Raw genomic sequence first — 72,089 nt, 5'->3', positions numbered from 1 at the left:
ATAACAGCAGGTGCTGTAATGCTTATTAGTGTTGTCCTCTGACAAAGTAAATGAAAGAAGACTGATGCACAATATTTGCATCAGTATCTCTTTACATCTGTGGGTTCAGTTTTGAGATCAATAAAGTTTATTACAGTTGAAAGCTATGTGTGTGTGAGATAAATAATACATGTATAAAGACCTGGGAAAAGGTGGTTTCAATAGGAGAGAGAATATAATAGGAACCACATTTACAGAAAAGTGAAAATGGATCTAATTACGCAGTCATTAAAAAGATAAGGAACTTTGCAACTGGTGTCAGCAAGAAAAGGACCTGGCCTAGGATTGATTTGCATACAGTGGAATATTGGAATAAACTCCCATGGTCCCAGTCTTATCTGAAACAGTGAAGTTTTGAGTCTGTGAGGTATAAAGTATTATTTTTAATGTATATTATTTGATTTTAAAGTCATTATAAGTTAAATATAAAATGTAAGCTCCACCTGTTGGTGAAAATGTGGGATTTCAAATCATACTTGCTAATAGCTCTATGATACTAGCTCAATTACAAAAGGGCTTTACAAGACATTGATATCATGCTGAAATTTTTCTGCTTAAAATCTGAAGAAATTTGAAGGAATATGGGCTGCGTCTCAGGAGAAGCAAGTATGAAAATGGCATGGGATCAGTCAGCTTTATGACCAGCTGAGACATCCAGGCTGTTTTAGCTCTCAAGCAAAAAAGGTGCCAGTTTAAGTTTTTCTGTATGTAAAAAATGTCATAACGTTGTATGTATTTAGACTATTTAGAATGCATTTCATACTTGATTGTCACCAAAGCTGAACTTGTTTCATGTCACAGCCTCAAATCTCCTCAGTCTTTCTATATGAGCATTGTTCTGACATAGTTAAAAGTACACACTTTTTCTTTATTAAATGCCCATGCATAAAAGTTTCTAGGTTATTTTATGTGGTCATAACTCCTACTGTAATAACAAATGATAATAGATGTATAATTAAATTGTTGAGTGAAATCCAGTAATCTTTGCTAATACTTTCACCTGTGGAAACTTTCTGGTAGAAAAATTGCTTGTTAAAATAACAATTTCCGTTTATGGCTGAAATGTTTCCCGACCACGTTGCTGACCATCGTAACATTGGATCAGTCAGACTTCTGCAAGGAATTTTTTGTGTGCAATCGTCCTATTTTATACACTGTTGTTATTAGTATTATTGCTGTTATGGTTTGTTTTCCATATTTAATTGCTGTTTTTGCAGTAAATTATTATCTCAAAGCATAATCTCTGCCTTTTGTCCCTTTCTTATTGGAGGAGAGTGGGAGCAATGGAAATGGCTGATTGGAGCTTAATTTCCAGCTGGTTTTAAACCACAACAACTGGTCATTTCTAGAAGGTATCTCCAACTAAGCCTTGCATATTCTGTAAAAGGAAAAGTGAGCCTTCCAAGCTTTCTTCTGTTTATTCTGCTTATTCCAGCCCTTTCATGCAAGTTAGGTAAGGCCTGCAGGAAGAGAACTTCCTTCTTATGGTCCTAACAAAGTTCACAGAAGAGATGTGAGAGAAGGAAGCTGGAAGGAATTTTTCCATTCCTGTCAATACCTGCCACCCACCCTGGGACTTTCCAGTATCTTTGTCCTTTGATGTGCTGGAGTTGTCCCCGGAAGATATTTTTGATTACTTAACACAAAGGTACTCGTGTCACAATAAGGGATTATGAGCACTACAATCAAGGCAGTCCTTAAATATGCAGGAAGAGGATGGAATATGGAGAGCACTGGTATAAATAGCAATAATAAAACTTTAATGACCTCCCATACTTTGGACAACTCCATTTTTATACTGGAATCTGGCCCAAAAATCTACTAGAGAAGTTCTTAATCTATTTTCTCTCATTCCTCCAGGGTAAGAGCAGTTGGAAAAAAATCATAAACAAAAAAATGCAGAATTTTGGAGTGCTGGACAAATTTTTATTTTGGGAATGGCAGTAATCCACCATCTGCTTATTTCATCATTCAATTGTGTTAACCTTACATGCAGAGCTTGCTAATTTTGAAGCCAATGAAGCATTCAGCACAGATTCCACAGATCAGGTGGATGCCAGAGAAAGCTAAACTGAGCATCTGAAGAAGCTCAGGGTCGGGTTCTGAGATCAGTTTTACAGAGACGCCATCATGGCATCAGTTTGAGTTCTTCTCTTGGCTACAGTTTCAGTTCAGGTTCACCTGCCAGCATTGCAAGGGTTGAAACCAAAGTTGTGACTGTAATGATGAAAAAGCATGTTCACCAGTTGGAAGTAAATTTTACAGACTTGCTGAGCTCATTCGTAGATACTAATTATTTACTGGTCCTATGTCCAGGTTTTTACCATTTAAAAATAACTCCCTCTAAAAGGAAGTACAGTCTTACTGAGCTAAACATTTTCTTGCTTGGGAATATTGTTAATAGTTTTACATTGTGGCATTGTGTTGTGAAAAACAGGATCCACACTGTGCTCTTGAAATGCCACACTCCACTCAGTTCTGAGATGGAAAAATATATTTGACAGTTATTTTACATCAAGTTAAGGTAAATAAGATGACAATATGTAAATGCCCAGATTACATTGTAAAATGATAAGGAAATGTAACACCCAAAAGGGGTTAGAGACAGAAAATCTTTTATTTTCCACCCTGCTGGAAGTATTTTCATACCACAAGGCCTCTATTCTTCAGCTTGTTCTCAAAGACACTGTTTTCTATTGTTTGTTAAAATAAAATGTTTATTTTTTCTGTTACGCTACCTCATAAGGATCCTAAATAGATGATAGGAGCCCATTGCACCAGGCACTGTACAAACAAACACAGTGACTGCACTCTCTCAGGAAGACTTTTGTGACCAAATGAAGTATTGAAGAAAATAAATTAGCAAATGGGAAGAAGTTTAGGGAATATAACAGCAGAGAGATGTACATTTGTATTGTCAGAGTAATTTTAGAAGCCATGAGCTGCAAAAAAAAGTACAAAACTTATGAAACCTCTTCAGTATTAACTCTGTACAGGCTCTGTAATATGGTTTCTTGCTCTTTGATAGTGAAGGTGATACATTTTAGAGTCCCTGGTCTGAGCTAAATGTTTTGCTCACTTCAATATTTACACTCAATGTGAAATAAACCTGAATATTACTTCAGCTATTTTTTCTGGTAGAGCCAAGTAATTCAGTTGTAGGGGAAATCTTCCTGCTTAAGTCAGCCTACCACTGTGGGTTTGTCAGGCCACCTTTTGACCAGGAACATTGTTTTTCTTGTTACCATCAATAATGCTGTGTAGCAAAAACGAAACACTCAAAGAATAAAGACTTCATGTTAACAAAAAATCTGGCAGAAATTTCTGTCCAGACTGCTGAGCTCTTTCCTAACATAACTCAGGAAGTACAAAGATCCATGGCTTTCTGTATTGTCATAGCAGATGGCTAAAATTCATTATATTTATTTTAAAGTATTAGAATTTCTTTTAATGCTCAATTCTTCTGATGTGCCTTTTTATTTGTGAGCCCCTTAATCAACTCAGGTCACATTGTAAAGCTCTAGCTGTAGCCATCCACACAAGAAAATTTATTTTTACTTGACAATTTTGACTTTCACTTGATCATGCCCTTTTAAGTGGTAGGGCATTTATAAGAAATACCAGTTAATGCAGACTTTGGGTTAAAATTTGAGGAATGTCAGGAATGATGAGAATCAAGACTGCTCTCATTTACATTATTTGCTGGCTTCTGTAGAAATGGGGTTTTTCACACTTGCAAGTAGGACTTAAAAACAAAACCACAGACTCAGTACTACCAGCAGCTGCACTTTTCATCCATTTATCATTGGGAATTTTAAAGCATTGTGAGACATTGGTAGTTCAGTGAGCTTGGTCTTGTTCACCAAACATCCAAGTGTCTGTGTTGGAGGATGTTCCCTTGAGGATAATAGTTGTTTGAATCCTAATTAGGTGCTCTGATGTTCCAGTTTTACACATTAAGTATCCCCAAGTAAAAAATAAGGAAAGTTTTGTAATTTGCAACAGCTCCCATGAATATATTAATTAAAAATACAACATACCACATCAATGGGAACCCAGAGTTTTGTACTCTGATCGTAGAAAATAAGTACAAAATACCTAAATCTTTGAGGAGCACACAGGTAACTGTTAATCGCCACACCACATTTTCCAGCTGTGTCTCCTTTGCAGTCGTTAATTTATGGTCTTGTTAAACCCACCCGTGGACAGGGAGTGGTGCAGAGCCACAGGTGTTTTGCAGGACAGTTTAAAAACATATGTTTGCCTCATCTGGACCACTGAACAATGTGGTAGAATTAGATGAGGTCCTTGAACTTCTCATCTTCCTTGCTTGTGTCAGGCAAGTCATTTGCCGCCTGATCCCTCAAAAATAAGCAATACCCTTTATAAGTGCCTCATAGCTGTGGTGGATTGTTTATGCTTCCAGAAAATGTGACATGAAAAAAGATGACAGAGAGGAAACCTGTTAGCCTCAGTTCTCTAGTTTCTGTCTTTCAAGTCCAGAGGTGGGATTTTGGTCTGGGAGCTCGAGCATGAAAGGATTTCTGTCTTCAGTATGTGGGAAGGGGATTTTTAAAATGCAAAAGGCAGAAACTTCGGGACATGAATGTTGGGCCAAGCTCCGTGACCACTGGGTGCCACTCTTGTTCCACGACGAGTGAACTGCTGTGTCTTTAACAAGGACCAAAAAGTTTACTGACTCGACTGAATGTCCTTATGTTGAGTCAGGCTGCCAGAATACAAATGCCATATATTCTGCCTAGAAGAAATAAAAAGCAGAAGGTCAATGATAGACGCTTACAGTAAGCAAGAAAGGAAGATTCAGTAAGCAAAATCCAAGCAGTAAAACCTGGAAGTTCAGGTCTGCTGATATACCACTTGTAAGGGTAAGTTGTTAATCATAGTTGCGAGCTCCTAAGAAGTCAATGTCAGAATTTGTATATTCCTAAGGAAAGGGTGAAGAAACTGATTTAAAAATGTGTTTTTAAAATAAAACATTTAATTAACAGATTTTAAGTCAGCTTTTTGCATCTAATGCAGCTGGCAAAATAAAATGTAGTTCCTCTGTTTGAACCATAACCTATTTCTATTGTTAGGGTGCTGTAACAACCACAGCATTCTGATTGTGCATTTCCAAGTGGGCAGAGAACCACCACTGCTGTAGTACTGAGTATGGGAGAGTAAAGTTAACTGCAATGATTCCTCTGTCCAGACTAAGAGAAGTGCTAAACAGAAATAAAAAAATCATCAGCAAGACATTGCTCCCCTAATCACCAGTGTGAGGTTTTTAAATAAATACATTTTTCTGAGGCTTTACCTGGCATAAATTGCTACACTTCTGTTAAAGTTGTGGTGACAGCACTGATTCCTAAAAGGTGTGAATACTCTTTAATTCTTTTAAGTCTTGCTAGTTTGATTTTATTTTAAACCAAATTATTCTAACATCTTCAAAAATGCAGCAGTGAACTGCTCACTTCCAGATACATTCTGTCATACTGTGATCTGAAAATGGAGGTGAATTGAGATGCATTTCTTTCTGGCTCTTCACTTTTGGAATTCTTGTTTGAAATTTGTTTGGAGCCACAGCTCCTCTTGGACTGCATCTGTTTAGCAGATGTATAAATAGATACTATTCAATGTTGTGTATTAAATAGATATTGTATGTTGTATGTGTATTAATAGATATTGGATCTTGTATGTGTATTAAATAGATACTATTCAATGTTGTATTCAAAGCTTAGAATGGATTTTTTGTATAGTAGTCACACCCAAAGGCCCCTAGCTGAACTCTAGCACATCAGAAATTGTACTAGCACAGCAGAAGATGTGACCTCTGTCAGGGAAACCTTGCTGTGTGAGTCCAAAAGAATAGGTGGAAGTGGATGCTAATAGATTAGGAGAATAAGAAGGTACAGAGTAAGCACTGGTCAGCATGACAAGCTGTAGTCTCAGGAAGGCAGCTTTTTTCCTATAAAATCACAAAAGAAGGGTACAGTGACAGAACTCTGCTGATGTTTATGGGGAGGGCAGAGGGGAAGAAACATCAAGGTGCTTCTTTGAAACATGGGCTGCTTCATGAACCATGGCCTCTCATAATAACTAAGTTTCCAGGAAGCAGCCTCAGAAATATTTGTGCAGAGGCAAGTGAATGTGAGAGTTTGTGGCATATGTTGCAATATAAAAGGTGAAGCAGTGGAAGATGTAAAGAGAGGAGGGATTAGGCCAAAGCAAGAGGGAGGGAGATAACATGTTGAAGGATGGATATGACAAGCGGTGCAAGGAGGCATTTATAAAAGAGAGAGGGAAGGTTGTTTAATTTCACAAAATATGAAAAGTTGAGAACTGGATGAGAATTTTAGCTGTATTAATGAAAAAATAACTTAGAGATTTTGTGCAGACAGATCTGCAAAACAAAGGTTGAGGATGAGGCCCAATTAGATGTCTAAGGTGGTAGTGATAATCTAATTATATGAGTAGATGGGATCACAGTGATCAGAAAAAAAGTATTGCTGGGAAAGAACATTTTAAGGTGGTTTTTGTCCAGGCCCTGCCATCCCAGGCCTCATTCTGGGCACAGAGGTACACACTGGAAGCTTTAGCTCTTACTCCTCCCTCTGCTAAGAGTAAAGTGAATGGAGATTGGAAAGCACTTGCCAAAGACTCCATATATTTGATAGCAGAAAGAATTTGGAAGGTATTTGAAGGAAAGGAGTTTACTGGGACTGAAGCTGTAAAACGAGGACCATATGAAAGCTTGGATCTGGCTGTTATTTAGGATTGGAGAAGATCCAGCCAAGACTGAAGGTTTATTTCTCTAAGTACCTTGGAACCTTTGGTTCTGTGTCAAATAAAAGACCTTAAACAGGAATTAAAATCAGCAGGAGCCCAAGACATAGTTTCACCTGGGTAAGTAGCTCACTGACTTGTAGCATCACAGTAGTGAACCAAAACATCATAAGAAGAGTGGAAATAGGACATCAGGAGACTTTGGGGTTAAGATAAGTGGCTTATATTTGGTATGAGAGAAATGGAGACTACTTTTGATTAAACCCACAGTAACTAGGCTGCACAGGGTCTAAATACCTTTGTAGATATTACTAAAGCCTGCAGTCAATTATGTGACACTGCTGGAAAAAAAGTCCATACAGACTTGAGGAGATCTCCATGCAAGGAGTCAATTTGCAAGGTGGTGTATCAAGATATATGTCTGAATATAAATAATATCAAAGTACCTCATCTGTAAGTTCCATCTAGTCATAGCAGCAGGATGTGGAACAGATACAGCTGATATGGGGGCTAGAAAGGCATTTAATGTGACTTTTATTTTTCAGGAATAATAGAGCTTGCCAATATCCATTCATTAACTCCAGGCTGGTTTTTTTAATGACTATTCTCCATGTCTCTTGCATTTTATGAATCCAAGCATCAGAGTGGGTCAAATTCAGCTACTTCATTTTTTAGTACCCTTCTAGTAATCAGTACAAAATGCAGATACTACAAGCTAAAACAATTGGTACTTTTCAAATATCTTGAATAAACTACATTATGTAACTGTTTCTTGGTTTTCTTTGGTAACTATCTCACAAAGTCTTTTCTTACTCTTAGGCAGTGAGTGTATGAATTATTTCATGTAGTTAGAAAGGCACTCAGCTGACATGGTTATAAGCACATCTCACAATGTCTTATCCTTAGCCAGTCATTTCCTCTTTGAGAGGAGCTAGAGAAGCTTCCTCTTTGAGATCTATAATAGGTTTTCTCTGAGGTGTCATGTAGGTCCTCTGCCAAGACCCATATTTTAATTGCTAAGGTTAGTTTGGACAGCACAATCTTGAATTTAACACATCTTCCTTGTTTTCCAAAATTGCAGTAGATTATCCTGGCCCCATTTCCCCACTAAACAAATGACATTTCCAGCTTCTACAGTGACCTTGGTATCTCAAATGAGACATGACAATTACTGACACTAGAGTGTTGTTTTTCATCAGAGAGCAAAAATCTTATTTTTGGTAAGTAGCTGAACACTGAATTACACATCACCATTGAGAATACTGTGTAGGTTGGAGGTTATTGGCAAAGGCTCCAGCTCTGTGTAACTTCTCCATCAGACTGAGTATAAATCAGATTACATTTTTACTTTTGGTCCCTGTTTTTGTCTCTGCAGGTACAATATTCCCTACAGCTACTTTATGTATAATAATGAAAAGGCAGAAACTTACATAAATGGCCCTGAGACTTGTGAAATTGCAAACAGGAAATATAGCAATGTCTTTATGGTATCACAGAATCATTTAGGTTGGAAGGAAGCTGTTGAGATAATCTAGACCTGTGTTTCAGTTTGTGCCCATTTCCTCTTGTCCTGTGACTAGGAACTGCTGAGAGGAGTCTGGATCTTGTTTTCTTCATTTTCTCTCATCAGGTACTAAAGACACTGGTAAAATCCCTCTGAGCCTTTTCTTCTCCAGGCTCTTTTGGCCTGTTCTCTCATGCTCCAGATCAATAATTGTTTTAGTGGTCCTGTGCTATATTCAGTCTGTTAAATCTGTATCTTTCTCATTCTGTGTAGTGCAGCCCTGGATCCACCACTCCAGATGTGTCTCACTGGTGCTGAGTAGAGGGAAAGGATCACCAGGATCACCTCCCTCAACCTGCTCTTCCAAATGCTGCCCCAGAGGTTATTGCAATTGAATGGTCATGTTTTAATTGAATCAAGATCTGGTGTTTGGAAGTTCTGATCACTTCATTCTGTGCTATTCTCAGAACATCTCTTTTTTTACTGGGGATCCTCTAGGGAATAAACTGTCATCTCATTTGCTGGTCGTCTGTAGAGTAAACTAAGCAATGTGAACTAAGCTCTTGGAATTTTTTCTGCCCCAGAAACACAGGTGGTTTCCAAGCCAGCCTGAAGAGACTTCCAGCATATACCACTGTCCTCCATTCTGGACATGATTTTCATTGTTTTGAACTGATAGGAGGAGAGTACGTTTTCTTCTAGGCAGCTGCACAAGTGCACATAACTTGATTATTGGTCCATAACAGACAGGATCTAGGTAGACTTTCTCAAGGCTAAACCTACACGTATCAGGGTCACAGCTGTTTGCCACCATCACCTTATCTAGCTCAGTATCAGTGTGTCTTTGGCCACATGGTGGGATCCACAGCTGCATTCAATAAACTTGCCTTGGTTCTGTTACTCAGCTTTGGGAGTTCTGACTTGTCTGCTACCTATGTACTTCCACTGTAGTTCTAGAAGGTCTCCATCAACCTTTGAGATACTGGTGATCAACATGGGGATCCATAGACATTCATTTTTGACTGCTTACAGCGAAATCAGTTATGGACCTCTCCCTTCTGCCAAGGTGGTCACCTCTCCTAAATCACTTTTGTTATCTACCATGATTCCCAGTGTGTGTATGGACAGAGAAAACTAGATCCAATTCAGAAAGAGGGACAGCCTAGAGGTTCAAGAGGGGTTGACAAACTGAAGAGCTCAAGACCTTTTGACTCTTTTGGTTGTCTTGAATCCCAAATCAAAATTCCTATCAGTTTTCTACATGTTATATAATTTTTCCAGAACTAAAGACATTGCCAGAAGCAAAACTTTCCTTTGTGTGACGCCAGATAGAAAGCTATTTCAAAATCAATGATTCATCAGGGGAACATATTTCTGAGTGAGCTGTACAAACTCCTGAGCTGCAGTGATGATGTCCTGAATGTGAGTCTGAAAAGAATGTTCCCTGCTTAAATTACCAGTAGACATCTACAATCATTTTTCTATGGCCAGGCATGGCACCTCTATGCCCTGTGCCATGCACAAAAACAGCTAATTCACATCTGGGACATTTATGGGCCTCAGAGATCACTCTGAAACATCTGTAAAGGAGCTGCTGCCATGTTAATACTCCCTCTCTTTGTGTGACATACCTGAAGAAGGATTATTGCTCCACCTACTTTACAGCCTCCCACAGCTCATGTTGCCCTACCACCCATTCTGCCACTGAGCAAAACCTTGTTGTCCATATTTGCTCCACTAAGGGACTGATCTTCATCTCTTCTAACTATGACAGAGGATTGCCAAAGCCATGCTTGTTTTAATCTCTTAAGCTGGCTCAGTTTGCTTGTCACAATAAATGCAAACACCAGGAAGAAGACAATAATCCCACAAGGCAGCCTGAGTAAGACTTCCAGCTACTCCTGGTAGAAGGAAGAACTATACTTCAATGAACAATGGTCTGTAGAAATGCTGTGCCCCCTCTTGCACTTCCCCTGCCTCTCCCTTTCCTTTGACATCTTTCCAGTTACAGTTTGCTGATTCCCAACACCGTGAAAGCCCTCATGCCTTTGACATGGCTTAGTATTGAAAATACTAATCTATATATGTCACATATTTATGTCACATGGATGTCTGCATCACATTGAAAGTCAATATGATTTAGTCTCTTAACTCAATTCCTTTTGAAATGTTACCTTTGATGATCCCATGCATTTGATGAAAAATCCAGTTCTAAATATAATTTTGATGTAGTTGATAACCTAGAAAACTAAATGTTATGATTTTCAGCAGCTGTAACATCATTTAGAGACTTTAGCAGATGTGGGTTTTATAACCATATTCATCTGATCATCTCCTCCCAGCCTAAACATACACTGAAATCTTACTCTTGTCTATTTCTCAAAGCAAAATATCCAAGTAAGAGCATCAAGGAATGCAAATGAAACATACAGGCTTGTGAAAACACTGTGATGGACAATGTCCCAAGTTAAAGTCATTTTGCTAAATGTGAAAATAACTTGCAAATACTGTAGATTCATAGTTATCTTGAGAATGGTCTATGCTTTTTCCTCCTCCTAAGGTGAAGAGGTCTGCCTGGTCTAGGCTTGGTTTTTATTTTAATGTTTTCATATTTATATTCTTCCAGAGATCTGCACACAAAAATCATTCTGCTTAAAAAAATGGCATAGTTCACACTGTCAATGCTGTTGTTGGACTTTGATACTTGGATATTCAAGTCCTTTGCTGAAGCAGCTATGTAAGACTGAGCTGACAAAAATACCTTTTCTAGATCTTCTAAACAGGGATGTACAAGGAATAACTCTATGAAGATAATTAAAGGATGTTTTTTGCAGAAAGCGCTTTTGCAATATAAAGTCATTCTGTATTTAAATACCTCTGGGTTTAGGGAGATTTTTACTTTAATTGTTTATTTTTTTCCCTTCCTATATCACAGTTTAATCGTGTGCTCCATCCTTTTAAAGTGACTGGGTGGAATTTTAAGTGGCAGCATACTAAAAAAGTAATTCAGCTGTGGAGCTGCTATAATTCTGATGGTTTGGGTTCAACCCTACATGCAAGCATTAATTATCTTCAGTTCATGAAGCAGGCTTTCAATGGCTGAATTTCTAGATTGATACTGTCTTTTGGAATAGTTTTCATTCTTCATCTTAAGAATGCTCCAGTGTTTTGTGGCAGCTAGTGGAGTTGAACTTACTATGTAAGGTATGAATGACATTCGCCTCCCTCAAATTTATTTTATTAAAAGCGAATTTTGAAAATGCATAAATCCCTTTCCTCTGATGAGCCTTGGATCTTTGTACCCTAGTTAACACCAACCAAAAGAAATAGGATAAAGTCAGCATAATAAAATGTCTTCTGTTCTGTTCTCCCCATCACAACTGCAAATGTTCATAAATGTTTTCTGATTGATTCTGCAGAGGATGAAGTGTTCTAAATCCTTCCTTCCCTGGCATTAATATAATAGAAAATACTAGAGAATAGAATGAGAAGGAATTAATTTACTCTTGTAAATAATATTATTGAAGACACAGCTTTACTATACTTTTAAGTTGGGCAATAACCAAATACACTAGTCTGGGTGACTGTGGAGCCAACAAGTGAAGTGATAAAGAGTCATGATGAAGACTTCATATCTGGTTATGTTAGAATTTGTTTTAAGCTGTTAATAGAGAATAGACATAAAAAAATAACTGGGTACCCCTTTGCAATCCTAGAAAATTATTGAAGTACAGGCAAGGTGACAGAAATCAGAAAGCAAACAAATGTGGTGTTGCCTCAAAATGGTCATAAAGATGATGAGTGCATCCCAGGAAGCTGAAGTAGAACATTGCTTATTTACTTAGCTTTATTATTTTTATTGTATATTTTTGACAAGAATTGTTTAAAGAGGAGGTTTAATACTTGAAAATTTTCTGATATGCCCTACTTGAAAATGAAATCTTGGCTCCCCTGACAGTGCAATGCCGTCCTGTCTGATATTTATCTGGATCCTGTTATGGAACGCATCAAGCATTTTCCTGTGTTCTTTGCTCAGAGTAGGATCAGGCTTGGGTCCAGCATCAAAATCTATGTTCAGATATTTAATAATATTTTTTAGTAATAACCCCAAACTTTGTTTCTTTTCTGATAAATATTTTTTGTTTGCTTTAGATCTCCTATTTTAACACAGAAATCATTCATTGTCTGCCAGAGGATCCACTTTTCATGTGCATGCTTTATATCATAGATAGAATTCTTGGACTAAGCAAGTATGAATCATGCTGGTCCTGACAATCAAGGCACTTGCCTTTCAAACCATGCTGCTCAATAACAATAGAAGAGAAAATAATTCAAATCAGTTTTGTGTTCATTCAGAAAGCTCACAGATATTTTTAAGGGTTATGTCAAATATATGTAATACAGTCTATAGGAGAGGGAGATTGCTGTAACAGTTCAAGCTATGGTCTTTGTCCTGAAAGCCTGTTTAATCCTTGTCCTGATATTCTTTTGAGAGCTTGAGGCAAACCACTTAGCATTTCTGTGGGTCAGTTCCTCAACTAAAACTGGAAGTAATAAATTTTCCACCTGCTAATGACATTGTGAGAAAACATACATTCAAAGCATTTTGAACTCCACTTAGACTTTATTCATGGCTGTCTATACATATAGCAATAGGACAGTCAGCATGTAGCAAAGCAATGGGTATTTCATTATAAACAAGTCAGACAGTTTAGAATTAATTTTTTTTTTCTTTGAAGTTCAGTGTTCAATATTTGCAATATATCATTCAGCACCGGTATTGACTAACACCCAAATTATGCTGTCCTCATTTTAGCAAAACCTCTTGTTAATTTTGTTGTCTGAGTTCTAAAGTTTTGATTCTGCAGAATGCTGAGCAGATACAGTTTCTTTTAGTTTTGCTAAAAGTACTTTCAGTTCAGCACCTCCCAGAAGCAGACCATTTTAAAAGCATTTTCAGGCTCCTTTATGAAAGCGTAATGTTATAGAAGGATGGTAGACTTGCTTAGATAGATGTTGGGTGGCCAGCATTTGTTATTATGCTTGATGTTTCTTACTATAGAAACATCTTCGTAATGCCAAACACATAAGAAAATAGTTGATGTACTTTCCTGTCAGAGAAATTGTACTTGGGCGTGTTTGTATTACACAAAGTCCAGTTTAGTCAAATCTATCTGTTCTCCCCATGATTTGTATTTGAAGTAACTTCAGTGTTGACCAGTATCACAGAATACATTTGTTTGTTTTGTTCTCAAACCTTTGATATTAAATTCAAAGTTGTCCAACTGTGCCTCTTAACTATCTTCCTCTTGCCAGTGTGGTAAAGAATCTAAAAAAGGGTGATCTTAAATGGCTAACTCTGCATTGGTATGCATTCTGCATAGCCCTCTTCGCAGCACAAAAACTCAGAAAATTACATGGATATTTTACTAATATTAATGAGAAAATAGTGGGCATTCTTCAATCTAAACAATTTTATCTAAATGTAATGTAATTGTATGGTAATGTATAATTATATAATTAATGCCTGTGATATGTTGCAGGTTGATTACGTGCCTGAGACCTTTTGAATTCATCTTTCCTTTTTTAAACCTTGATGAATTCCTAGAAACATGAGAACAAATACATTGTGCTTGTTACAGTAAGAGGGAATTGTGTGTGTGATATCTAAAGCAGATAGGTATCTGCAAATTTCCTGTGTGCATCCACGCTGCAACTACTGTGTGTTAGCTTGGGCTTGTGCACACATCCTTATCTTTGCTCACAAAGTCTCATTTAGTTCAGTTTTTTAACAGTAATGATTTCTGTGAAGGTTTTTGCAGCCTTAGACAGCAGCAGGAGGAAAAATGTTGCTTTTGTGCAAAGAACCTGTCTCAAGCAAGGGCACAGGAGGTTCAGTGTTTAAGGCAGTAATACTGGGGAATGGTCAGCAGTACACTGAAGACCAGGAATTCTGCCTCAGAGGACAGGCTCTTATTTGCCCCCTCTCCTCCTTATTTGCATATATCCACAGAATAAAATGTTCAAATATTCAGATCTCCATATTCATCATTTGGCCAAAATAAAAGAAAAAAGCTCTCCCCAAGCCCACTTTTTTTTTTCTTAATAAAAGCTGCAAGACCAATAAAAAACAGGCCTTTTATTAGAGTGTGTAAGTGCAATCTTATCTGTGTACCTTAAGGCGAGTGTGATTGTAAGTTATCTTTCATATTCAGAATTACTGTACCAGAGAATTGGTCTCTAGACAAGTATCAAGACAGTCTGGTAGTGAAATAGCTGAATAATAGAGATCAGCCTTCAGGACCCAGCCTTGAGCCTGACATCAGTCCTCTGTGCATGATCTTCAAACGAAACCATATTTAGTCCTCTAGGATAGTAAAAAGGTTGTTTGAAGTTAGTAAAGCACATGTGTAAGTATTGGCAGGCTCAGGGCTTTTATCCTCAATGAATACAAATGTCTTACCATGTTAGAAGCCATTATTGTTTAGAGATAATAGATGCAAATATTTGAAGCTGATAGCCTTTGAAAAAATATGCTGGTTAAAGTGGTTCATTATACTATACAACTTTTGTTTCCTTCTGTGTATTCTGAAAGGATGCTAATATATCTTTTAAAGAGTTTAAGCTTTTTTTGTCCTTTCTTACTTTTGAGAAAAAGTGTGTTTCCATGTCAACTAACACATTTGTTCCCATATATTAAGACCCATTGTGTAATTGAGATTTTTTTTCACTGCAAGATATGACTTGTTGAAGGACAAGTAGACTCCTGTTAAATAGACCTAACTGCTTAGAGTTTTAAAATGGAAATCATCAGCTCACTCTCATTTGAACATATTTAGTAACATGTAAGTAGACATTCTTAAAAAATGTGGCTGCAGCTTTAATGAAACGGACACCCTGTTTTATTCTGCAGAAATGGAGGTTTTCTCAGACAATTAAGTGATCACACAGGAAGAGTCAGAGTTGCTGCTGCAGAATAGAGGATCTGACTGAGGTGGGAAAGCCTCAACTTAGCCAGGTTCCAGCACTAGGAAGGGTTAGGACAGCCAGTCCTTGATAGGGTGTCTTCCACCTTGTAAGTGGTCACCAAGGTGACTTCACACGTAGTACATGATTGCCTGAGAAGTGTCAGGAGATGCAATGAAGTATTGCACCTTCCAGCCCATCACCTGCTATGCTGCTTTGACCCTCAAAGGTTTGCGTTCCTCATTACTTGGTTGACTATGCATGTTTCATTTAAGCTTTTTGTGTTTTTAGAGCGAGCTGGGTGGAAGCATTGTCACTTTTTTCTTTTTTTTTTCTCTGTTCCTGAAGAAATTCAGGTAATTTTCCATCAAGAAAAAAAAAATCACTGAAATGATTAACCAGTTGAGATTATAAATCTACCATATAATTTAGTTTATTACTTTTCTGAAGGCAACTAAGCTGCCTTTAAGGCAGTTCTTATAAAATCTCCTGCTAATCAGAAGCACTCAAACCTTTGAAAAGTTTGTCACTTTTTTGCAGTTAACAGTATTTTCACTAAGCCATTTGATTATACCTAAAAGCAGGAAAGAAGCAGGAGAGTCCTTGTAATAGTGTTGATATGGTACAGACATCCTATGATGGATTTTCTGTTAAGAGTGACAGTTTCTCTTCAATATTTTAGTGTAAACTAAGGAAAAAAATTACTAAAATAATTTCTACTACAGACAACTTAGGAGAAGGGGGAGAGGGGGGAAAGCCAGAACATATCAGCCCATGTATTTCAATTTACAATTCTTAGTGAATAAACTTAAATTATCATAACAAAACTTCAATCATTATAACAGCAGTCTTTTTATTGTAAGAGCCAAAGTAATTAATCTGTATATTTATGATCCTTGTCTATGATTAGTTTTCTGTCACAGGATGTGGTGAGTCTGTGCTGTTATGACTATATTTTATTTAATAATATTTTCCTACACAGTGCTGAACACTTCCTGCTGAAGCAGCTGAATGGACAAATCCATGAAGATATCTTTCATTTTCCCTGACAGTGAATGATGTTTCCATATATAAACATAATAATGGAGTCGTTACATATGCACTCACATTATCATAGCTGCTGTGTGCTCAGTGTTATTCAAAACAAGGCAGGAAGCCAAATTTTTCTAGTTCCCATTTTGATTCAAATTGTATTTGTAATAAAGGGATTTTCATTCAACCTAAATGCAATTTCATCCTTGTCCAACAAACCTCCCCACTTTTTTTTTTTATTATTATTATTTTTCCTTTATTCTAGGTCACTCAGTCTTGATGCAAGAGAAATTCTCCTCTGGTGGTGATAACAGCAGTGCTACTCAATGAACTATAACAAGGGCTCTAAATGCATCTCCTGCAGCATACCACAGTGATTTGCAAAAGTAGGAATAAATCAAAGCAGTGAAGAGATGCCATGTTGAGCCAGAAGCTAAATGTTACATCTTGTTGCATGAGGCTGGGGGGAGAACAGATCCTGTTTTTCTGGCAGCACAATATCTTTGTGCTTGTTACCTCTGATCCAACCCCATTAAGACAATCATTCAGAATCTACAGGAAATTGTCACCTCTTTCTTTTATGCAATGGCAGCTGGTATGGGTGCCTACACACATTTCTCATTTCCTTCAAGATTTTCAACACACATAAAAAAAAAAGAGCTTAATTTATATTAGAAAATGTGTCAGCTTACCCTGAGGCTCAGCATGGGCACCAGGGGAAAAAATAAAAGATAAATGCCTTTAGGTGAACTGGCAGAGGCTCTAATTCTCTCTTCAGTCTACTGCTAACACAGTATGCTCTGTATTAATCATTTCACATAGGCAGACATTTAAAAAAACTTCAACTATTTTAAAACAAAGATGCGTTGCCCTAAACTTAACAATAATAGAACTGTATATTGTGGAGCAATTTCAGTTCACACATGCCATATCCCCTAGTAGAAGGCGTATAAAACAATATTGGAGTCTTCTCTGTCATAATTTTTATTGTTCTATTTCTTTTGTCTCTACAGTTATGTCCCCTCTAGTGGGTATTTTTTGTCTTTGCGTAAGGATACATATATAATGTTGTCCTCTGTCATTCAAATGCTGACAAACACAGGATGTTTCCTATCTCCCATTTTTATCATGTGCCTGGATAAATGCATTATGTGGTCCTAGTGAACTGTTACACCTCAGTCCAGCTCAAATATGGAGTGTTTTTACTCTCTGTGCTGGGATAGAGGGAAATATTTTTTCTTCCTTTTTTAGCTTATGGGAATGTTGTGTGATGGGGAGGGAGTGGATGACCAACAATCAAATGAGGAGGTGGTGGACTGGAGCAACAAATAAAGTGTACAGGATGATATGAACAGGAGAGATGTCACAACCAAAAAAACAGGGCAGAAGGGCTCTCCTCCTAGGTATCCACACAAACTAGAAAGTGTCTACAGAAAAGGAGGGTGGGGAAAGCTCTAACACCTCTTTTGGAAAATTCACATGACTGGATGCCTTTCTGAAGTGCATCTACACTAAGACACATGGCATGGAGGGGACACAGGAGATATTCAATGCCTAGAAGTTTCTCATGCAGTGTGGTCCTAGAGAGAAGAGGGGTCCAGGGGAACTAGAGGATTTTCAAGAATCATCTTCCGCAAGTTCAAATATGATCCCTCTTGCGTGGACTAAGCCAAAGATGGTAGGAGATCCATATGGTTGAACAATTCCCTCCTGACAGAACCAAAACACAAAGGAGGCATACAAGAGGTGGAAGCAAGGACAGATGATGGAGGGAATATAAAGACAATGAGTGTGCAGGGATGGGGTCAGGAAAGCCAAAGCCCATTGGGAGTTAAATCTGGTGAGGGAAGTGAAGGGTGAGAAGAAGATCTGCTGTGCATGTATCAGTAGCAAATGGAAGGCCAGGAAAATGTTGCTTTGCTGCTGAATGGGGTGGGGAACTTGGCATCCAAGGCCGTGGAGAAAGATAGAGGTATTCAATTCCTGTTTTGCTTCATTCTTTACAGGTAAGGCTGACATTCAGAGATGCCTGGCTTCTCAGGCAAATGGGAAGATCTGAAAAAATTCATGCTTACCCTCAGTGAAGGAAGATCAGGTTAGGGATATTTTAAGCAAGTCCATGGAAACTGATGGGATTCATCCACAAGTGCTGAGGGAACTTGCCATTCTTTATTTTTGAATAGTCATGGTGATGGGAGAAGGTTCCTGAGGAATGGAAGAATGCTAATGTCGCTCCTCTCTTTACAGAATCAGCTCTGAGCAAGAGGTTTGGAGTAGAAGCCAGGGGTGCCTTCCCACCTCAGTCATTCTATCATGAAACTTTTTTCCACAGTTACAGTTGCATGTCTCACGAGATCCATTTGCTGAGTGTAAAAAATTTCCGTAGTTGCCTTAGCCTATTAAACCTAAGTACATATTAGTTCATGGGATACACAGACACCATTCCCATGGAAATGTCAGGTTTAAATGGTGCATAACTTGGTAAGGCAAAACAAATTTGCTCCTTTGGAATTTGACAGAGTGTATAGAAATAGTATTACTGTGGCACAAAAGGTAATGCAGATATGGATGTGTGTGCAGTGGGAGTGTAAAATCAGAAAACCAGGAAGGAAATGCTTTCAATGGGCATGATTTAAACAGCAGGGATGTATTGCCTGCAATCATACACAACAGCAAAATACAGCTCTAAATGTCCATTTTACTCATGCCTTTTTCTTCAAAGGTTATGGTTTGTGTGTGTTTTCACACAGGTGTAGAGGGATTCACAGCATCATTAAGTCAGCAATGAAAAGGCTAAGGAAGGGGTCCAAATCTTTAACTGGCAGAGGATAGCATTTTTCTACTGAAGTCAATACACCTATTTCAATTTGCAATTCTTAATATCTGGCCTGAATGCTGCAGAATGAGTAGAGGATGGGAGAAGATGGGGAAAGAATACACAGCCTGGTAATATCTATTATACAGTTAAGAAGTACAGCCTAGAAACTTTCTTTGTTGTAGTGAAACTGAACTCCTCTTGGATCAACTGATGAATATGAGTGGCAGGTCTTCTGCAGGATCTTAGAGAGAGCCTTGGGTCCACAGAAGAATACACCAATACTGCTGCTGGAATCACAATAACAACAACAAGCATGAGAGTAGCAAGGGAAATGGATACACTGTGCTTTTTAGCTGCCTTCAGCTTTGCATCTTTTCAAATGTTTTTTTGATAAATACATTTGAAAAATCTTGTGTTACTGTATACTTTGTGTTATGTACTGTATAATTTGTGCTGCTATATTAGAGTATAATAATTTTAATACTTTAATGTTTATTATGTCTCATTACATTATTTATTAGATTGCTATATTAGAAGACACAAAATGTTTTAAACGGTAGCTCTTTGGTTTTGATCGTCAAAGCTTTTTCAATCAGAGGGGCAAACATACTGCTTACACTGAAAATTTTAAGTGCTTTTTCTCCAGCTGAGTTGATTTTTTCCTAAAAATTATACAAAATGCTGATTTACTTCTGAGTTTTTTTCTCCTGTCCTCCCCCACCCCCCTCCCCCACCCCCCTGCCACCTAGTCTAACACCACCTAGTCTAACACTTTTCTGTCCACGGCCAATTTTAAAATAGCTGATTTAATAACACCATTTGTAAATAGTTACTTCTTATTAAATAAGAACATGACTGATGTAACAAACAATTGAGTTTATACCTGCACAAGCACGTAAGGAGCTGATAAACCTGGTTGCCTGCTAGAAACTGCCTAAAGGGTTTGCCTGCAAGTACACTACACATATTGTTTTAAAACATGTATGCAGACACAGATTCACACGTGCTCTGCTGCTGGGGAAAGCTCAATCTGCAGAAATGCAGAGGAAGTGACATGTGATAGAATGAGTTTAAAAAGGTTTGCTCATGTAAAGGAGGGGCTGTGGATATGATTTTGGTGCTCAAGCCATAGCCCCCAGAAGTCATGCCCAAATTGCTCTGGTGCTCAATTGCACCAGGGTTGACCTGAAGTGGTGTATTCCTGCTAATCTGCTAAAAGACATTGTTGCAGCCAGGGGGAACTGTCAACCTAGGCACAGGGACCCAAAATTTAGTCAGATCCTAAAAGCTGATTGTTTCATCACACAGTAGAAAGTCTTCTGTTTGACTCTTGGATCTTCTATAATTCAAAGCAAGAAAAATCTTCCTTTTTCAAAAGGAATCCTTATTTCATGCAAGGTTTTCTTTAAAAAGTTCAGCATTGACCATAAACATGGGCATCTAGGCTCACAAAAAAAGTGGAGATTTTTCTGTCAGTTTAGGACAGGCTTTCTATGGAACTACCTCAAGATCCAGTAGAGAAAGCTAATGCCCATATCCCCCTTGAGCAGCAGAAAAACTTTTTTGTCTCGTCTGTACTTACAGTTGCAGAAGTAACTAGTGTTAAAAAATAATGTTTCAACTATAACTTTAAAAGCTCTGTTTATATAGTAGAATCCCTATGAAAGGTCTTTCAAAAGTCATATTTTCTATTCTTGGCCTTTTTATGCTTTTAATCTTCCATATTTCCTGATTGTATTTATTTTGACCTCCATCAAGCGAATTCTCTATTACTGTTATTTTTGCAATTTTATGGTATTCTTGTAGCTTACTGTATTCTCTTTGATCTCCTCCCTTTCAGCTTTTTCTTGGGTCTTTTTCATCTTTTAAAAGAATTTTTCTCCTTTTTCTTTTCGTATCTCTGTCTTCCAAGTGCAAGCCTTTATTTTGCATTAGCAGTTAAATGTTTGGAAATCACAAAGTCACAAAGATTCTGGAATTTTCTACTGCTGAACACAAAATATTTCAAATTCTTGCTTCAAAGGCTTTCAGGAACAAAGAAGCTTTTCTCAGACCACTAGCAAATCCACCAAGTTCAAATGAACTGTCTTTGCCAGCAGAGATGAACTAATAACAGAACAGCATAGTCTTGCAAGAGCAGCCAAATATGTTAGGGGAACAAACATATCCTTGACATCATAAGAAAAAAATCACAGTTTATCTCTTTAATAACCATCTTCAAGGGAAATTAATGCTACTTTGTCCTTTGTGCAGAACAATAATTGGATTGTGTGTTTCAATTATATCTGGACAAAGGCCAGGATATTGAAATACTTCTAAATATTAGATTTTCTTGTCCAAAAATTAGATTTTATTGGCATTCTCTTTCCGAGATTTCTTCATTAAAATCTTCATTAAGCATAAATCTTCTTTCCACACAGCAAAAAAGAAGAAATTGTTTTAAAAGGGTCATTTAGAAAGGTTTGCTCTCCCCTCCTCCCACTGTTTATGCTGAGAGAAGAGTTACCTAACAAGGTTAGAAACCAGCCTGCCTTACCTAGGATGATTTTCAGCTAGTTGCTTGAACTCATTGTCCCAGTTTGGCCTTCCATAACAGGTTTTCTGTCTCAAACCAGTAATTACATCCATCTTGTCATCACAATGCAGGGCTATGTGAGTAGCCTAAAGGCAAATTTACAAGATAATAATTTTAGTGTCAAAAACATATATTCCAAGTAAGAGGCAAAAGCAATAATGCTGGGAAATATGGAATGAAGGAAAGGACACTCTGCGATTATCAAATGGGAGGAGTGGAGAGAGAGAAAGAGAAGGAGAGGTAGAAGGAGAGGAAGAGAGAAGATGAGTATTTGAGAGTTCACAATATTACTAGAATTGTGGAAAGCTTTTCCAAAAGCACCTAAGAGCCAAGTCCAGAGCATTCTGGTGCTGATGGAAAACACAATGGATATACCAGCTCAGCAGGGGTAAAAATAGGGGTCCAGTGGAGTATCTCAAAGATGATGGAGGGTCTGGAGCACCTCTCTTATGAGAAGAGACTGTGGGAGCTGGGCCTGTTTAGTCTTGAGAAGAGAAGACTGAGAGGGGATCTCATTAATGCAGCTGTCAGGACGATGGTTCCAGACTATTTTCAGTGGTGTCCAGTGGCAGGATGAGGAGCAATGGCCATAAACTAAACCACAAGAAATTTCATCTCAACATGAGGAAGAACTGCTTTACGCTGAGGGCAGCGGAGCACTGGAAAAGGTTGCCTAGGGAGGTTGTGGGGTCTCTTTCTGGAGACATTCAAAACCCACCTGGGCAAGTCCCTGTGTAACCTGCTCTAGGTGACCCTGCCTTGGCAGGGGAGGTTGGACTGCAGGATCTCCAGGGGTCTCTTCCATCCCTAACTATTCTGTGACTCTGTGTAAAACCCTCAATGCTTTGAATTTTCTATTCAGGTAGAGGCAGGTGCAGAAAGTGGATCACCTCAGGTGAAGTGAGCTTCTCAGCTCCCAAGTGCCAGGAAAAAAATCCTTATTTTCATGGGCATTTACTGTCCTTCAGTTCCTATCCTACACCTATTACCATGCTATCTTAATACTTCCCACGTGCATTTAAAAACAAAAACCACTCTCACTCCTAATTGCTCTTGTGTAGGAGTGCTGCTCTTGTGTAGGAGTAATATGCTTGTTTCCACTACAGACTACCATCATTGCTGTCACTAACAAGAAATTAACAGAGGAAAGTGAGTTTAAAAATGGACTTTGCATTTAGTCCAGGCCTTAGCATGAACTAAGTATCATAATCATCTTTTGCAGAAGTGGTTGCTAAAATTTAGATCCATTTCCTAGGAATACTGTATATTTCTTCTTCTAATGAGTCTTACATATTCCTTACCAAAACAATTACTCTTGTCAAGCAAAGTTGTCACAAGAGGTCGTGTTTCTAAAAGCTTCTTCTTGTTAGTTTGAGCCATTTTCATGAAGGATTTGGAATAGTCTAAGAAAGAACTTAAATTGTTTGGTAAGAGTGGGAGGTAGAAAACCATGGAATTTTTGAATTACTTGCAGCACAGTTGTCCCATTGAGAAGATGGGCTGTTCTCATTAAGTGGAAATTTCACAGAATTTTTGGTATTAGCCTTTGCAATAGCTCACAGTGCTAAGGGTGCCTAGGAGTCTCAGGGATATTGCAGAGAGCTTGTCCAAGCAGAGATAGATCATGTGCCTTATCTGCTTAACCATCTGTTCCCAACATGGAATCTGCAAAGAGCTTAAAGCATTGAACAAACATGTCTGAGGAGTAGGCCCGTGTCAGTAAAGGAGGGTGTACTAGAAGGTTTAAAATGCCCGTTCTCCTTGAGTTCAGCTTCACTTGACTACTGGTCATCTATATAGTGAGATGGAGAGAATGCTGAGAATGTTGCTTTGTTTTTTTGCTAAGGGAGAAGTAAAATATCATTCAAATATTACTGGTGCAGAGTGATGAGGGAGTGATGAGGATTTTAGTAAATTCCTGTTCATCACTTGAGGAGTGATGAACAGGAATTTACTAAAAATAAGTAAGTCCTGTAAGACTAGGGAGCTTTGCATGTATCTGAAGAAGATGATTTTACTCAGCATAGTGCCCAGATCAGAGTGGGAGAAATAGCCACTGAAGAACATTCCTCTGACAGGAATCAAGAGAGATTATGGGGTTGAAGAGAGGAAGTCCCTTCAGAAAAGTGCAGGGCACACAAGTGAAGAGAGACAGACACCCCAGCAAGAACAATTGTCACCCTACCTGACTTCTGGCCTGATGTTTGCCCAAGAGGGAAGTGAGGTGATAGTTGAAAGATAAGGGCAACTTTGTGGTTTTTAGGTTCCCCAATAGCTTCTTTAACAGCAGGTTTTAGGTAATACCCTGTGATATTGCTAATGCAGAGCAGTAGTTTCTATAGCTGGCATCTACTTCACAATGAGAGTAGATTTTTCTGAATACAGCTTTATGCACGTACCTCATTACTTGACAGAAACTCTAAGGAAAGCAGAAAGAAACAATGGGGGTTTTGTATCAGCAGAGGCAGAAAAGGAAAAGCTCTATGAAATCTGTATTTTTTTCATCTCTACTAGGCAGTCCTTCATTCAATAGAGACAGCAGGAAATAAAACAGTAGAGCAAAGATTTCCCTGTTAGAGTTTTTCTGGCAGGTACCTCACTTACCACTGCATGATCTGAGTGATCCATTAAAAAGGGAAGAGAGAGAGAGAGAGAGAGAGAGAGAAAGAAAATCAACACATTTGTATTTAAGTAAAGACCTCCTTAGAGGTTGAATAATATTGACCCAGTCTAAGAATTAAGTGCCTAAGGTGGTATGATCCAATGAAATTATGAGATGGCAAATTTAATGTCAATCAGAGAAAATGTCTTTTCAAACAACGTGAATTAGACCATGGAGTTGGTTGCCAAAATTTTCGAAGTGGAGTACTTTTAAAAAATGCACTGGATATATGTATATATGTATATATATGTGTATATATATATATATATATATATATGTGTGTGTGTGTGTGTGTGTGTGTGTGTGTGTGTATGTATATATATTTATGTATATATATTTATGTATATATGTATGAATTACTACAACAGAAGTTGTATTAAATAATAAGAGTAAATGAAACCTACATTTTTTAGACAGTCCTCCACATTTCAGCACAAAAATGACAGAATCTAATGAAAGACTGTTCCTGAGACATAGACAAAATATCCCTTGATGAGCTCCTGAAAGCTCTATGCACTTTTCTGTGAGACACCTGGTAACCATCTCTGCCCAAAACAAGATATGATTGGAGGAATCACTGGCTTGATTTCTTCATTCCTGTTTTCCTAAATGTGAGATGCAAACAGACATCTTAGGATCTTTATATTTACAGTTCTTTGTCTCTCTGCTTCATCCATCATTTATTCAGCTGTTCCTGTTCCATATGTTACCATACTGGAAAAGCAAGGTACATTAACTCTGACTTTTAACAGTTTCATTATTACCTGACTTTCATCCCAGCCAGTAAGAAATATATGATAGCTCAGAAAATCATTTTTCCATTTTTCAGCCATTTTTGTTTCCAAATGGTACAGAAGATCAGCAAACCACTCAAATGCTGATGGGTCTCGACAAATCCAGTAAAAATAAACCTGTCAGATAAAGTAAAGAGATTTAACAAGTAGCAAACTTTCAATAAAACTTCCTAATTACTGGCTCAACTCATTAACCATATAGTGTGTGATTCTTCTCCACACTAAATTTATAGTAAACATAATTGAATATAATTTTGACATTTTAAAATTTTGATTGTCATCTTAAACTATGAGTGAATATATTAATGTGCTAGTGAAAGTAGGCAGTGGACAAGCTTCCCATATATCCCTACCAGTGCATCTCTGCATTGACTTGTAATACCTAGCCCTTCATTTCTTGTAAATAATTTGATGATTATTTGAAATTTTGTATTTATTTAACTTCAGTTTTATTCAGCATCAAAGCAAGGAATTCCTTGTTTCTCAAGACTTTATGCCATAGGCTAACTCTTGATGTTGCCAGAAAGTACTTATGGTCTTCAAATCATATGCCCTGTATAAAACAGGTGAGAAATTTTCCCTATTTCTTTTTCAATGTATTTCATGTTTAATTTGGAGCATCTAGTTCCTAGAGAAACCTGAAAATAAATTTGCAATTGCCAGAGGGGTAAAATGAACTGCTATCCCATGATCGGTTTTCTATTGTTTGAAACCCTCCTCTCTATCAAAAACTAACACAACTTCTCTCATCCGGATTTTGCTAGTTTCACTTTTCGCCTTTTTTGTTTCTTGTCTATTGGGTTGGAGAGCCTCTTAGCAAAGTTTCGTTTTACAGGTAGAAGTTAGAGGATGGGATCGAGTCATCCTATAATTGTGTCTATGGCAAACCAAATGCTCCTGGGATCACTGCCACCAAGAGGCATCCTTTAATCATTCCTATGGCTTATTTTTCCTACGCTATTGCAGTAAATAAAAAACATAGCAGAGTTTGTTGGTTTTTGCTTTTTTTTTAAAGAAAGAAGCTAATTTATTAATATCTTGGCATAAGGTAATGCTTGCATAGGAAAAAAATCTTTCAAATAAGACTGTTAGTTATCGTCCATATGATGATGAGTTTCTATTTCAAGAGTCCTTCCTCTGGCATCTACAGCTGGAACAGTGGGAGTCCACAAGAACCTTTTTGTGCCCAGTTTTTATAGCCAGCTGGCCCAGGGATCATTGTGACCACTCCTGCATATGCATGATCTATTGTGATCTCTTGTCTTAACTGCATATAAAGTATCTTCTGACTAATTAGCTATTTCTAGAAGGCTGTCCTACATGACCACTTCTACAGGAATGGTTTCTGATGACCATTCGCAAATGTCTTGTCTGTGTACAAGTTAATAAAGTTTGCAACAGAAACTGCCTCAGGACTGATGAAATTCCCTTGTCAGGATCTTATCAACGTACCGAAACTCAGTCACTCCTAGGCCCATCAGGAATTACCTTAGGGAGTCTTCAGCACCATCATGATTTCCCAGTTGGAAATCTCCTCTAGCAATGCTGTGCTGTGTAGAGGACTGGGACCAGTCCACCCCCTGGTTCCAGCTCAGTGCCTTGTATGAAGCCAATACAGATGTGGAGACAACTCAGCTGTGAGTTCCTGTACAACCCAGAGGATGAATGTCTGAAATTCCCAGGCTGTCTGCCCAGACACTACCCTGATGGCAGTCTGAAGCACAATTACAAGATAAGTCTGCAATTCCTATTACTCAAATTCTGTATTTCTTGCCACACACTCTACCATTATTTTGACCAGACGGTGCCAAACCTCGAATGGGCCTCTGCAGGCTGTGTATTTTCATAATATATCCAAAGAAGAAATTCAAAAACATAGAGGAATTCTAAAAATACACAGTTTCAGATGTGGAAGGAACAGCAGGAAGGACAATGTATGAGTTTATAAAAACAGAATGGTTGGAACTTATTTTATTGTGACTGGGATTCTGATTTTGTTACAAAATCCTTTAGCTTTCTCCAACTCATCTCCTTCTCTGCTCACCAGGCCCACTGTCTTTTGTTGTACTGCAATATCAGAGGTGATCTGGAAGTTATGTTCCCAAAGCAATCATTAACCCTTTTCCACAGGATCAATGAGGTAAAAATGCGTATTGGACGCTTCTGAAATGAAAAACCAGAGAAAGAAACCAGAAAGCTATAAAGAGATTTCCCAAAGATATATTATATTAGGTTGTCAGACTTCTGGTAAGGTGGTGGGAGAAAAATGTGGTAATACCATGCTTCAGTGGAGATTTGGTGAAAGACAGTAACAGTAATTTCAGATGTTTCCTAGATCTGAGTGTACTGTAAGAGACCATCTGTGGTTTATGTAAGAAATATAAATGATGTATGATCCCAGAAACAGAGATAAGGCATTCAGGGTTAAGCAGGGTATTTTTACAGCCCAGTAATAAGACTGTCTATGGAACTTTAGTACTAACCATCTTGGCTGTTTGCTTTTTCTCCTTCTGTTTCAATATTTTGCCTTAAATATGACCTCATTGCTTTATGGAGGGGGGCTGCTGCCGATTTACCCTGGCATAGGTTATGAGGAAAAAGCAAGCCCACTGATGTTATAGAATTTCATATTTGTGGCAAACAACAGCATTATTTTAAATTACCAAAACTAAGTAAGGTTTATAGCCTTAACCTCTATGTAGCTTTTTTGTGTCTGAGTCCTAAAGTCCCCATTTGTTCTATGTACTCAACACCTCGAAAATCAGCCCACTGAGTGCTGTCAGTCTGTATCACACCATAGCTGTTGATTTGTAGTGAGAAATTTCTTCCCCCAGACTCTACTTGATCATCTTATTTCTCAAGTTTTTTCAGCGGTTCATTTTATGGAAATGTATATTTAGTACATGTGTGTGGAGCGGAGATATGTATTTCTAAATGAGTAAAGAATTGTTCATCGGGTAGCAACTGGGAGCATGTGGGCAGGACTGGGAGATTAGCACATTCAGGGAAGAAGGAAGAAAAGCTAGCCAATGAGTTGAGACAATACAGTCTTCGAACCGGGGAACTGGTTTCCAGAACATATTAAAGGAATGCTTTTAGCTGTTTACAGGCCTGGCTGTCACAGGAACAGCCAGTCCAACTGGTTGGAGCAAGTCACCTCTGGCACATTCCTCTAAGGAAAGGATGGAGCTTTCTGAAGCTGCAAAAATTCCTTAAGCTCATCCCGTGGCACCCATTGCATTGCCTCTGATTTTCACGTTAAGAGGTAGCATGCATTTGGTGATGAAGAAAGACTGTCATTATTAGAAGTATTTTTGGCTGTGATTATAATCTTAGAAAGAAAAGAGATAGTGAAGAAGTATGGCCTATGGGTAAAAGGAATTAGTTTCCCTTAGATCAAAGAGGACTTCTAGTCTAATATGTTAAAATAAATGGTGTTTACAAAAGAGTCTTCCTTTCTTTACACTGGCTGCCCATAACATAGCACAACATATTACATATATAATTAAAATACAATGAATGCACCAAAAAATTAATCCTTGTTAAAACAGTAGAATAAAGTAGCTCCAGTGTATTTTTATAATTAAATATTATTCTTAATCCTGCTTTTTTCTTGTAAGCCTCATACTATTAACTGACAGCAATTATTTAGGACACTTAAAAATCTGGTTTAGATTTATATTTCATTAGTCTCCACCCACCCTACTGCCATCAATTGCATTTATCAGCTTGATGGCTTGCCCAAGTAAACTGTCTTAAATTTTCCAAATGCTCTTTTTGCAAATTGAGTTAGATGCAGTATTGCTATTAATCAGATCAAAGCAGGGGTTTGAATATTTGCGTATTTTTGCAATGCTCTGCTACCTTGCAATTAATGGATATTTATCCTTCAGTTTCCCACATCCTGTATTTTGTACAACGGACAAGAGCAAGAGCTGTGTTACCTCTTTCCTGTAAGGTGAAAGAAAATTCTTTGTAAATCAGCTTCCATCATGAGGAAAGTCATTAATAATTATCTGTTGATGAGCATGCATCTGTTTCTCCCTGCTCCCTGAGGGCAGAGTTGGAGCTGCAGCTCTGGGCAAAGCCAGCTTTTCACTAAAGGGCTGTCCAAGGAGGACACCCCTCATCCCTGACTCTTGCTGCTCTCTCCTCGGCATGAATATCCCTACAAAAACCTCTTACACCTGCAGGTGGGCACCTCCCAGCAATCATCCAGTCTTTCATGCTCTGTGGGCTGTAGCATGCAAAAACAAACAAACAAACAAACAAACAAACAAAAACCCCCCCAAAAAAACCTCAGAGGTCTTGCGGAGGTGGGGGTTTGGCAGCCTGCAGGAGGCACTGACTTATGGTGGCAGCAAGCAGCCTTTCCCATAAATGCATAACAAGGTTCAAAATCATATTCCTAAATTTGAAGCAAAAGGCTTAAACTGTTATCAAAATAGGTCAGAGAGATGGTTACATTTGACAGAAGAAAGAGCCTAGGTTTTTAGGTCTTCAAGACAAGATTTTTGTGCAGAAGGACTAGAGACTGGGGCAGATATTTTCCTTAGGTGTGGAAGTCAGTCCCAAAGCAAATGGAAGAGGCTGATTGTGTTTTCCTCTCAGTATATAGCAGAACTTACTGCCACAACATGCTATGGTTGTCTAAGGTCTACATGGATTCAAAAAACAATTAGACTACTTAATGGAAGAAAAAGCCACAAAGGGATATTAAAAACAGAAGTACAGCTCTTGTATCGAGGCGTTACTGAGCTACGAGTCGCTCAATGGTGAAGAAATGTCCTGTAAAAACCAATCACCATCTGATTTTTCTGGTCTGTATACTTTTCGCTAGGTGTTCATGAAGAGTCACTGTTGGAGACAGGATATGGGGCTAGATGGATATTTGGTGTTACTCAGTAGGACCTTTCTTATGTCTTTTGTAGGGAAGAGAAAGTGGATGTTTAATAACACTAGAATCTGATGGATCAGTACAATTTTATCAATTTCAGTAGCAACTGATCTGAAAAAATGGGAGCACTAATGTGAAAAAAAAAATCATATTATGCATAACTAAAGCCAGTAGAAACTTTCCAACCATGACTGGTAGTACGTGCAAAAAATGAGGGGGAAATGAGGGCTCTAAGGCTATTTAATTGTGAATAATCAATTAGATAAATGTGTACTCCTTTTGATTTGTTGGGTTTTTTAAATTATACAGCTGCAGACATTTGGAAACTATGAGTATTTATATCTCAACCATATGTGGGCAACACTAAGAAATATTAGTTCAATAACCGTAATGATAGCTGTACTCAAATCAAAATGAAGTTGTTAAGAAAAAGAAAAACCTCTTATTTATTTCCTTAATAGACATTTCTATGGTACTCATCATGGCAAAAAGAGAGTGCTGAATACTTTGAGGAAGATTAAATTATTTGTAATTATACCACAAGTGGAAGCTTTTAACCAATAGAAAAAAAAAAAAAAAAGTGGAGCTACCCTGAGATTAATCGCTCTCACTGAGATGACTGCTAAATTTTTTTAAGTAATGCTGTGAACTTCCCCATGACCTTTCATCCACACTTTCAAAATATTTTGCAAGCACTGATGAAATTTAGCCTCATAACACCTGTGAAAAATAAATATCACTATTCCCACTGCACCAATAAGGAAGCCAAGATATAAAGAAAAGACAAGTAGAAATCTTGATAATTTTGTATTTTACAGGAATTCAGAAAAACTGAACTCTATAGCAGAAAACCATGGCAGTTTACATGATGCATTTATCTTTGCAGGCACACTTAGATGAAATTCTCCCTAATTCTCCCTATGAAAGAACACCCTCAATATTCTATTGATGCATAGTTAAATCCTGTTCTTTCTTCCTTAAGATAGCAGCAATGACAATAATAACAACACTTTTACTTGTATACATGTAGAATATACATAATCCACATATATCAAGTTTGTATGCATATGCGTAGCTCTCCTTCCAGTGGAAAAGATCATCCTGGTACAATCGTAGTGTTTGCAAATGCACTTCTTTTTTCAAATAGCATGTATTTCCATTTTTATTTCCCTCCCTTCTCAGTGCTTTTTCTGCCTCAAAGATCCCCCCTGGCAGTTTGAACCTGTCCTCAACTCCTCAGTTGCTAAAATCCCAGATGCTTTTTCAGTGGCAGCTCGTCATTAAGATGCCAGTTTTAACACTCTTTCATTTAAAAAGATCAGCCCCTTGGTCCTGCAATCAGCTCCATATGTATTGACCCTTTCAGAGATCTGTCCCTTCCAATGCAATTTCAATGTTTGTCCTTAAAGTTGAAATGTTGAACAGTTCCTGATTCAGCTGTTACACTGGAAAATGGCCTAAAAGCTATAGGGTCCACAAACTACCACTTGCTGTGATGGATATGGAAGAGAATGTTTAATGCTGATTTTTTTTCTGTGCTACCTTCTTGCCCTGACCCACTTCACCTATTATCTCTTCATCACCTATACTCCCCAGTGGTGCCTCACATGCCATTAGCAGAAAGTTAGGTTAGAAAATTATGAGTATATTAATTAATTTTGTGCCATCTTTACATTCTAGATCTGAACATATTTTTTCAACAAAATAATTAAAGTGGTTCGAGGGAGTAATATGCATCTTGATATATGCATCTCATCCGGAGCTAACATGCCTTTTATATTCCTTCTGTGCTGGTTAATATCCTGACTTCGCAATGTGAGAAAAGCAGCAAATGGTTATTGAATGCAGCCTTCTGGACCAGGACATGCTGCTGAAGGACCCTCATAAAACTTGCACCTGGACAATGAGCAAGTGCTGCCCTTCACTTCTGATTGAGATGACATTGCAGGATTTATTTTTTATAAGAAAGAGGATAAGTTTCTCTTGTAGCTCCCTAATTATCTGTCTAGCTGTGAAAGACATTCCACAATTATCTCCAGTTGCTATTGAAAATCTAATCCTTCAACTTTTACTAAAAACATTGCAGCTTGGGCTACCTTCTTTCTTAGGGAATGACAGTGAGTTCAGGAGACTTCACCCCACAACAGTTCCTAAGGCAACTAGAAAGGGAGTGATTGCTTCTCAGAGCAAGTTAAAGCACTCAAGTGAGCCTCTAGCTTTGAATTGCCTCTCTCCCCTGGCTAAGTAGGCTCACTTGTGGAACTTTTTAATGAAGCAATAAACTTTTCCACCTACCTTCTGCAGTGCCAGTACTGTATTAGGGTTGCAGCATTTGTACCAAATGGATTTTAAGATAGAGGCAAATGGTGTGACTCCAATTCCTGCTGCAATGCACACACTGACTCGGTAGTGGAAGATGTCTGTGGTTGCAGATCCATATGGTCCATCCACAGCCAGTCTACAGCAAAAAAACATTTAGTCAGGAGTCTACAACATATAAAGTGACAGAAAGGTTAACATTTGTTGGGCTACACATTGTCAAAACTGAATTTCTGTTAAAATAAAAGAGAAAATACATGTCTAAGATGGCACATAAATTGCCTGTACAAATACATTTAATTTTCAGTGAGTGCCATTTAATAGCAAAGCAACTGTCTTTTTCAAAATGAGAGAACAAGAGCACCCATGTGGATTTGGGGCCTGGCCATCTATTTAAGCATGCAATTGCAATTTTCTGGCTTTCTGAAATGTGATTAGTCATATAATTGCATGTCCAAATTTAGCTGTGGAATTTGCATATTTAATTATGAATTACTGAAAAGCATCCTGTTTCAGAGCTTTATTTGTTATATTGTACATATCAAAGTAAAGAGGAACAGATTATATTAATCATTTTTAGAAGTTCTGTGTTTGAGTTAAAGTAGTAAAAGAGAAGGCAAGAAAAAGGTCATCATATGCAAAGGAACTACTATTTTCTCAGCTCTTTCTGAAAAAGCAGTATTTCAGGAATACATTTTTGGCATAATACTGTACTTAGTATCTGATGTAAAGGCAAAAATGCGTAAGGAGACATGCTTGTTGATATTACTGCCTCCTGTAGTCAATGTTGCTGATGCCAAGAAATTAATTTTGGTCAAAATTAGAGATGAAAAATATTATTGAATAATAAGATTCATTCCTTTAGCAACATGAAATGTAAATACGCAGAGTACTTTGGAGTGCTCTTTCCAGCCCTGTCTTTATACAACATACATGCTCAGAAGATGGTTTCACCAACACCCAGTCCTTAGGAAAAAAAAAGGTCTTTTCTTCCCTTTAGATTTTCTGTTGCTTTGTACTCTTTACTGCATGAATCATCCTTAAAATTTATCTTTAAATAGTACAAACAAATAGGCATACATAATTAAAATGAAGTGTTTTAACAGGATAAGAAAGGGGGATGCCCAAGCAATGCTACACACAAATATAGGGGCACAATGTATCTCAAACCTTATTGTTACTTTTTCAAAAGCCCTAAAAAATATTTGCCATTTAATTTCAATATTCAAAATGTCCTGCAAGTGCAGTAGCAAACAAAAGAGCTACTCTGGCATAATTGCTGGAAATCTGACCCTAGACATTAAGAATTTTTTTTTTTATATATATATATACAGTTATTTAGATTATTGCCCAGCCAGTATTTTTTGAGCATTCAACATTCCTGTAAAATAAGGTTAATTTATGATATATACCTATAGTGCCTAAGAACAGAATTTAGATTAGCCTTCTATGTAGTTCAATGTGAGACTGGAAGCAATTCTCATTGTTGTCAGTAGATTGAGAAAAAATTGATCTGGAAGAAATTTCAAGGGTTCTCTAGTCTGTTGCTGTGCTATAAGACAGGTTCAATTATTTCTGAATCATCCCTTGAAGAGATTTGTCTTGTCAGTCTGCTCCTAAATCCTCAGGTGACAGAGATCCCATCATTGGTTTGAATGCTTTACTCAACCATAGCTATACAGCTTAGCCAAATACAAAGCCTCAGAGAAGCAGGGAGGAGAAAGAGGAGAAGGAGAAACTGAGCTATGCAACTCATTCATTTGATCTAGATAAAGTGGACAAAGGTAGGAAGATAGTAAACAAAGTGACAAAAAAATGTTACATTTACATTTGCCGAAGACATGTAGAAAATAGGGCTATGGACTTTCTCACTGGGGTTTGGGCTGTCCATATTCTTCTTATCCATTTCATTTGAAAAGAAATCAGATTTATGGGGAAGGCAGGAGAAATATTTAGTTTTGAAAAAGTATCATTAGCAGATTCTGTGATCAGTTTTAGAATTTAAACATTTGCTGATCACCATGATGATTGTGTCGTACTCCTGTCTGTAAGAACAGTTAGATTTTGGAACAATGTATTAAACTGGCAATTAAGTCAGCCAAAATCCTGAAGAGACATAACATGGAATTTAATTATTTTCACATTAATAGTCTATTCTATGTTTTTAGCTCCGAAATTTGTCAGAAATCACAACTATCTTTGCTACTTATATGTATGTATGAATATTTCATTTTCATCCTCTTTAAATAATTAAAAAACACACACTCTATTCTTAACCCTACCTTATTATTCTGTTGCTACGTCTTCTGTCTTCTGCACAGTGTCTGCTATATGTTATTTTTTAATATAGTCACTAATTTGGTATATAACTTTAGATATTGAAACTGTGAAAAAGACCAGTTTTTTTGCTTTATTGCTATTAACTATTGAAATATTCTTTTAGTATATTGCAAGAAAGAAACTGAAGGATGTCATTAGGCACCCTAATGAGATTAAAAAAGATGAGTGTTTATGTATGACAGTACTGTTAATTTCGACCCTGCATTTTGGCAAGCAACATTTGAGAACTTTTTTTCTCTTCCTCATTTTTTACACTTGCTGTCAATCACTTTGAACAATTTTTTCTCCAGTTCTGTTGAAATGGCATACTTCTCATTCCATTTGACTTTAACAAAGGCACTGATTTCATTTCTAATTCTTATTAACTTATACAATGTAAGGACTGGACCAGATTTTCAAGTCTGCGCCCAAGCTCCAATAAACCTCTGCAGCTCAGTGGTGTCTATGAGCTTTCCAGGGGGAAATCAGTCCCTGCAGTCCCAGGCCCTACACACTCCACTAGAATTTAAATGATCCTGTGCTGGGCTCTTCTTTGCTGAAAATCTCCCCTATTCCTGCAAGCAGTGCAGAAGTAGATCTGCTTGGTTTGAATCCATTCTGTATAGAGCCAGGTCCTTGGCTGGAGTAAGTCAGGATGGCTCCTTTGACTTCAGAGGATCCCTACTAACTTGGAACAACAGAGAATCAACTTTTTGCTTGTATTAAGATGCCAAAAATACATAATTTGAATACAAATAATCTTTATAAAGTGAAGCAGGGTTTGGGAAATAGAGATGAGGTCAAAGGAGACTGTCGGAAAGAAGTAAGGTTTAGGCAGATGTTTCAGGAACCGCAAAATATCTAAGTAAATGAAAGGGAAAAACTGGAATTTTGGATACTAAGTGATGGATACCGTAAGCATAGAGGTAAAAATCTAGCAGATATCTTCCATTGTCATTTATTAAACAACCATCTTCCAAAACAGATATCTTTAGGTATAGGTGTTAGACATCCAGATGGTAGCAACAGAGATAAGGATATTGATATGGGCTTTAAATCTTGGATTAGTCATCACATCCTCTTGGTAGCTTCTGGCCACAGTTCATGGCTATTTGTTTGTGATGTTTTTTTGCATGATGTTCTATTTATGAATCCAGAACTACAATCTAATAATGTATCCTAAAAAATGCATGCAAAATTAATTAAAGTTAAAAGTTTACATTTATTTTAAACTGTAGAAATAACATTTTAAAATATATAGTCTCTTATTCAAACCTTGGTAACATCCACAATTCCTTCAAAGATTTTTCCTCTGCTCCAAAGGCCTTGAAAAGGGCTGCAGTCCAATCCCCGACGAGCCGTATGTGGATGCTGAAGTAGTCCTCCTCAGGAGCTGAGGTGAGGGTGAAAGGGTGCCACTCCAGCTGTGAGACAGATGGGCACTGTAGAAATATATATTGGCCAGCTCCCATTTTGAAGCCATGTTTCTTCATGTGGAGCTCAAGGACTCCAGAGGAATGTGTCACCACCTAAAGAATGATAAATGGACAAATTTTATTTCCATTCAGAAGGGTAAATGTTTGTTTTCATTAGGTCACAGATATCTTAACCTGCATGTTGCAGTGTTGTTGCCCAATGGCTTGAGAGCATGTACAGTATGTATTGTGGGACAGCTTGACTTCTGAGTGCAAGATGCAGAGGAAAGGCTGTAACAATTCAACAGTTTGTCAATTTTCTTGGTATAACCTGTGCAAAAGTATTTCTTAATTGATTAGAATAATTCCTTAATTCCTAGTTTTACCCTCATGTAACACTGCTAACTCTGTGGGATTACAAAGAAAAAAGCACAGTGAGCTCAATTCTAATACACTTTTATAGAGAGGTAATCTCAATTAAGCAGCAGTTTTGTATGTCACACATTATATAGTGAGATTCGCAGATCACAGCCACTCTGTGAAATCAGCAGCAAGACTTTTCCAACATCCTGTTCCACTCAGACAAGATACAACTGTTCCTGATCTCTGGCTTGATACACGTGGACTCAGGTGCTTCAGTGGCAACATCCTCAATCTATTCTGATGTGAGTTAAATAGTCCCTTGGCACACAGCTGGGGGAAATTGTTGCAGTGGTATTAGTGGAGCTCTTGACTATATATGCTAACTGATCATATAACCCTTCATCTCCTTGGAAACCTCCAGATTTTAAAGTAAAAGCTATGCTTCTACTGAAGTCAAGGCAGTCTTTGGCATTAACTGCAGTGGAACATGGTTTTAGTTCATTAAAAAGGGAGACCACAAACAGATGTTTGTGTTATGGTGGTGTGAAATCCAGTAGTTCATTAATCAAGTTTGGTCCCATATGGAATATTGTTATGGATTTGCTATTGGAATAAATGCAAAAAGTAAATCAATACTTGGCTGAAAACATGGTAATGATTGAAAAGTTGCTGAAGCTAGGAGTGAAAAATGAGGTTCCTAATATAGACAAGTTACCTAAAAACGATAAAAAAGTTATTGATATAATGGGGATTTATTTTGCAGATATGCGAGCCTTGTTACATACCTTAGTAATGATAACTTCCTGTTGAAATCTCCAAAACCTAACAATTCTTTCACAGATGTACAACACCATAGGACTTAAAACCCACTTCCAAGCCTGTAGAAAATTACATATTAAAAAGCAGTGTTTATTTGAATGTCTACAAAAATGCTTTGCTTTTCTGGTTTAAATCAGCAGGTAGCCTAAAATTAAATTACTTGATTTTCTGTAATTTTTGGTTTGTCTTTCTCAAGAGAGTATTTGTGTTGCTGCTGTAGCTGTTCTGGCTTTCTTGTGGAATAGACATATGGGACTCCCTCACAAACACAGTCCAAAAGCAGTGCTAATATCTATCTGTACTCTGGCCAAGAAGAATAGTTTAATATCTTTTCCTATTAAAAGACAAAGATTAATCTATTTAGGTGTTGTTACATATAGTTGTCATTGGACTTGAAGCTTTATAGATACATACAGTTATACAATATTACCCATAAATTTACCTTTTTTTTTTTCCTCAAAGTCTAAAGTATTTCAAAGCAGGTAGATAGGAGTACGTATTATTGTCAGCTGTAAGTTTTCTGATGGTGTATGAGAAAACATTAAGTCCCAAATATTCAATTAGAGAAATGGGATACATTTCCATTTAATCCATTAGTCAACTCTTTATCAATAATAGAGGTTTTTTGATCTGGGATACTGAGTTGGTCATACTTTTAAGTATAGCAGATGATTGCTGTGCTTGTACTTGCTAATCCTATGTACTGATCACTGTAACAATCAGAGGTACTTGGCTATTCAAATATTTGAGCTGATCATTTCACTAAGTTGCACTGACAGCTGAGATAATTAGATATAGTTGGATCTTCATGATTTAAAAAGAATGTTTTTTTTTTTTTTTTTTCCCCAGGAAGAGATACTATTTTGTTTTCACTTCCCTTAATTACACCTCTCATTCTAGTAAACTGGATACTCCACAATCATGTGACTTTTAAAATTGCCAAAGAGTAACTTTACTTGCTGAAACATTGACTTTGCTCCACAAGCTGGGTAGAGAGGGTTATAAAGTGTCTTTTATGAGAAGCAAGCCATAAAATGATGTGTCTTCCTTAGAAAGTGCTAAGAAGATGGAGTGGCAATTTCCCAAGGTTAATTCTTGAAAATTAAATTTAAAAAAAGCATGATTTAATAATGGGAAGAAACCAGCATAAGCCACAGGATTCTCAGCTAAAGCAGAAACTCAACACATCCGTTGTCCCTAAATACTAGACTTGTCTCTGCGCAGTGGGTAATCTCATGTCTTGAATACATTTGCATATATCAAGGCACAATAATGATAAGATCTGTTTTTCCTCCCTTCCATTTGTGCTACCTGTAAATAAAAGCATGTGACAGGAATGATAAGATTGCAGACTACCCTGTGCGAGAGCTCAGCTGGGATTTTAAATGTGCCATCTCCCCAGTGCAATGGAGCATTCAATCCAAAATGTCTCTTGGCTGGTTTGGGACAATGGGGCATCCACCATGGCCTCCTAAGCTACACAGCTCCTGGCTGGCTAATCAGAGCATCAGTATTCTTGCCCAAGCAGTGTTTCCTTCTGTAATGAGAATGAACTGACATGGGGCAGTGATGGCTCAGGCAAGGCTGTGAGGACAAAAGTCCAGACACCTTGGGTGCAAGAGAAATGATCCATCATCCCCAGTAGGAGCCAGACTGGGCTGCTTCCTACCTGCTGAAATATGGAGCAGGGGAGCAGGTGTGGCGTGACTGGGAGAGGGCCTCTGTTGTGGTAGCCCTCCCCCGGGAGCCCTAATCAACGTGATGTGCCCTCTGGTCACTTCACAGTGTCCCAGCCATCCCCTCCCTGCTCCACAAGGCCATCCCCTCCCTGCTCCAAGGCTGCCCCACCTGCACTAGCCCCTGCCAGTGCTGCACAAACCTCGCCGTGGCTTTTTAGCCTCTGAGTGAATCTGTGCTATTTGTCTGTGGTGTCTAGCAGGTATCACGCCATAGCACATTACACATCCAGCAAGGCACTGTTCGTATAGATGATCTATATGCCATATGGTATTATCACAATTCATTTAAAGTAATGTGACTTTGCAAGTATGGCCCTGGGTAGGCAGGAAAGTGTGACAAAATAGGTTTAACACAGAGAAGTGGAAGTTCTTTCCAGTTAGTTTTATGATAATTAATGTCAAGACATGCTGTTGGAAGCAAGCTTGCGTCTGTATTCATGGTGCGTAGCCATGTATTGATTTTTATGGTGACATTGTAGCTGAAATTTTTAGAGAGGCATTCATTTTCTCATTAATATGCAGGTTGGATAGTGGCTAACAATAGTTTAGTTTAAGAAAAATCTATGTCAGCCATTAAAAGAGCTACTAGACACTGAATGCTAATTTTTCTCCTTTAGGATTTCCTTTGGTATGTTTTTTTCTTTTTGGAAGAAACAACAGAAACTTGCATATGAGCAACCTAAATCTTGAGCTGAAAATGTTAAATGATTTTGTTTGTATGCAAGACATCTGACATACTGTACAAGTCTGCTACTTAATTACCCCCTGTGGATTTGCAATCTTGTTCTAGCAAAATCACCCTTCCGTGGGACATTTTTCCTGCCTTTTGCCTTTCCCTTTCATAATTCATTGTTTCAAATTCTCTCTTTTTTACCTAACTTAAGACATCAAGACTGGACAGTATGAAGCGTGTGCCCCAAAGCAAGGACATGATTTTCTCTGCACCTTATTCTCCCTTGGTATTTGAACTACTCATACTAAAGTACTGTTAGTTAAAATAATAATATTAATTTGCATCCCTAGCTTTACAGGTCTGTTGTATTTTATGTATCTCTACCCTCATAAGGTTTTCACTTGGAGTCTGTCTTTGTGCAATGAACTCATCAAGGATGTTGGTGATACTGAATTATTAAAAACAACCATATACAACAGATCAGAGTACAATTTTGATATTCATACCCTTCAAAAAGAGTGTTAGTTAGTGTTTTCTAGCTAAAGGATCTTCCATAAATAAAAATTGCTGTTAACGACACCAAAATTGTATACAAAACTCTTCACTGCATTGTTGGTACTGATTACAGAGGAGGTTGGGAGCGCTATCATAATACACAGGGAGAGATCCTGGAACAGGAATATGAAACTACTCTCTGAACATGACACTAAGTGCCAGTCACTGGCACATGCTCCAGTCCCCTGCTCCCTAAGACATTTGGCCTCCCAAGAAAGGACAGTAAGTTAAAAGCAGAAGACAAACATCACTCTTACCACAGGTTTGTTGCCAGAAAACTCTGGCAAAGGGCACTGAGTGGCATTCTCCCATTCCCAGTAGTGATCTTTGCAGTAGGTGACATTGTGAAGCAGCAGACTCTGGGGTGTCTGACCTCGGACAAGCTGACTTAAAACAAAAATGTTCATCAATGATATGTTTCTTTCCAAGGTTTCTGTGTTTCTCTAGGTTTTGCAGTAATAATCAAATGCCAGTTCTGAGATAAATGAAAGTTTGAGAACTGGCCATTTAATTTCAAAACTGTTCTGCTCTCCTGTTCAAATTATCTTTCCTTTAGTTTTGCAGTGAATTTTTGACCAAAGGCAAGAAGTGTGCTGTAGTATTGGTGTCCATCAGCACAGCTGAAATGGAGAGAGCCCTTGCATAGAAAATTTACATTTTGCTGTATGTGACAAAGTCTGATTTCCAGGTTCTTTGGAGTAGGCTCTTTGACCTCCTCTGTATTTGAGCATCTGGTACTGTTTAGTAAAGTGATAAAATTTAATAGTGACAGACTTTCTCTTTCTTTTACTGCTTTCTAAATGTATTTTTAAAAGCTCTGAATAAAGTTGGAGGAGTGTAATTAGATGTATACTGTCTAAATATACTAAATTCTAGCTTCCTTACTTCTAAGAATGTCAGTGATGGGAATTTTTTAAAATATATCAATCCTTACTGTTCAGTTTAAATGTGTTTCACCTAGTGTTGATTATGGCCAGAGAAGGAAGATTTATATGGGGAAACCCTGTTTGTTTCATATTGTTTCTCTGAATTTTCCCTTCCATACTTAGTTTGCCTCTGCTGCCTGTTCAGACAGAAAGAAAAGAAGTTAGTTTTGAGTGAGGTTTGTTCAGCCACCTGGGAAGGAGGAAGAAGTGGAAAGGGGATGAAACGTTGGGGTTTGACTCTTTTTCATTAGCAGGGGATGTTCTGGGGCAGGAGGAAGCTCTGTTTCAGTGCACTCCCAGCCTGGAGCAAGCAGAATGCTCATTGAATGGTATTGATAGGGCTCTTCAGCCAGTGCCCCAGTTCTAGGGCAGTCTCTGGCTGAGTAGTGCTGGTCAGATGGCTAGACAGAGATGGCTTAGAAAGCTGAACATTTTAAAAGATTCATTATAGTTGTTTGAAGTTAGATTCTAAAAGTTTTGCCAGAGAGGGAGAGGGGGCATTTTAATCAGGCCAGGATAAAGTCTATAGTGTTTGCTTGCAGCTCTGCCTTTGTAAAATGGGACTAATTAATTGGGCCAACTTCAATACTCAAAGCCAAACTAGATGTGACAACTCTCAAACCACTAGGAAAGAGGTAGGGAAAGTAACACACCACAAACCATTGTGCTGGCCTGTTCCCTGCCTCATGATGAAGCATCCATGTACCTCCAGAGAACAGGCACATGGCTATGTGGGCTTCCACTGTCAAAGAATCGTGGTCTGTACATACTTTAGTGGTGGGCAATAGCATCTCAATATTTTATGAAATAGACATAAAAAGTGTATTATGATCACAAGGACAGGCTGATAGGGTTTTTAGCAACCTGGTCTAGTGGGAGGTGTCCCTTCCCATGGCAGGGGGGCTGAAACTAGATGGTCATTAATGTTTTTTACAACACAAACTATTCTGTGATTCTGTGAACACCAAATGACTGCCCTTGAATCCGAAGATCTTAACTACAGCTTGCAGCCATGTGCACACAAGCTAGCCAGAAGGAAAAGATCTATGGAGCAAAGCAATCATTGTTGAGGGTCCTTCACAGGACATACTTGAAGGCTACCTATGGCTGAAGACTAGGTCTGGCTTGGTCCTGTGAATGGATTACTTGTTAGCTCTTGGAACGCAGCAATGTGTTCCTGTCAGTGCATTTCCACCCCAAACACTGGATTATGCAGCCCAGGGACTGTACCATGGTATGAGCCAAGTCCAGGGAGTGAGGAAGACCATGAGATTTACCTCAAAACTGCACTCCCTGAATTAAAATGTGAATGTAGATTAATATGAATGCTGTCACACAGAAATGAGAAAAGGAAGTGGAGGATAGCACACAAGAGAGAAGCAGATGATGCCAGTGGAGCTGAAAACAGAAGATGGAAATGTTTTCAGTTCTAAGGACCTTGCTGCTCTCACTCTGTATTGACAGACAACTTATCAGTCCCTGAGCTTCTCAGGGAAGGTCCCATGCATCTGCTGCCCCTCACTGTAAGAACCAGAGTCCTTTACTAAGAGGAGAGACCTTTCTTCTGTGCTGAGGAACAGGGAGAGAAACAGTGACCAGGCAGTCATCTCTGCCCATGAAAGTCATCTGGCTGGGCTAGTCATAAGCCTGAGTTGTTTGTTCCTGTAGTCATTTAAACCTGGTTTGTAGTATAGTACCTAGCACTACTACACAATATGTTTGTATGGTGAGGAAATTTGGGGTTCTGGTCCTTCCAGAGAAATGTCAAAATCACTTTACTCAGGAACAGGAGAATGGCCACAGAGACACCTACTGTAGGGTAGATGACATGCTAAAAGATTCTGAAGCTTCTACAAGGTCTCTTGCAAAATGCCTTACAAGAGCTATGTGTAAGGTCTATCCGTTACTAATTTGAACCCACGAAGTTTTGATTCCTGATCTTTAATGTCCCCAGTTCCCAAGCATGAAAGTTGATTCATTGATAAGGTACTGCTTGTAAGATGGTAGAAAAAATGGGTGAATAAACCGAAGGATGCTTTCATTCCTCAGAAAAGCGAAGTATTTTAATTTCAGAAATTTTTCATTTTGTAATCTCACCAAAGATCCCAGCAGTTTGTTAGTAGAAAAGCATGGGATTGTAGATTTGGGTGGTTCATCTTGAACTGTGTACATATACGCCATGGAGTTTTACACAAATACTTACCCCATACCATGGATTATTAAACCAGTGAAGAAAACCACGAAGAGGTGGTGGGTGTACCAGAAAACCTCATAGCATGACCTTCTGATGAGCTCAGTGGACGAAGTCATGATCAGAATTAAAGCCACCGTTATCACAACTCCAGTTATTCCAGCTATTGTGGTTAGTACTTGCCCTGTTGTGTTCTACAGTAAGAATACATTATTAGTATTGGTAGTAGTAGTGATTTGTGTTATAACTGTTATTTTTATTACTATTTCTGTTACTTTTATTATTGTTACTGTTGCTGCTATTCCATGTGAAGCCAAAATCTTCAGCATAGGAACAAAACCAGAACAAGACATGGAGGCAAGGCAATCCTTCATTTTACCACAGAACCGCATTGAAAGACATCCCTCTGCTCCATTTCTACTCGGGCTTATTCCAAACATATTTAAATATTTGCTGCCACTTACTTGTTTCAGGAATTGAAAGGAAGAAATTAGACAGTCTTATTTGTACTTCGATCAATTTTACTTACACACTTAGTGTGTCACAAATAAAGAAAAAATATTAGAGAAATGAGAAGATTAAACCTAGAAGTCTAATAAAGAAAACAGCACTAGAAACCAGCTTATTTTTATGAAGTGAAAATGTGAGCTGCTAAGACACCTGCAACTGTAAAGGTGTGGAACTCTTTTGTGCTTATTTTACTTCCAAGTTTGTGGGGCTGTAGCAGCCTGGAAATGGTACTCAACGATGGTATACATTCATTTACCTAAAAAAATACATCTTGTTTGCCTGTTCCTTACATTTATTTGTAGATACACTACATAATACTTAGGTTTATTTTTAAAAATACATATTTATATTAACATTTTTATACTTGTCAATGAAGAAACATTAATATGCTGGGCTGGAACATGTTCCTTCGTGTTCATGACTCACAGATGTCAGCACAGGTCTGGTATATCTGTCTAAACCCACCAAAATAAACTGAAGTGAGAGTGAAGATGTATTTTGAACACAACTGTCAGATGTTGATTGCAGTTATAAAGTGCAAATCATGAAGAACAGCAGTAAAAAATCTCACACACAAGATGAAAATCAAGCTAAGTATGCCATCAGAGTGTAAATGAAGTCCCTATTTGGCCTACAAAGCATGTATATCTGTTTTCCCAGTGCTGATGCACAGGAATGAAGAGCTCAGCACATCTTCTGGATTCTGATGTTGTTCTACAGCTTAATACACTAGGAGAAAAAAAACAACCCTCTACTGTATTTGTAAAGTGCACTCATTTGATATGGAAATCCTGGAGGTGATAAAATTCCACAATACTATTTTTACAGTTATTTTTTATAGTAAAATCATTCTTTCAAATGCACACACTTGACAGCATACAGTACATTTTCTAATGGGTACCTGTGAAGAGCATGTTCAGATCCTACTACATATTAACAGGATTGATCTAGATGATATTTTGAACATTTCCACTACAGTGGCTAGTTTGGATATTGAGATGAAAAAAGGAAAAATGTCAAAGACAGTACATTGCTTCAATGGCAGTAGGATGAAACTGAAAAGAAAGCCTGAATGTTGATCTCAGAACTTTCTTCTCTGAAGTTAGAAACAATCTTTTGTTTGCTTCCTTTCATAATTTATTAATTCTGAGTTTAGCTACTGAGACACAAGTGAGCGATAAAAAAAATATAAATATTAGAGGTTAGAGTAAAATCTAGGCTGCAAATTGAAAGGTAATTGTGGAGTGTATTGCTGTAAGAAATCTGAGAAAGAATCTCAAAATATCCTAACCTTCTTCCTCAAGGGTATTTAGGATCTTAATGCTAATTAGAGGCCTAGCTTACAATTACATTACTATGGGACCGCTTAGTGGGAAAAAAAAAAGCTTACTGAAGTAAGTTGCTGTTCAGGGCTGGGAGCTTTGTTCTGCTCCTGGGGAGCATCTCATGGCCATGCAATGGAAGTGGTCACTGGGTGTACTGAAAGACTGGGAAGCTGAGCCCTTGGCTTGCTGTCCTTTTCTGATAAACCTGACTCGTTGTCAACACTAACATGAAGACTTTTGTATTCATAACACTGACTGCATAAATTTGCTTGATTTTCTTCAAATTTTAAATTGTTTTCAAATGCTATCTAAACTGGAAAGTAAGTAAGAAAATGGGACAAGCCTTGCAGCTTAAAAGCACTGTTGAATCCTATCAATGGTTGTCCAGCCGTCTTTTCGCTTGGTTTCTTGTTTCAGTGGAGCACACCACTATTCAAAAGAGCACCAATCCATGGTGTTCAGTCCTTATTTCATACTGACTGTGTGGGCATTTTCTAAAGAGCAGGGCAATATATGTTGGAGTCTCACCGGGGCCATTTCAGCCCTGTAATACGTAACTATGAAACAGGAAACACAAGGAAACATCTAGCATAAATGTGATGTGTGCTATAATGGAATATGGGAAGAAAAAGCTGATTAACTTTTGCATGGTTTACATGCATTGTCTGTATGCTCAGCTTTTTTTTTATGTTATGAATATTATAAGGGAGAGCTTATAATGCTGTTGTGGGTTATCCAAGAAAGTGGACAGGGGGCACAGTCACTCTTTTCCCCAAAACAAGCAGAACCATTTATGGGTTGAGGATCCTGTAGCTCTGCTAGGCTCTGAAGAGCACACAGCAGCTCTAGATTCCCCCTGCACTGCTTCTTGTGTGCAGCAACCCCCTGGATGGTTTTGAAGGTGCTCTTCCCTGAGCAGCCACACTCAACACGTAATGAGGCAGAATCAGCCCCCAGATTGGGAAGGTGCTGCACCACCATGGGGGAATAGCAAATGTGAAAGAAATATTGTGAAGTGCTATTGCTGTTTGGTTATTTTTCTTTCTGAAAAGAAGTTGTTCTTGTTCCATGTATTGATAGTTTAGTTTTGGTTTTTTTTTTAATTCTTTGCGGGTTTATTTAATTGCCTACTCTTCACAACACTCCTTATCCTCCCCCCACCAGCTGTCTCCTGACAAACTAATTAAAATACTATAGACATTTCTTTGAGCTTAGTAACCTGAAAATTGCAGCTCTGAGTAAGTGTTTTCAGCTGAAATTGAGGTTAACCTTTGGCAGCACCTTCTCGCTCTGGTTAAAAGGCTTTGAAATACAGTTTTACCGACAATAGAATCCACACAGGAAAGCTTTTTAGATGAGGAAACCTAAAAAGTGACATCTTACTGTTTCATAGGTCCTGATTGGGTTCAAGTAGCTTTCATTTGGGCTCTTGCCAAGACCAGAAAGTTTATTCCGTAACTCTCCAGCTTCTTTTGACTGGCTGGAATGATACCGCTCGATGTTGATGGAGTGGGCAACAATATGGATGGCTGCAGGAGAGAAGGAGTGGTGTGAAATTACAGGCACACTTGTATGTGCCCACAGTGCCAGAAGGAACTTCATTATGCACACTTTGAACTATTTGAAAAGCTCAGGCATAAATTGAGAGTTTTGCATGAATTAAGCTGACAGTAAAAAGAGAATTTTATCAACTGCATGTCTAATATGAAGCGACTGCTTCACAGTGGAGAGGATAGGAACAGCACCAGGCTCACCTCCCAGCTTTACAGTAAAGTGCCCTGCAGTCTCCAATGTCATCAATGGAGGACCTTTTGAGAGTTGATATAAAAGTGTATGCCTCTTACTTTAAGTTGTTCAAAATTAGGTAAACTCATTAAAATTCCTATTTTTAATTAACATACTAGTATGTGCTATGGCCTTGCTACACAGGACACTAAGTTGACTGGTTTTGGCATGGACCACTTTGCAATTTACACTAGAGATGCTTTCAGAATCTGTCCCCTATTAATAAGTAGCTGTAGCATTACTTTATGCAGGGGAGCCTGGGGAATCCATAGGAATTTAAAGGGAGAAGAGCAAATCGCAGTGTTAGATCTGATTTGTCCAGAGTATCATATTTTGCCTCTACTTCTGGCCTGCTCCCAAAAGGTATATGAAACGGTCAGTTTAGAAAAATGCCTTAGATTGAAGTAAAAAATCCCCTGTAACTATTTTCTTGGGTGGAAAGAGTATAACTTCAAGAGTGGAAAAGGAAGGACTTTGTTTTATTGTTGGCTTACATAGATAAAGTTGTAATCAAGCTAGGTGCAGAGTTTCATTTTTCAATATGAGAGACTCTCAAACCATTACATGCAAGTTGTAATTAATGCAGGATATTAAATACCAAAGGATGAAAAAATGACAATGAAAGATAATTATATGTTTACAGCACAGCTATTTCTAGTTTTTATAATTAGCTTTGTATTATTATCTCTCCTTCAGTGGTTATCTGTTTCTGTCCCTGACCATTTAAAAACCATTCTAAAAGGCAGTATTTGTAGTAAACCAAATATGATCTTCTTCCCTGAAAACCTCTTCTCTCCTCTCCTCTCCTCTCCTCTCCTCTCCTCTCCTCTCCTCTCCTCTCCTCTCCTCTCCTCTCCTCTCCTCTCCTCTCTCCTCTCCTCTCCTCTCCTCTCCTCTCCTCTCCTCTCCTCTCCTCTCCTCTCCTCTCCTCTCCTCTCCTCTCCTCTCCTCTCCTCTCCTCTCCTCTCCTCTCCTCTCCTCTCCTCTCCTCTCCTCTCCTCTCCTCTCCTCTCCTCTCCTCTCCTCTCCTCTCCTCTCCTCTCCTCTCCTCTCTCCCCCTCCCCCTCCCCCTCCCCCTCTCCCTCTCCCTCTCCCTCTCCCTCTCCCTCTCCCTCTTCTCACCTTTTTCAAAATTGTGACCGTGTGGATGAAAATAATATTTTACTACACTAGTCACTGTTTAATCATAGATGCAAACACAGGATTAAATGCATAAGGACCTTGGTATTGCTGGTCATTTATGTGCCTAACCACTTAGTGAGCTCACTCACTCCACATGCTGGAGTCCATCTCCTCTTCAGCACCTAGGAACGTCTGTGTCCATGGGAGCATGAATTAAAGAAGATGCTGGGCATGGAAATGGTTAAAGCAGCCATTGCAAGGAGGTAAAACATTCCCCCTAACAGTAAGTTATCCCATGGGTCCATACTGAAGAGAGGCTATTTTCACTCTGTACTTCTGAGATGATCCTTCTAAAGCAGTAGATGTACTGTGGTTGGTTGATTGTCAGGATGCACTTCATTCAAAATGTAATGTTAACTTAGGGACTCCCCCACCACTTCTTGACACCTCATTGCCTCATGCTTAGATATTCACTGGGAGATGAAAGACCTATTTAAAAATCCTTGTTACATTAAATTTAAAGTAAGGCTTTAAACCAAATCACATGTCCTAGTCACTGGGTTGACTGGTTATTCTTTTGAGCTGTCTCTTGATAAAACCCTTAATAAAAATAATCCAATATTTATTGACATAGGCATCCCAAGTGAATATCCTGAGCACCCAAACTGCAAAATCAACCTCCCATTTCTCCTGAATCTTTGGCCCAATGAATAATAAATTATTTCTACAAGCTGGAATAGTTCAGCAGGATGGAGACCAAATCCAAATGGGTATGAACTGCAGAGAGATAAAGTGAGCCTGGAAATTAGAAGACAGATTCAAGCCATCAAAGGAATGAGACTCTAAAATAACCTTTTGATAAATGGGATAATGGGATCAAGCAATCTAAGCAGCTTTCAGCCAAAGGTTGTTCATTTTATGAAACGGTGCGCATGACATGACTGTGAGCATCAGAGGGTACTGGACTCAGTGGCCTGGCATGTCCTGCACGTGTTGTTATGGGTTAGGTGCTGCATGTGAAACAGCCTTGCCAGCATCGAGTGAAAGATGCTTCCTGCAGCCTGTGCATGAGAGTGTGCTCCCAGCACCCCAGCAGTGCTGGGAGCACTGGAAGGAAGGTGACACTGGACCACAAGCAGCAAATGGATTTAGACTGCCAAAACCCAAGAGCCCAAGCTCTGAGCTGGATGGTTTAGGTGGCAGCTGTGTGGGGGCTGTGGCAATCTGTTCTCCAGTGTACAACTGATGCATAAACAGTATATAATCACTGTTTATATATTTAAGTGTAACAGCACATTTAAGTGCTGAGTGGGAAGGGGGGAAGTGTTCCTACAAGGGGTTTCTTTCAGAACAGATGTGTTGGCCTGGTAAGGATGTTATCTGATCCAGCTGGAAGGGAACCAAGTCGCTGCTTGATGAGGACCTGATTTCTTTGACATCTGAAAGAGCTCACTCGTAGGAGAGGAGTGTGGGGTAACAGATTTCTGTCTCTGGTAAGTTGTGGAGTTACACACTGCACATTGTCTGGTATGGGCTAAGAGAAAGAGGAAAGAAAACTTTCAAAGGATGGAAAACCCTGACAATGAGTCTCTAAGTGGACTTCTACCAAGTAATTTTATTTTGGCATCTATGAATGATTACTGTAACTTGGTCCTCTTGCCCTCTATACCTACAGGACGCTCTTTATGACTCTGGTATGATGTAATAGTCCCCATAGCCTAGGCACCAGGAGAGTTTCACACAGTTAGGATCCATAGTGCTGTTTTACCAAAGCTTGCCTGCAGTCTGCCAGCTGCAGGTTTTGGATTATCTTTGCTCATTTAGAATTGTGACATTGACTAATTGTGGAAGTTTGAACCTCTGTTCATAGCACTATCTTCTTTCACCTTCAAAACAATAGATTTTTTTAAGTGATACTGCAGACTATAAAATATTCACATGAAATGATGACATTTCTGTTGTTTAGAAAGCTACAAAATCTTGTACTTTCCCCAAAGTGCAGGATTCTACATGATTTGCATGAGTTCTAGTCATGTCAGCAGTGACAGGATATCTAATGCTATCTGGTAGATGCTGAGTGTTGAGAGTGAAATGAGGTGCTAGTTTTCTCCAGACAGACAGAGTTCCACATTCCCTAACAGAGCATTTCCAGTCTTGCACAGAAGAAAAACGGGTTGAATTGATAGAGTTTCTCAAGAAGGTCTTGAGATTATAGTTGGTGAGGAGCACTCATGTTGCAACTTTCCCCTGGAAGAAGAGATCCAGTTCCAGCAACCTAGCCTAGTAAGGCTTTTCTGCAGGCTATCAGAGGACGCTGTCTTTTCCATGTGCACATTGTTCTGTTTCCTTGTGCTTCTGTCAATGGAAACATCATCATAGATTCTTTGGGATCTACCACACCTTCCCTTCTGGGTGGCATTCTCTCCAGCTTTCATCTGATAGGTAGAGTATATTACAAGTGTAGAAGACTTCCAGAATGAACAGGAAGAGAGAGAGTTGTTGTTTTTTGTTGTTGTTTTTATTTTCAGTAAGCTATTCTGTGGGAGATGTTAATGTACAGGGAATAATGATACATTGAAAAATATCACAATCAAACTAATGATGTACTGAATATATTGGTTTACCTGAGTCTCCCATGATCTTAGATATTGCCTGGACTATTATTAGATTAATACTTCTGACGGGTTTTTTTCTGCTGCTAGCAAAAAATGATGCAATCTAAAAATGAATTATAGCTGGATGGTAGGAGTAATGCAAAGATATAATTCCATTTTCAGTGTGGTTCATTTAATCTATAATAGTTGTAGCAGAGTAAAAATTCTGGCACCGAACACATCGCCATTAACTAAAATATTTTACATCCCTAAAGTGCATTTTCTGAAGGTCTTCGCATCTACAGTGTATAGAATTTACTAAGCAATTCCAAAATTACATATGCAGATTTCTGAAATCTGAGCTTACCACAGTTTGTAGCTCTTTCCTCCACACCACTTATCTGAGTTAACCATGAGGGCAAAGTTTAAGGGACTACATCTCGGAATTTTCGGTTCAACTTTTTCCTCATTCTGCATGTCCAAATATAACATATGGAATAAATCACCCAATCTTTTAAACAAAGCTCTTTTTTATAACAGTTTATGAAGAATGAAGGATTTTTGTTTTTAATGACATCTGGAATCTCTGAAGCACTTAACATGCATTAATTTGTATTTGACCCTGAGATGTTCTATCTAGTCCACCTCTGAGATGAAATAAAAGGCTTTGTTGGAAGGAGAGAGGGAGGAAAAGGGTTGCTATTAGATCATGGTGTTTACTGTACATATCCTTAAATACAAAGAGATGTAATTAAATTATCTTGAAAGTATGGTCAATTTAGCTACTCTTATTCAGCCAATTGTGCCTTCAGTGAAGCATGCACAACTTTCATTGAACTAAACAGAAATTTCATGTGTTTATCTGAGGACAAGATTTAACTCTATCTTTTTCTGCATGCCTGTACAGGATAATAATCAAATTGGATCTTGCTGCTAGCAGTTAAACATTTTGATTAACCAGCCTATCATGATAAAGTCAAAGGGTCAAATCCTGGTCTTTCTGCCCACAGCAAAGAGAACAACTTTACAGGCAGATAACCCAGGCATGGAGAATTCTGCCCCTGACCAAAGCTGGGGTTCTTTTTGCCACCCATTGTCTTCTGCCATTCCTAGTTATTCAGAACCCCTAATTCAACTTCATGATGTCTTTGTGGACTGTATAAAAATTAAAATAGTGACCACACATGTGCTTGCATTTTATTTTGTTTTTAAGAATGATTATAAACATCAAAGAACATGACTTGGACCATTTTCTATCCTAGCTGGGAGCTTACAATCTTCAGTTTAATATTGTTTCCTTCCTAGTACTTTCACTAAGTCTGGATTTAAACAATCTGACTAAAAAACAAAAAAAGACATTTAATGGAAGTTTGAATTTCTGTAATTTCTGGAAGTACAACACTGAGGTATCAGCTAGACCTCTTTTGAAGTAGGCATCTGCTTCCCTGAAAACTTAATAATTTACACAAAAATGTGGCTCAGGTCACCAAAGCCATTCACATAGTTTGCTAAAAGGTTGCTAAAAATGGAAAGGTTTCCTAGTAATTTTAGCTATAGATTTTTCAGTGATTGTCAGAAGCCAGGCACACCTGGCATCACTATACTTCTTTCTGGTCTTTGCATGTTTTTAAAGAAGAACACATTGCTGGAATTTTTAAGGAGCAGGAATCAACATTTCAAACAGCCTAACTCCAATCAACCTTGCTGTCCTTCCCTATTTTCCCTTAATTGCTTAAATTTTATTAATATCATAATTCAAAGATTGATGGACCTTTCTGCAAACACCAAAAAAATGCAAGTAATTTATTCTTTAAGATAAGCCTAACATATCAAAGTAAAGAAAGGAAAATGCCCCCAACACTCCCCACTTCAGAAAATGTATGAATAGGCTTTTTTGAGAGGGTAAAAACAGTACAGTAAGAAGTAGGTGTTGTAGAAAATACTATTACTATCTCTTGTGGTGTCTTTAAGTTTCAGGCCACTGTGTCTCAACTGAAAAGTCTCTTTCCAGTACAAAACACAGAATTATTTGCACTGATCAAACTGAGAGTGCATGAAACTCTGATTTTATTCTAGCAGAGTTATGGGTCTATAAGGAAGATTTATTAGTGGCTGAATAACTTCCAGACAGCTCTTATCACAGACACACATGCAGAATGCAGGAAGCCAAACTAAGCAGAATTCCCTTTACTGAATTTTCAATGATGCCTTTGATTATAGATAGCATTGTTTACTCTCTCTCCTTCCTCCAACTTCCCTCTTCCACTAGTCTCTAATTATACTCCTTTATGACCTGACCAATTAAAGCCTGCTCTTGAATTTGTATTAGAGATGATGAAAAATTAAAGGTACAGATGTACTCTTTCCAAGGCCAGGCACACCTTAGCTGAGCTAGCTGCCTGTTAGGAGCCAGAAAATACTAATGTTGCACTGACTATTTTTAGCACACTATTAAATAAATATGCTGGAATAACACCACCTGGCAAGCCAAGATGAATACATGTTGCTTTAATAATAAAGGAGTTTACAATTTTATATTGTGAGGCTAAGCTTACTGATCTGATCTTCAAATTGGTTTAACTTTTTGCTACCACATTTAGTCTATTGATCATACAAGGTTGAACATCCATTTAACTGAGAATTACTAAATTGCAATAGACTAATAGGAGCTGACTGTGTTTTTGCGTAATAAAAGGCAATATAGCTAGTACTAGGATAAATAATGTGTCAGTTGAGAGGAAAACGGCATCTATTTACACATCATTCTAACACTGTTAGATTTTATTGAAAAGGATTCAGTGTACTTGTGGGTACCACTCTGAAATGCTGCTTTTCTGTCACAATGTGTTCTGTAGACTTTATTTTTCTATGAACTTAAAATTGAATTTCAGGAAATTGAGTTTCTGGCCATTCTTTACACAAGTCTAACGCTATTCAGTGATGTAGTGTTTTTCTAAATATGATAAATGTTTCTCACTTGACTGTTATGGAAGCAGGAATTCATAGGTTGTCATGCATTGTTTATTAGACTTCCTTGTGTTCTGTTTTCTTTCTCAAAATCTCACCAACTACTTTTATATTTTATATTTTAGGAAAAAAAAAAAACAACAACCTAAATAACAACCCAAAAATTAACATTTGATTTCTCCCTAGAGAGTGATTTAAATGAGAATTATATGATCATGCTTTCTGTCATTTCACATTGGGTTCTCTGTCTTTTTCCTTGAAATTAGTGAAACCATTAAAGCAATCACTTTTCTGATAGACTTGCACTTCCCAAACTGTCCACATTAATGCACTAGCAAGCATTTTAATATTAATATAAAACCAAAAACATAAAAGGTTTGACTGTGAAGTTTTTCTTTCTCTTTGGAACATGACCTATTATAAACCAAGAGAAGTTGGTTAATTTATATTCCTAGGTTGATTTATTAATTAAAGAAGCAATGTTGCACTCTGTAGGAATCTGTTCTGTAGTGAAATTGAACTCTGATGTATGAGTGGACATAACAGATAAGTAATTAATCACAATACACTGTAAGATAAATGTGTATATCCTGTAGCCTTCCCCTTGGAATTCTTTATCATGACATACAGAAGACAAACTTTAGCTATTGGTTCCTGTTGGCAATCCTGACTTCAAATTCTTGTCTCACGGCATGAGGACATTAACAGCCTAGACACTCAAAAGCAGCTCTCTCACTCAGGCTGAAAAAGATATTGGGACCAGAATCCACCCTGACGGCCTAGGGGGTAGAACATTTACCCTGCAATGTCTCATACTTGCAAGTAGCCCTGATTAATTCCTCTGTCTCCTTCCCATTTTCTAAGAGAAGTGTCATCTATCTATCTATCTATCTATCTATCTATCTATCTATCTATCTATCTATCTCTATCACAGATACCTTTCCATCTCTGTGTGCTCATGTACTTCTTCACACTGGCTTTTGTTGTTGTACATCCTTTTTCCTCAAGCTATCTCCTGTTCCCCTCATGTCCTTTGAATTCCCACAGACTTCTCCAGGTCCTTTTACTACTTAGAGAACAGGAGGGTGCCATGTCTTTTTCCCAGCCAGGTGAACAAGCACCTCAGTAAGTCACTAGGACCAACAGAATAGATAAATTTTGATCTCAAGTTGTTGTTTTCCCCTCAAGGGGGCCATTAGTTTCCTGGATCAGTCACCTACTAAAAATAAATATCTAGAAATCCATTGTTTTTGAGACACCTGCCTCTCTCAAATTCAGAATAAATTTATTACCTGGTTGAAAAATTAGTGAAGATGTATTGGTGGGCAGATTTGTTGTGCGACTCATAAGCATCATTTCCTTACAGAATCAGACAGTAATGCTATGTCATCTCCCCAAACATCTACCCTCAGGGATTCAATGAAAGTTATTTACACTAAATTTTAAGGACATACAATTTGTTCAGATTAATTAAGTGGCTACTGGTGTTTACTATTCAGATTGAAAGTTTATTTCCTTAACAGTCAAACTCTTCTCAAGCAAAAAAGGTTACAAATGGTTAATCAGATGGGACTCCTACACACATTTAAAGCTGCAGTCAACAAATGATTGCACTAAAATATCACATCTCAGGGCTGATGGGGATTATAGCATTAGGCAGAATCACTATGAAATTCAAAGCAGTTCAAAGGCAAATAAGGAAAAAAACCAAAAAAGCTTACTTGCATTTAACGCTATTCCATAGGCAACCATCTTGTGAAACGTGATGTTTTTGTCAAGCTGTCTCTTCAATGCTCCTCCACACTACTTGGTGAAAAAGCAGAACTTGTTTTATATTATTCCTATTGGTGTTTACATCTCACATTTTGGAGAGGAGAAGAGTTCAGTACATTTGAAAATGGAATGCTGAAGGAATTCAGTGGAAGTTTAGGGTTAGTTTTAGGACTCAAGTAACTTTCCTGAGTGGCACTCCAGGGTTTCTCAAGCTATTCATCCTATATAGGGGCTCAAAAAAGGGTTTGATAAAACTCTGCCACACTTAGCTGGGATTTGTGAGTGGTTTATCTGAGCTGACATTAACTCATTTGCAGGTATAAGGACACCAGGCTGGGCCACCACTGCTTTGTGAGCTTAGCATAACAGAGCTGAAGTGCTGGCAAAGCCAGCTTGCAATGAAAGCATTTTCTCTGCTTTCAGGAAATGCACACCCCAGGAGGGTGAGGCTGTCTAGACCTCAGGTGGCTGCATGCTGATGTGTTACTGAGCCATGCTCCCATTATTGGAAGGGCTCGGCAGTGGTGTGCTCACAGCCCGCTGGGCGCCCCAGTGCAGAGCCAGCCTGGGGCCAGGGGCCGGCTGTACTGAGCCAAAACCGACATGCTCTGCTGGAACCCAGACAGCACTCATGAACAGAATTCAGTCTCTGAGTGGTGGTGTGGGTGTCTGGATTGCTCACATGACCTGGCATGGCGCCATGCCAAAGATCCTGACATGTATCCACGTTGTTTTCCAGCTAATAAGTATTCAAAAAATCTGGAGCACCACAGCATGTGATGTCAAAACACTACACCTCCTTGGAGAGGCTCTGGATCCAGCCCGGTGCTGGCCATGCTGGAGCAGTCAAGTTGCTCTGTACCATGCTCCTCAAGAGCAGAATATTGTCCAGAATAGCCAAATATTCTCTGTGAGAAGAGTTCCAGTTCTCTGCGCTTTTAACTCAGCATCTAAGTGGGCATGCATATATCCTGTGCTGATTCACAAACTGGTTCAGAAGGCCAGGACACCTTTTCTCCTTTTTTTTTTTGTAAATGTTCAACTCCTGAACTCAAGCAATTATATAAGTGTTGAATCCCAGCCTAAAGACTGCTCAACATCTAAGCCTAAAAATCACAGAAACAAGAAATGGCAGAACTGAAATAAGAACCATCTTACTATAAAATAGCATTTCCAAATTCCTGTTGTTCCTGGAGTCATGAAGTGATCAGCGATTTTTTACCCAAACATGTGGCATTGGGATTGCTCTGACTCTAATAATTCAATACAAGTTGAAGTTATAGCTAATAGAAGCCTTAAGTACTTCCTATGCGTGATTCCAAGGTCAGTGTGAATGCCTGTTACAAAAATGCATTTACCTCAAATGAAGACCTGAATGGTGGCCACTCAGACAGAAGCATTTAAACATGTTCATTGTTATCCTTAGAACATTTTTATCTATCTGGACATTTTATTTGTCTGATTTTCACTTTGCATCTACAGAGAATACACATGATGGATATGAATTTTCTCCATTTGGCCAAGTGGCATTATTATGTCCCTTTTTTGTGGCTTCTCACTTTTCTCTTCATGACACCATGCTATGCAGCAGCTGCCAAAATCAGTGTTGCATTTAGAGCACTGTGTTAAACAAGTCATTTGTTTCTCTTCAGTCATGAATACTGACAATTTAAATGGTAATAACTAGGCAAGAGTGTACAGGCTTCTCTATCAAAAATTAAAATTCCTTGGAAAATGTTTGATATGGATAATACTGCTGAACTACAGAAATAAAAAAGAGAGAATAATATGGCTATTTGAGAAATGGTACTTACAATGCTTGCTCCTCTTAAGAATGAAATAAGGTTTCTACAGACTGGTAGCAGGATTAGCATGCAGTTAAAATTAAGGCACGTTGCAGAAGCTCTTGCCCAAGCCAGGGTTGACTATATATATAACAGCATAAAGAAATTAAATTACAAGCTTGGTATAGGAAGAGAAAAATAAAGAAAATACTATATTAATATAATGCTCTTATATGGGAAAATTACTTTTGAAGCATCAAAAATTTTATGAAGGATGTAAATAAAATTAGACTATGAATACATTCTTCTTGTGAAGCCCTTTAACCATCAAACTTGTACTTACTCCCAGCATAATCCGTGTATAAATGTAAGCATTGTCGTCTTCATACCAGTGGAAGGTATCAATGAACAAATAAAAGTTCAGTCCCAGCCACACCAGCTACAAAGCAGAAACACTACAGGTTAGTGATATTTACAGTATTTTTTAATGCATATTAAAAAAACTGGGTGTGGTTATAGTTTTAAGAGAATCTGAGAGATGTTTCAAAATCAGTGTGCAATGCAGCTCTTGATCGCAGATGATAGAAATCAAAAATGCCTGCTGGAATGGGGCTGTATTTTAGCAAATTCAGGGTTACAGTCCTACCCCAGATCTCAAGTAAATTATATCAATGATGTTTGTTGTGTCACGGTAAACTTGCTTTTAAGCACAGGCCTTAACCTGGTCTCTAAAAAGGAAGTAAACACTAAAATTATAAAATCACAGAAATGGAGGGAATTAAGACTAAGGAAATCCCTTTCTCTGCTTCCCATATACAATTCACCAAACTGTCTGAAAATAAATCAGAATATAATTTCAATTCTAATTGCAAACCCCTGCTCCCTTTATCTGAGGATTAAAGCACATTGACTTAAAAATAATTAAAAATAAAACACCAAGACTTTAAATTGTTTTTAAGACTAGTTATAAAAAGGCTGCTGAATATTTTATAGCAAGCTTTACATTAAGCTTGGGAGTATTACTGTAAGCAAACCATAAAATGTCTTTTAAACAAGCTTAAAATATTTATATATATCCAATTAGACTTTTTAATGCTAAAAATACTCACTAATAACAGCACTGAGAGTTTTTCATTGAAAATCCAGCATCCCATCCTGAGTGTCTCTCTCTATGCTAGCAGTAGCTGACTCTTGCCTTTCAGTGTAACTTGAGTTCTCTGTCCATTCCTTGGGCTTTTCTACCGACTCCTTTTGTCTTTAGTTTTTAATAAGCACCTAGTGGGAGCATGAGTTCTCTCTAGGAATTTTCTAATTAAAGACTGCCTGACAAGAACAGATCACCCAAGTGACATGTCTCATGATCTGTGTAAATAAAATGCTGGTCATTGTCCAGTCCTTTTTCTCTCCAGAGTTATTTCTCAGCAAATGAGAGATGCTGTCATTAAATTGTCCTCTTGTATTAGCATGTATTTGGGTGGGGTTTTTTTTCCTTTGTTTTTGTCTTTTGAACAGGTTGCAACATTTCTTCATGATTTGTCTTTTAATTCAGTAGCAAATGGCAGTATCCCTGATGTGTGTATAATATGAGAGTGTGTCCTGGTGAAGGCACTGCATTTACCCTTGGTTCCCCTTGCCAGAAGCTGTGCAAATTCTGCTTGTAGTAGTCTCATTCTTTCTCTAGTAAAACCATTTCCTTAAGGCTTTCCTGACTTGCCTGTGAAGGAGACCTTTCTGTGACAAAATAACTGAAAATTTCTGAAAGTTGAAATGCTATCAAGCTCAGCTACTTTTTAAACCAGTGCTAATGGCTGTTTATATGAGTTAGCAGAATCATGGGACTGTCTTAAAAATGCTTTGAATGCAAACATTTATGAGGGATTTACTCTGAGCTTTATTTTTCTTGGATGGTGAAATTAAGTATTTTTTAACAAACTTCATGACAAGCCATGTGCAGTAATTGGCTGCTGTCCATTATGTAACTCGATATAGGCTGTCCCCACAACCACCCCCTTTATAGTAGCTTTGGTAGTGCAGGGGCTAACAAGCTAGTGAAACTTGCTGTGTTTTTCAGAGGTTAAAAGATGAGGAAACAAGGGAGAAGAGAAGAAGAATGTGCAGATGGTAAGGAGAAATACTAGTAAGGTCAGATGCCAATTTTAACTACTTAAAAAAAAATAGGAGGGAGAGAAAATCCACTATCTGGATTAGCTGCACTTCAAAGGGAAATGCAGTACTGCGATGTTCGGCTTTGAAGTTCAGCCGATCCAGACAGCAATTTTCTAAACTGAGTTAAAACTGGCATCTGAAATAGATTTTTTTTCAGAGTACAGCAGATTCATATGCTGGTTTATGCTCCAAAATTTGTCTGGATCAGCAGCTGTACTTCAAAGCAGCACATCTCAGTACAGTATTTGACTTTGAAGTTCATGTGCTCCAGATGCCAGTCCTGTTAAAGGAGCTAATGAATCAACTGCACTTTGTCTGTTGAAACATCTATGATTTTTTTCATATATAATGGTAATGTGTGTGGTCTCGAGTATGGCATCTCTCAATAAAAACATAAAGTTAACAGAAAAGCTCTTTATTACTTCATTTTGTACAAAGGAACTTGTCAACATCATTTTATTATACTGATTTGCAGTGATCTCAGCAAATTTCTAGCACAAACCATTCAGACAAGACTCAGGAAAGGACATTTTATTGATTAAAGATGTAATGGTATTCCAGTTTGTTATTGTTTTATCATTATGAGCTACAACTGTCCTAAAAAAAGACAGAAAAAGGATTAAAAGGGGTTCATTCCAGCAGTTGGGTAGAAAGCAGTACTGGCCATGCTGAGTTCCCACACAAGAGACAAGCAACTCTGTCATTAGCTTAAAAGGTCAGTTTTTGCATGGAAAGAAGTTTATGAGGTGCTGAATTGTTCCATGTAAGTATCTCAGCATTAATGTCAATGTTTGTATCAATTACTGCTACAGACCTCAATCACTGTTAGTTCTATTCTATTTGACAGCAACCTCTATCTGAGGTTGTTAGTAATTTTTTCCAAAGTACTTTGAACAGTGCTTACCCTTTGCAAGACTAATTATTAGCGTGTGACTGCACACACACACCTATACATATTTCATTTTGCTATGCTATCCTATTTTTATTATTAGATATGCCTGCCTTGTTTCTCAAAGGCAAAATCATTTCAGTTATCTCTGAACTCTGCCCTAGCCCTTTCGTAGTTTTCCTGTCTGTTAGTAACCTGGATGAACTTAATAAGCTTCACTCTGCTACTTTCATGGACGGATAAACAAGTGATCCTGAGGCTCAGAGTGCTGTAAGTTTGCAGACCAGCTGAAGCCATTTAATTGCTGACTGTATTAGAGGATATGCTTTGTATTAGTCTGTACAAAGTGGTGGCACTTCTGTGTTCTCTAATTTTTGCATTATCTTGGCTTAATATTTCCCAAAAATGTTCAAGAAGTGAAAGGCAGATTTGTCTTTGATGAATGAAGAAGATGAGCAATATAATGGATAAAACATTCACTTTTGTGAATAGAGAAACTGCTGAAGTTAATTAGAGATCAAACCCTTTCCCTTTTTTTTTTTGTTTTTTTTTTTTTTTTTTTTTTTGTTTTTTTTTTTTTTTTTTTTTTGTTTTGTTTGGGGTTTTTATGGGGAGGGGGTTGGATTTTGTTTGTTTTTTTGTTTTCCCCTATGAAGACAACTTTGAGGGAACAGAGGTCAAAGTACATCTTTTCTGTAGTGCTCTGATTCTAGCTTTACAAAAGAACATTGAATTTCCAGAAACAGTGGCTGAGTGACTAGTAGCATTAAAAACCAGCTATATAATTTTTAGATATTTTCTCATAGTGAGGCTTTATTTTTTATATTTACTGCCTCATTAATGTTAATGGATTTTCTTTTTCTTTTATAAACTGCACTCACATTATGGATGGGGGAACTGTGTTGCAGTTTGAAAACATTCACAAAATCCCCAAAGCTCTAAAAGACTAATGTAATTCCAGCTTTGTCAGTGCCAGAGATTCAAAAATCATCAGAATGCTCTAAAATTTATGAAAGTAAGAAATAGAGAGTGTGCAGTTTGGGGAACAGTTCTGAGGCTTCAAGGGCATCTGGCTTCTCATTTTCAGCTTTTTGTCAGTAACAGTATGTTTATTTTTTAATGAAATATTAAAAATCTTGGCCCTAAATGTGGGCTTGAGCAAAAACAACAACAACAAAAAAAAACCCCTGCAGTTACCAAAACACTTGTGATACAGCTGGCAGAATTAGCGAGGGTATTACAATTATTGACTATATCCACAATCTCAGTCATTTATCACAAGGCACAAAATTCAGGGAAAAATTCTATTTCTATCCAGAAAAGCAGAACAAAATTTCATAATCCCATTAAAAAGAAGAATAAAAGAGTTCTGGTTGTAGATCCAGCTCCTCTTGAATTCCATAAACTAGTGCAATAAAACAGCTCCTGTCCCTCTGTTAGCAGACCTGATACTGGCATTAGGGATATCTCACCGGATAGGCAGTGCCAGGATCTGGAATCACAGTGTATGCCAGGGATGCCTGCAGAGTCAAGAGCAGGAGTCAATAGCATGGCAAAAATGAAAGGGTCTGCGATCAAAATCATGTTGGAGGCTAAAAGGAAGTTTGTCACTGACCACTGTGGGAACAACTATAGTTTCTGCCTAAAACAGGGCTCAGAACCCTGTTCACAGGCTCTAGTTCTTTCCTCAAGCCAATGGAAAGGTTTATCAATGAGAAACATAACAGTTCTATCTTGGAACATAACCAGTTCCCAGACAAAAAATATTAATATTTGAATCCATATATTTTCGCTCTCAAGGGACTCCTTTATTGCCATGTTCACACTGTAATCAAAATACATTCAGGAGCAATTTCTGATGTTCAAAAGCTATTTGTTTCAGTAAGTGCCAAAATCTCCCAGCTCTTGACTATGCATCTCCAGAAATAAAGTATCATGCCTTCCTAATTACATGTGCAAAATTCTAGTTTTCCCACAAGAGCTGTTTTACACCTTAATAACAGGAAACAATCCTTCAAAGCAGCTTAAATCTTGTACAAATAGATGTGTCCACAGGTTACTCAGAAGAATTTTTCTTTTAGCTGTTTTGTAGGCAGCATACTGTGGAAAACAGTTTAAGGATGAGTTGAGAAAAGGGAAGAACAAGGAGCAGAGGAAAAAGGGATGAGTAACATCCATGATTTACCTCCCCCAGAACCGGGGCACCACCAATGGAGAAATTATTGAGAGTGACTCCATATGGGTATAAAAGGGTTGTTCAGGTTCCACATCAGCACACAACCAATTCCTTAATATTACTGCACATATCTAATCCTCTCCATGCTCTCCAGTGTTGGTCAGATTAAGGATGAGACCTGGTGACAAAGGACATGGCAAAGCTGAGGAGCTCAGACCCTTTTTCACATTAGTTTTTACTGGTAAAACTGACTTTCAGTTATTCCAGGCCCCTGAGACAAGCTGGAAAGTCTAGAGTATAGAAGGTGTATTTTGGTGAAGAAGAATCAGGTTAGGGAGCATTTGAGCCAACTGGGCATATGCAAGTTTTCAGAGCCTAATGCAACACTTGCAGGAGTGCCAACCTGGCTGCTGTCACTGTGAGAACGCTCTCCATCATCTCTGAAAAGTCAAAGCCACTGGGTGAGCTCCTAGGGGCTGGAAGAGAGCAAGTGGTCAGCCTCAGCTCAGCTCAGTCCCAAGGAAGACGATGGACTGAATCTATCTGGAAACCGTTTTGAGACAAGATGGGAACAGTCAGTATGACTTTACAACGAGCTGGGCTACGTAGTGCGTGAAAGACGTGTACTCCCTGGAATGAGTCCACTCAGGGCCGCAAAGATTATTAAAGGCCTGGAGCATCCTTCATGAGGGGAAAAGCTGAGAAACTGTTCAGCCTGTAGAAAGAACAGCAGACTCAGGGGGATCTTGTTGGTATGTATAAATATCTGATGGGAGGGTCCAAACTAAATGAGCCAGACTGTTCTCAGAGATACTCAGGATCAGAAGCAATGGGCTCAAACTGGAACACAGGAAGTTTTGTCTGAACATCAAGAAACTTTCCCCTCCTTGGAGATACTCAGAAACCATCTGAACATAGCCCCAAGCAACCTGGTGTAGAGGATCCAGCTCTGAACTCTGAGAAGGAAGTTGAACAGGGAGATTTCCAGTGGTCCCTTCCAATGTCAGACATTTTGGACGTCTGAATTTTCCATTTAGTTTACCAGAACAAAGTGAAGAGAGTGTTCTGAAGTTTCTTACCCTAGACTATGTGCATATTTAATTTAACTAAATTAATTTGTCTTTTGTTAAAATTTTCATGAAGAAGTTATTAGATTAGTCTGATTTTATTTCTGGCTCTAATTCAGAACTTTGTGGTCTCATTAGCAATCCATTTTTATGAGGAGGATATGTTTTGGAGTGCTAGATTGAGTATTTTCAGTGGAATATTTTATGGCAATTTTGGTTGATGCAGTGTTTTTTCACTGGACACACCAAAAATAGTAAGAAGGACTCATAGGTATTTAAGAGACTTCATATATCCTTAAAATAAATAGCAATGACACAAATAAAGACTTAAATTGAATTAATATAAGGACTTGTGTATAGGTATGTTTTTATGACTGTGTGCTACAAATCATTTTTCTAAAAACACATCATCATGCAAATTCCTTATTTGCATAGTAGTAAAATTACCAGAGTTGATAAAACAGCGTGTTATCTGAATGGTTTTCAGTGAATGATTTCTCCTCATTTAGACTTTATATTTTTTCCTAAATTCATTCTGAGATTATTACTAAACCCTGTTTCATGTTAAATTAAAAATTAAATACAGTTTGCCCAGCATAGGAGCATTAAAAGGTCACTCCTATGTACTCCTTAGTGTCAGTAATCATATGCACATGCAGGAAGAGTAACAATACGTACAACCTTTCCAGATGGCTGTTCACAAGTGTGCACAGAACAAAGGTCAAGAGCTAAGAGTTCACCCAGTTGAAAGCATTTTTCTAGGATGTTCAAAGTGGAAATTGTATTTTAAAGTAATTACAGCCCATCATTTTTAACTCTGCAGTATAGAAATATATAAAAGCATAAGCTGTAAGTGTTCTGGACTTATTTCTCTGCCAGTAAAATGTTATTTGCCTCTATTACCTGAAATTCAAATAAGTTGGTGGCACTGTCTATAAAGTATCTCCCTGTTGTGGGAAGAAGCCATGAAGAGGCATAGACAGGGGTGAGTAATGAGGATTGAATATATGAAGAAGAGGTGAAGAAACAATGAATAAAGAAAAAATGGGAGGATGACATATTTAAAAAGTATTTTCATGGTTTAAGCAACAGGGCCCTTGTGGGTGAAGGTTTCCAACTGATGCCTTTCGCCTTTCAACATTTTCTCCCCACATATTTCTCCCCTATCCTAAATCTATTCTAAAAGCAGTGGTTTTGCAACTAAGAATAATTAGTCCTATGCCAGACTTCTCTAATGTCGCATGCCAATGTGCCAAGTAGGTAAGAAGCCTTGCAATTTGTGGCACGTTTGATTTAACTTGCCATGGACAAAGAAATAAATGAAGTTTTAGGATAAAAGCCTTAGTGGCTGCACATGTTTAAATCATCTCATTATTTGGTCCTTGCATTTAAATTGTGAGTGGTTCCTTCTAATAAGACCTTGATTTCATTCATTTGCACCTGTAATGGAGTAATTCCTAATCTGTGGGGGCATAAGGCTAAGCATGGAAAACAAAGCAGCAGACCAGCTCACGCTCTTTTTTTCACCTCCCTTCCCCTTTGGGTGTGGTGTGGGGACTTCTTCCTCCTATCCACAGCATACACAGGCTGGCCCAGTGCCATGCTTTATTAAGAAAGAACACAAGCAGCAAAATCAGCTCCCATCTCCTCCAGCCAGTCAGCAACCGGCAGTGTCCCTGCTGATGCGGCACCTCCAGCAGCACCACCCCATTGCCCTGGCCCCACGGCCTTACCCGCTCCCCACCCCCCACCTGCTGTCCACCAGCATCGCCCCTCACCAGGATTCCGGGAAGTCACCCCTTACATCATTTTGCTCCTAATTTACATTAACATTGCAAGTTCTTCTAGGCTTTGAGATGCCTGCAATTTCTATGGAACTGTAAATTTGCCTTATTGTAACATAATAATAATAATTGGAACATAAAGGTAATGGCAAGGACGTGGTGATTATAGTATTTAATCTATGCCCGTTTATACTGTAGTTGCAACTTAAGCTAATGAATTCAGTTTCTTTAAAGGCTTTCCCAACACAGTGCTTTAAACCAGAAGAGATTAAAGTTGGTTTATATTCAGATATTGCTCATTTCAGATCTTGTAAAGGTTCTAACAACTGCCTATGGTTTGAGAATAAAAAAATTAAAAGACACTTAAAGGACTATAAGTAAACTGCTACTAATGTAAAAGTTGAGCAACATTTTTATAATGTATTTTATAGAAATATAACCTTGAGGGAAACCTATTTAAAATCATGCTAATTTTAAAATTGTTTTAACAGCAATTCAGTTCAAATGTTCTGTTTCATTTACTTCAATATTCATTTCATTGTATTTGAATTCTATGTACTTTATAATTTTTAATTCCTATAATGATATAATTTTATTATATAATAATGTATTTTTCATTCAAAACATACACTCATTTTTGGTGGCTCTTGCCATGCTAAAAATGCTGTTCAAATACTTCTATTCAGTCTTAATATCAAACTCTGTAAGACAAAGATGAAAGGGAGATTAAGTGACTTTTCAAAGAGTAACAGCAACTATGAACAGGTTGTGGCTTACAAGCAGTTCATAAGTCTTTTGCTATTTGTATGCTGTTTTGAAAAAAGCTAAAACATTCTTCATATAAGACATTAAAACTCCACTCTCAATTGTTATTATAGTAAAGAAAATGGTAATATGTAATCACTATGTTTTTAATGTGATTAGATAGATCACTTGAGAGAATGACAGCAAGAAACAAAAATGAAAATGACAAGAGATTTATTGCTTAATTTATTAATTTATTATTTGTGTTCTAAAGATTTTTGAGCTCATGTAGTGTTAATACTTTTTAAATGGGAAACTGCTACCATAGCTTGTCAGACCTGCTCCTGCATCCCTGTCCTGGCATTATGGCTCATATTAGGATATGGCTCATATTTGGAGACTGGGAACTTTCCCTGGGACAGGGTCTGCTGTGTAGGGAGCGTGTCCATCCCCTGCCCAGCCTGGGGAAGAAATGCCAGACACATTCACATGCTGTTTCATCCTGCAGCCTGGGCCATTTCAAACAAAATGCACTCTGAATGTCTGTTTATATATGTAAGAATAAAATTGTATACACAGCATGAAGCTTTGTTTCCTGGCATGCAGCAACTTGAGAAAAGTTTGTGGTTTTGAGCAGAAAACGGACTCATTCTGAAGGCTTATTACAGTGGGCGAGACAATGGCTAAATGGTTGTGGGAGTCCTGAGTAGGAGTAGGAATATGACTTGCTTTATAGCATTGGTAAAATCAGTAGAGGAAAATGCACCAGAACCAGTAGTCAAAAATCATGTAGAAAAAATGGTAACAGTAGAGAAGATGGCCACAAAGATCAGGACTGAAGATAATGCCATCCTTTGAAAAACTTCAATTCTAAATATCTTTCACCCTTTTCCCAGGAGCAGTGTTCAAGAATGTCAGCTTTCAGTTGACAAATAAATGAACCACATCCTAGAACTTCTTGTGGTGACAGCCTTGAGAATATAAATCAAGGGTAAACTGATCTAGTGATGGTTTCCAGACCTTAAAGATGTTACGGGATGATTGCTAAGGAACATGAAGTGTCCTACAAATATGAATGAACTATCAAACCTACTAATGACAGCCTACGGTACATTGAAAACTGAAACTGCATGGACAATTCTCAATAAAAGTAATTTCAGGCACACCATATAAATCATTTTGTGCACAACAGTATGTACTGTTATATTTAATCAAATAAAATAATCCTTAAAAATAAATGTTTGGCATAAAATTCTTACCGTATTTCTAAAATCACAAGTAGCTTTCCTCAGATCATGCTTCCAAGACAGATTAGTCAGGACTGTGGTAGTGAATGAATTTTCCATTACAGATGGCCCATGTTTGGTGACATCACAGAGTAGCAGGCTGTAAACTGAGCCTGTCAGAGAATGGGCGTATTTATTAAAACATGTAATTTATCCCTGAATGTAGATGCTGAACCAGACTGGTGTAAATTGAGTGAGATGGGGCAGAAGAGCCTACAAGCGAAAAGCAATGATGAGGGTAGATAATTAAAGCTCTAAAGGAACAGATTTTGACTTACACCATCCCATAATTTGCTTTTCCTTTAATGACTTCCCTCTGTCTCCTATACATGTAAATTGCACTATCTGAATGTCCACTGAATGCTAAATTGTACATTTCTTTTTCTACTTCATTCTCTTTCATCCAAAATCTGGTTCTCAAAGCCATTAGAAAATTTATTGATTTTCAGTTTTCTACCACAGAATAATATTTGGTCCAGTCTGTACTGGTAAAAATTATGGCATTATGTTTGGCAATATTTGTTCACTCTGATATTTTATATTCAAAACCAACTAATGTTTTATATTTTTTGAATTTTCCATTTTTATTTTTCTCTTTGAAAAGAAAACTGTGAGGAATTACATTAAAATAGTCAAACCCAGATGCTTATATTTTGTATAATTAAAGCAGTTTAACTGTCTTAAGAAGCTCTGGAGATGAGTTTCATGAAAATTGTTTCCTCACACCATTTTGAATATAAAACATTTCACAATCTGATTTTTTTTTTTTCAATGCTGTTTATATACAAAGATAACTGATCATTTGATATGACTGATAAATGTGATGCCTCGCACTAAAACTGTGTGGCACCTATAGTCATCTGCCTGATAATGATTTCATAATTGTGACTCTATTTTTGTTTATTAGTTTTGGCTTTTATCCATGAATTTACAGATATTTTGATGAGTTTTTTAATGTGAAAAATACCTGCAAGTAGTCAAGTGAGGAAGTTACTTGTGATTGGTGTGGATTATTTTCCTGTTGGTATTGAACTGATCTTAGACTTTCTGTCTGAAATTTCCTTTCTTTTAAAAGAATGGGCTGAGGGTGAGCTGGTTTGTACTTTGTCTACTCCTTGCCCAGCTGGCAGTGGAGGATGCGAACCTGACCTCACCCTGACCTGATCAGTGTCCTGCTTGGGACAATTTGTTTAAGGAACCTGTCTATACAATATCCTGGTTTTGGCTGGGATGGAGTTGATTTTCTTCCTAGTAGCTGGTAGCCTAGTAGCTGTGTTTTGGATTTAGGATGAGAATAACACAGTGATGTTTTAACTGGTGCTGAGCAGTGCTTACACTGAGTCTAGGACTTTTCAGCTTCTCTTAAGTGCCTTGCCAGCAATTAGGCTGGGGGTGCACAAGAAGCTGGGAAGGGACACAGCCAGGACAACTGACCCCAACTGACCATTGGGATGGATATTCCACAGCATATGGTGCCATGCTGAACAATAAAACTGGGAGGGAGCTGGCTGTGGGGGGTGGAAACCTGCTGCTCATTAACTAGCTGGACATCAGTCAGCAGGTGGTGAGCAATTCCACAACTTGTTTTGTATATTCTTTTAATAACGTTATTATTATTTTTCCTTTCTTTTTTTGTCCTATTGAACTATCTTTATCTCTACCCACTGGTTTTACCTTGTCTTCAATGCTCTCCCCCATCCTGCTGAGAGGGAGTGATCATATGACTGTGTGGTGTTTAGCTGCCTGCTGGGATAAACTGCAAAAACAGCTCAGGAGTTAAGGCTGATGCTAAGAATTTTTCAACATGTTAATTTGGACATAAAGCCAGTTTTCTGTCCTGAAGAATTAAGATCAGAAAGATACAGCCACCCTGTACCTAGGCTAAAAGCTGTTTGTCTGCACAGGTCCTCTATGAGCCAAAATGTCATTGTGAGAGGAGGAGCTCAATTTTTTTGAATTTTCAAGACCGTCCTTCTTACCCAGCACCTACCTGCTCTAGGACAAGGAGGGATGGAGTCAGATTGCAGTGGAAATGGGCTGTGCAGTAGCACAGGAAAGACGTTTGTGTAAAGGAGAGGGACTTCCACTTTCATTTTTACATGCAATTATTTTGACTTCCATTATTCTTTGGCCAGAGAGGGTTGCCTTAGGTTCAAGATTGCCTTGTAAGAGAGCAAAAAACCCCACAGCTTTCATTTGTTGTGCAAATGAGCACACCTATCTGAATATGCACCATGAGCTGAGTGCTTCATCAAGTCTTAAAGAAAACTGGACACATCTCATTGACTCCCTCCAATGGAAGGAGGTCTGTTTGTATCTGGCCAAAAAAGCTGCCTCAAAGGGACCGGGCTGAACTAAATGCAACACTTTGAAAAACAGTCTTGAGGTGATGGAGCAGTAGGTTGGAGAACAGGCCATGCAGGAAGAGTTTGACCTTTGTTTTGTTTGTCTTAAGATGCAGCTCTCTTCAAAGACGGGACAGAAATGCCATGAATTTCTTGCATGTAGTTTTGAACATGAATGGATAAATTGGGAAGGCTAAAATGGCCTAAGTTATACTGTTTTTTGGTGGCTTGTTTTTGAATGACTTGTCAGCTTTATCTTTCTGAGTCAAAAGCAATGATGCAAACAAATGTGATATATTATGGCAATCTATGGTGCATCTGTATCTACCTGTAGCTTAATTTCTCTATTTTCTGTGTGTTTATAGTGTGACTTCTCAGGATCCTAAGTGGAAATCAATCAGCTCACAGGTTTGACAGGAATAATGGGAAAGGACAAATTTGTATTATGGTGGAGAGTGATAACTAGGTGATAGGAACAAAACAAGGGGACAAAGTATCTCTTGAGGGCAAGCTGCACACAAGCCCCTAACCAGCAGATCAACAGGCCCAGAATGAACAGAGGCAGGAAAACATATACAGCATTTGGCCTCTGTTGAAGTTCTTGAGATTTGAAATATTTGGATGATGGAGTAGCTGCTCTCCCTGATGGCAAATGGTTGACAGGGAGTGCTAAGCCGGATTCTCCTACAAAGGAATGTTTTCAATGTAATAGCTAGAATGGTGCATATATTTAATTAATGGGTACTGCTTTCAATGTTGACAGTGAATGCACGCTTTAGTCTTTACTTCTATGCCTTTCATAAATATAATGTGAAAAACTTGCCGTAGTTGGTTTTTTTTTCAGATTAAAAATGGCATTTGCAACTTACTTTTAAAAACTACTGTCTTCTCATGGGAAATTCTGGAAACATTTTCTATAGAAATAATTCTGTTTCTAGAGCATATATGTTTTTTTATCACATTTCCCTATTGATTACGAGATATATTTGCATAAAAATATGCACATAGGAATTTATCATCTGCTGCTGCTTTTTTCTGACTTGAAATAAAAATCCCTGTGGAACAAATGTACTCCTAAGCAACAGAAATTTTCACAGGAGTATTTCATTTTAAATAAAAACAAGCAGAGAAAAAAATACCCTGAAAATATTACTTGCTACTTTTGGAAAATAGTTTTTACTAATGGCTTCCACAGAGCTCTTAATACAATAATCATGCTTTTAAAGCTCTCTCCTAATTTAGTTGCATCCAGCGTAGTATAATGCAGAAAAATTGATAGCCTGTCCCACATTAATATTGTTGTGGTCTTTTCAGAAAATCTTGCTCTGCTTGCCAAGATGCTATTTGCAATTAAATTTTGTATTACATCTAAAGGTGGTCAAAAGAGTAATTTTGCAAAACTACCCATGCTGAATGGAAAAACAGAGTTATGTTTTGTGTATATTTTCCTGTGATATATTTTTAGTATTCTCATGTAATCTGTAAAGTCAATTAATTAAGTCCATTTTCTTAATAATTTTCTTGTCTGAGTGAACCCAGGCCCTTCTGGTTATTTACATCTGTTTCTTTAACAATAACTAGCAAAATGGAGAGTCCTAACTAGCTAAGTTATTTTCAAATCCTTTTCCCCTGTTACAAGGGTTGGTTTGGTTTTGGGGGTTTTTAAATTCTTATCCTAAACAGCAAGATCCTTATTCATAGCCTGAGACACACAAGAAAGAAACAAATTCAGAAAGCATTTCACTGTGAAGATTTCTAAGACTTTAGGAAGAGGGCTAGACCAGATACTTCTAGCTTCCTGTAACCTGCCTGACTTTGACTTGGCAAGGATTCTGCTCACTGGTACATTCGGCAGTGACATTTTAAAGAACTGTTCCTTCTCCTCTCTGCCCAAGCTCCTGTGTGATTTCTCTGCCATCCCACCCTCAGGGCTGCTTCAGGGGCAGCCTGAAGGCACAATTAGAGGACAAAGTGTAAACGTCACCTTCTGACAGTGTGCATGATGGGGGAATTAACACTGGTTTGGCACAACTTCTCCAGTGAACTTCCATTGATTAGAAATGAAAGCTGAATCAATATAACACTCCCTAACTATCACAGACATGGTGGAGTTTTGATCATAGCAGAAATTTCATCTATCTTTGGGAAAATCTGAAGACTAAAGCACACAAATAATAAATAGCATAGCCTAAGAAAGATATTTTTACAAGGAAAAAAAAACCCCAAGAATGTTAATGACAAGAGAGCCCTCTTCAAGTTTATTTCCAGGCTCCAGAACTCTGAGGTAAGAGCAATTTGAAATCATTTGGCTGCAAAATATCAAGTGGCACCTTGGAAAGATTACCAGAGTGATACAGACAGGGAATGTCAGCATTTTTTT

The 72,089-nt window shown here is 38.0% G+C and overlaps 1 protein-coding gene across 1 annotated transcript; it reads right to left on the bottom strand.

Moving 5' to 3' along the window:
- Positions 1 to 19,305: 19,305 nt before the first annotated feature.
- On the bottom strand, positions 19,306 to 58,406 carry NOX3 (NADPH oxidase 3). The gene is given in 13 exon segments (XM_053938626.1): positions 19,306 to 19,432; positions 21,682 to 21,806; positions 25,147 to 25,293; positions 32,369 to 32,531; positions 35,987 to 36,240; positions 37,275 to 37,367; positions 40,533 to 40,662; positions 43,405 to 43,586; positions 46,611 to 46,756; positions 55,417 to 55,501; positions 57,283 to 57,393; positions 57,596 to 57,691; positions 58,362 to 58,406. Coding segments are annotated over 13 exon segments (1,704 nt in total).
- Positions 58,407 to 72,089: the final 13,683 nt, after the last annotated feature.

Source organism: Vidua chalybeata, chromosome 3, assembly GCF_026979565.1.
Source record: "Vidua chalybeata isolate OUT-0048 chromosome 3, bVidCha1 merged haplotype, whole genome shotgun sequence".
Classification (NCBI taxonomy): domain Eukaryota; kingdom Metazoa; phylum Chordata; class Aves; order Passeriformes; family Viduidae; genus Vidua; species Vidua chalybeata.
Note: the sequence above shows the minus strand (reverse complement) of the source record. Positions and strands in the feature narration are given on the sequence as shown.